General features: G+C 43.1%; 2 protein-coding genes across 5 annotated transcripts; one reads left to right on the forward strand and one right to left on the reverse strand.

Moving 5' to 3' along the window:
- Positions 1-256: 256 nt before the first annotated feature.
- FLACC1 (flagellum associated containing coiled-coil domains 1) lies at positions 257-11,020 on the forward strand (the record flags this gene model as incomplete). Its single annotated transcript, XM_032636615.1, is given in 8 exon segments — positions 257-375; positions 873-990; positions 2,994-3,127; positions 4,307-4,400; positions 6,063-6,124; positions 8,185-8,282; positions 9,321-9,373; positions 10,834-11,020. Coding segments are annotated over 8 exon segments (840 nt in total), but the record flags the coding sequence as incomplete, so codon positions are not given.
- Positions 11,021-12,117: 1,097 nt separating this feature from the next.
- CASP8 (caspase 8) lies at positions 12,118-52,884 on the reverse strand. 4 transcript variants are annotated; one of them, XM_032638294.1, is made up of 10 exons: positions 42,658-42,764; positions 40,356-40,419; positions 32,709-33,046; positions 29,156-29,261; positions 28,144-28,282; positions 27,989-28,033; positions 18,851-18,936; positions 17,100-17,241; positions 14,506-15,007; positions 12,128-13,364 (listed from the first exon to the last, which is right to left on the reverse strand). In XM_032638294.1, the coding sequence occupies exons 3-10, from the start codon at positions 33,011-33,013 to the stop codon at positions 13,229-13,231; spliced, it is 1,461 nt and encodes a 486-aa protein (XP_032494185.1). In that variant the 5' UTR covers positions 33,014-33,046; positions 40,356-40,419; positions 42,658-42,764; the 3' UTR covers positions 12,128-13,228. The 4 variants fall into 4 exon arrangements, with proteins under 4 accessions (XP_032494187.1, XP_032494186.1, XP_032494185.1 ...); XM_032638293.1 differs by having other exon boundaries at positions 12,534-13,364; positions 17,100-17,274; positions 42,658-42,725; XM_032638296.1 differs by lacking the exons at positions 40,356-40,419; positions 42,658-42,764 and adding an exon at positions 52,783-52,884 and having other exon boundaries at positions 12,118-13,364.
- Positions 52,885-54,263: the final 1,379 nt, after the last annotated feature.

The raw sequence follows: 54,263 nt of genomic DNA on the forward strand, positions 1-54,263 counted from the left end.
TAAGCACTCAGCTACATCAAACGTGAAACTGCTTTCAAGTCACGTCTCCTAGGTGGCAAGGGGTGAGGTGTTATAGTCAAGACTCTGTACCACATCGACAACTTCCAGAATCTGTCATCTGTGCTTTGGGCCTTCCCTGCGTTCTTCCCAATCTGTCTCTAAGTATTGTCGCTCTGACTCTGAACACTGTGACTCTCCTGCCGTTTTCCCATTTCAGCAAAGGGCCTCCTGACCTAGCAGCCAAGGCGGCCCCTGACCTGCCCTGTACCCCAACCCTCTCGTCTACTGCACCTGCTGGGATCCCTGGAACTTGGGACCACGGAAACTAATCGAGACCCCTCAGCCACCAGGAAAGACCTCCCCAGTGAAGTCCAAGTAAGAACTACCTGGGATGGATTGGAGCCTGGGGGCTTGGGCTCCATTACAGCCAGCTTTCTCTCACAAGATTTCCGAAACAGTCAACTTGGCAGCAAAATCCCAAGAGGGCCAGAAAGCCCAGCTTTCCACAGCCTGTAGGCTGCACAGCGCTCTAGCCAGTGATGCCGGGGCTGAGTGTCATTTTCAATGAGGAAGTCTCAGAATTAGCGCAGCAGGGAAAGGGCCCATGGCAGCTGCCTCTCCATGGGGGACAAAGAGCTTCTAGAACCAGGGGATGAGCTGTGCTGCTGGCCCGGGAACCCCTGGTCAGTGAACAAGTGCCAAGGCCTTCAGCCTGAGATTCCCCAAGATCGTCCTGATTTTAAAGATTCCTGTTGTCAGACCATATATTCCAATTTGTTTTCACTGTGGGGATCTCCCTTACTGGGGAGTGCTAAACCTGATTTCTGAATTTCCAATTTTCTCTTTCTCGTTATTTCCTTTTTCACTTTCAGGCTAACTCCTCCTCCTCCGGCTTCAAAAAAACAAAATTATGCCCAACCGATAACAAAATCTGTTGTCGCCCCAAAGTAAGTATTTTCATGTCCATGGGACAGGAACTGTTCAAGGTATGTGAATAAAATAATCTCCCTTCTTGGCCTTCACAGCCCTTCCTGACTTGAGCTAATTGCTGCCAAGTATGTCAGAGAAATGCCAGAACCTGATGGGATTCCTCCCAGACCTCAGTTCCTACAAGTGGATTCTGTGGTCCTCTGATCCCACAGCTTTCAAGGTCACTTCAAAGGAGCTCTCAGTGGGAGTGCCCCAGAAAGCCATTCCCTGCCCTAAAAGGGCACGATGCCCAATACACTTCCTTGGCAAAGAGCCTCCCGTGGATTTATGGTGCTACTCACCCTTCTCCTGATTACCATGTCTAAGGTTTTCTGTAGATTGCAGCTCTGTTTTTACTCATCAATTAAAGTTTTTAATCCATATTTATAAGCTTAGATGTGTAACTTAGCTTTAGGCCTTTGCATGAATCTTTGTGTTCTATTTATTTATTTGGAAAATTTTTATTGAGCACCTATTATTTGCTATACATTGAGTCAGGTGCAGGGGGACAGCAGTGAACACGGCAAAGTCTCCACTCTCAGGGACTCACATTCTAGTGGGGAGGGGCAGGGAGATGACCATAAACATGTTAATCCATCCAAGATCTGCAAGTGCTACGAGGAAAAATAACACAGGCATAGGGAGGAGGGTGGGATTGCTATTTTATACAGAGAAGTCAGGGCAATCCCTGTGTAAAAAGCCAGCAGGAGCCGCTTTGGCACCTCAGGCAAGGCACACTCTTGGCCAAGGGAACAGTGGGTACAAAGGCCCTGGGTGGGAACTTGCTTGGCACGTCTGATCTTTTCCTGGAAAGCAAAGAGGCCCATGTGGGGGGAGTGGAGGAAGTGAGGAGACAGTGTTGGGAAACGAGCTCAGAGAAGCAGCAGAGATGCTGAATGTAGTCAGCAGAATAATGACACCCCCCACCCCCCCGCCCACAAAGAAGTGCATGTCCTAATCCCTGGAAACCACCACTTTGTTCTGCTACTTGCCAAGGGAAAATTAAGATTGCAGATGGAATTATGTTGCTCATCAGCTGACCTTGAGATGGACAGATCAACCTGGATTATCCAGGTGGGCCTAATGCAAATGTAAAGGTCCTTACACATGAAAGAGGAAGTCAGAGTGTCAGAGAAGGAGACATGACGATAGAAGCAGAGGTTGGAGTGATGCCGTTGTTGGCTTTGAAGATAGAGGACAAGGCCACTAGGAACAGGGGCAGCTTCTAGGAGCTGGAAAAGGCAAGGAAATAGATTCTGCTCTAGAGCCTCCGGGAGGAATACAACCCTGCCAACACCTTGATTTTAACCCAGAGAGACCCATTTCAGACTCTGTCCTCCAGAACTATAACAAGCTGGTGTTGTTTTGGAGGTTTTCTTTTGTTTTTTGCGGTACGCGGGCCTCTCACTGCTGCGGCCTCTCCCGTTGCAGAGCACAGGCTCCGGATGCGCAGGCTCAGCAGCCATGGCTCACGGGCCCAGCGGCTCCGCGGCGTGTGGGATCTTCCTGGACCGGGGCACGAACCCGTGTCCCCTGCATCGGCAGGCGGACTCTCAACCACTGCGCCACCAGGGAAGCCCTATCCTCATTTTCTGATAAGGAAACTGAAGCACGGAGATGTTGAATAACTATGGTTGGTGGCAGAGCCAGGATTTAAACTCGGGCCCATCTAATTCCAAAACCTGAGCGGTTTCCACAATGCCTGGCCGCCTCCTGGCCTCTGGCCATGAAGGAGAATGCAGAGGAGGATGTGGGCTGGGAAGCAGAGCGGTGGCAGGGGCCAGCGGTTGGCTTGTGCACATGCTGAATTTGAGAGGCCTGTGGGGGCGCTCAGGAGCCAGCCGAGTCTTGCGCTTGGGGGTGAGGAGAGAGGTAAGCTGGGGGAGGGCACGGGCGGAACTTGGGCCCGGGCATCCCACCTCACATGTCTGTGTTTAAGATGTGAGTAGGGCACTAGCAGAAGACTGGAGCAATCTCAGCACTCCAGGCCTGCACTATACCTTATCTTCCACCTTGAGGCCCAGGAAGTAATAAACGTGTCACCTGGCTACCGCTTCGTTCGGAATAGGGAGCAGATTTGCGTCACCTCGGGAGATGAGATGTCTGCTAGGAAAAAGCATTCAGAATCAGAGAACATGGACAAAGTCAGGACTTCCAGGCAATGTCCCTGGACCCGCATCCAGTTCCTCAGCCCCATCCCGGCCTGGCCTCGAGGACGAACCCCTTACCTGACGCCCAGTCCATGGCGTCCCTTCACTCCTCAGCATGGCGCCGGCTCCTCTCCGCACCCACCTCTCTACTCTGAGCCCATTTGAGTCAGGCAGACAGATGAGTCAGGCAGCTGATCTGGAGAATGATTGGCTGGGTGTCCCTCACACTAAAGGGGACTAGCTGTTTCTGGAGGTAATGAGTAGATGCAATGTTCAGAAAATAGTCTGAACTTGAAGGGTGAGAGCTGAGAGTAAGGTCAGGGTTTCTGGGAGGCCAGAGCCTGCATCTCTTTTCCATTAAGTCGAAAGATACCACTCAGTTTACGCCTCTGAGAGGTGCAGCGTGGAAGGTTCTGGTCTGATTCCATCCCCGCTGGGCACGCTGACACCCGCTCTGTCATTCAAGGCCCACCCACTCTCTGTCCTCCGGGACCATGTAAAGTCAGTCCCCACATCCTCTCCATGCTACCTGCTAAACCTCTCATTCATATCTCCTCCTTCCCCATCTCCTCCTACACTCTCTCTCTTCTTTCCTCACCCTCAGGAATCAAGGACCTCATCTCTGCTGCACTGCCTGCCACCCTGTTCACTCCAGCTCAGCCAAATAGAGCTGAGTAACCTTACAGATTTCATGGAGTCCCCAGACTCAGAAACACAAAAATCGGTAAATCTACTCTGAAATCCACACTCTTAAATCCCCTCTTTGCCCTGTTTCCGGCCCATTCCTTGTCTATGAGTCACTGTCTGCATCAATCCTATTCCTCCACCTAATTTCCTAATCCTGTGAATTTCTCCCTCCTCCATTTCAAGTATCTTTACCAAGTCAAGGTCAAATCCTAATAGATTTCTGGCATCCTCCTCTTTCCCTTCTAGTCAGTGTGTCACCAAACTACCCCTGCTCACTTCTGGCCAAATTACCCAAAAGGGCTCCGTGTGAGGCTCAGCCACCCTACTGCCAAATTCCTTCTTCCAAACCACCCTCTGCCTCTACCCCCCACCCCCCATGGTGATGGAGCAGGTGCAGAACATGGCCTGGCTCTCACCAGGCCAGAGCCAGCCATGCCCAGGGAGGGCCCTGACTGGGACGGCACGGAAGCTGCGTGGATCACAGATTACTTGTCCCGCAGGACTGCTATCATTACTGACCTCGAAGAACAGATCTCAGAGCTGACAGCGATAATAGAGCAAATGAACAGAGCCCATCGTTCTGCCCCCAAACTGGTGAGTGGCCCTTGAGTTAACAGACATCTCTTTGGGAAAGGGAAAGGCCAGTAGTTTCAGATCACCTGCTATGTTCCAGGCAAGGCCAAGCACCTTCCTCCTGGGAGCCAGGCTGTCCAGGCAACAGCCCTGACTCCATCCTCATCCATAATCGCAAGAACTCAAGTCCCTCCTCTAGGCCTAACTCAATTTCCAGGAGTTCTCGGGGAGCTTCTGGCATGTTCAACGCCACTATCCTTTCCACACTAGGGGGTGCCAGCCATTTCCAGCAGGGCTGGCTGTGGCCTGTGTGGTGAGTTAAATTTCAGATCTTGCTGAGGCTCTTGGTAACCGCATCAGCGTGACCAGGATTTCAGTTTTACTCAAAAGCTGCCCAGAAGCCTCCAGTACCACTTCCTGTTGCTGGTGAAGCTGCCAAAGCCCACTCTCCAGAACCTGCTCATTTCCGTTTGCACTCTTCGTGTTCCCTGGGGATTCTGGTAACACTCCCTTTAAAATTCACCATTCATTTTATCACAGACTTTTCTTCTCCGCCCTAAGCAGAGGTGTCTGGTGGCCTGGACTGGAATGATACATCAGACCCATCCTTAGATCTCCTCCCAACTCCTCCCCTCTCCTCCCCATCTGCCCATCCCCTCCTGCCACCAACACCCGCCCCCCACCCCCACCGGCCCCCGCCTCACTTGCTGTTACCGAACCCACGTGTGAAGGGTGACTTCCCAGCAGGCCAGCCCCTCGCCCTCTGATACACACCAGATGTGTCTGAATCCTGTAGTGACCCAGCATAGGACTCAGGCTGAGACCTTCCCTTCTGAGGATTCATTCCTATACCTTCCTGAAAACCCTGCCAAGTTCATGGTCACCTTCCTACAGAAAGGAAATTGAGGCTCAGGAAGTTAAATAATTTGCATGAGATCACTCACCTCATCTGTGGTGGGTTACTGGGCAAAAGGTACACTTTCAGTCACTGAAGCATCGGCCCTGCTGAAGACATATTTAGAGATTATTTCCATCGAGGGACCTCAGATTGTGATTCTTAAAATTCTCCCAGCTGTGAACACCCTACATTGTTGTGTGACTGTGCAGAAGGGGGGGAGGTGCTGGCCCCGAGCCCTTGTCTCAGCTGGCGGTGTCTATTCCTCCTGAGGCACTGGCCAGAGGACCCGATGTGCGTGTTAGAAGGGAGGTTCACCTGGAACTGAGCACTTCCTGCCTCCGGAAACAGAGCCATTCTGCCAATGAGGGCTTATTAACACTGGTTTTAAGTTCATCAAAGCAGGGTCTGAGTCTCAGGCCTCTTTGGCTCCTCCAGGTCAAGCCCTTTGCACAATCAACGATTGCTCAATTGAATTACGTAACAAAGGCCATGATTTTACAAAGAGATTACAGTCCAGCCAAAGAGGCCAGACCTGCCCACAAAATAGTGAAAGGGATGGTTTCCATGCACCCTTTGTGAACTGATTACGTACCAGACAATGCAGAGCGAGGCAAGAATTGTCCCGTTCCCTCAGTAACGATGTGCTCTCTGGCACTGCTGAACACAGTGGGAGAGGCTTGGGGAGAGGGGCATACCCCGTGAATGGGAAGGTTTCTCAGAAGTTGCAGGTTGGAGTGGGAGTGGGGTCCTCAATCCTGTCTTGTAAATGCCAGCCTCGTTTCTAGCTCGCCAATGAAATGGATCTCCGCTGTGCTGAGATGCAGAAGAACTTTGAAAGCAAGAGGAGGTATGCTTTCTGGCACAAGCTCTTGTGTACTGAAGGTCCTAAGGCTCCTGCATCCTTGCAGGATTTCAGTTCACTGGGATTTCAGACAAGGCCAAATGGAACTGGGTGGCGAGGGGTAGGGGAGATAAGAGACATGCCTTTGGAGAGCAGGATGGTTTGATCTGAGGTCACTAAAATACAGCCCGGAGAAGGTTATTCCTGGCTTTGTAATTTCTCATCCAAATTTCATTTCAGTTATAATCTCCCTTTAAGTTGATTGCCGAGAAGAGCCGTTTTTTGGTTCTCCAGGAGGTTTTCATGGTAAACTACTGTTGTTCCCAGCCTGGTCTCTCCCCACGCCTCTCCTCTTCTTCCTCTCACCTCTACTGTCCCTGGCTACTAGGTCAAGGTCTGGGCAAAATGGGAAGAAGGTATGGGAAGGGCAGGAGCCAGAGCTGCAGAGACAAACCAAGGGGAAGAAAAAGGATGTGTGTTGTCTGTGAGAGTGAGAAAACCCACAGAATCCCCTTCCACACCTCCTGCTGGGCACCAGAGCAGCCCCAGTAGTCCTGCTGGAGAGAAGTCTTCCTAAGTGTCACAAACTTGCTTTTTAAAAATCTTTTTAATTAATTGACTTATTTACTAATAGACTTTATTTTTTTTTTACTATTTTTTATTTTTGCAGTATGTGGGCCTCTCACTGTTGTGGCCTCTTCCATTGCGGAGCACAGGCTCCAGACATGCAGGCTCAGCGGCCATGGCTCACGGGCCCAGCCGCTCTGCGGCATGTGGGATCTTCCCGGACCAGGGCACGAACCCGTGTCCCCTGCATCGGCAGGCAGACTCTCAACCACTGCGCCACCAGGGAAGCCCCTAGACTTTATTTTTTAAAGCAGTTTTAAGTTCACAGGAAAAAAGAGCATAAAGTAGAGAGAATTCCCACATACCCCCGGGCCCCATACCTGCACAACCTTGTGTCATCACTGACATCCCACACCAATACGCGACGTTTGTTACAATCAATGAAGCCTACACTGACACACACTGTTATCCCCCAGTGTCCACAGTTTACATTAGGATTCACTCTTGATGCTGTACATGCTATGGGTTTTGACAAATATTTAGTGACATGTATCCACCATTATAGTATCATACAGAATAATTTCATTGCCCTAAAAATCCTCTGAGCTCTGCCTATTCATCCCTCTCTCCCCACTAACCCCTGGCAACCACTGACCTTTTGACTGCCTCCGTAGCTGTGCATTTTCCAAAATGTCACATAGTTGAAATCACACAGCCTGTAGCCCTTTCACAGTGACTTCTTGCACTTACCGATATGCATTTAAGGTTCCTCCGTGTCTTTTCTTGGCTCAACAGCTCATACAGCCTTTTATTTTACTTTTTTAATATTTATTTGTTTTATTTACTTATTATTATTTTTTTTAATTTTTGCCTGCGTCGGTTCTCAGTTGCGGCGCACGGGATCTTCACTGAGGCATGCGGGCTCTTCCTTGTGGCACATGGGCTTCTCTCTAGTTGTGGCACGTGGGCTGTTGAGCACATGGGCTCTGTAGTTTGCAGCACGCGGGCTCTCTAGTTGAGCCACGAGGGCTTAGTTGCTCCGTGGCATGTGGGATCTTAGTTCCCCGACCGGGGATTGAACCTGCGTCCCCTGCATTGGAAGGCGGATTCTTTACCACGGGACCACCAGGGAAGTCCCATATGGCCTTTTATTTTAACACTCCGCTTGAACACTGCCGACATCTGCCTCCTGGAATGGAGGCTGGAGAGACCTTGGGCTCTAAAATTATCCTGCGTGTTAATCAGCCCACAGTTTCCCAAAAGGATTGTAAGCAAAGACTGTGCTGTTGGGGGGCACCCATGGCCCCCTGATGTCTCCATGCAAAATAGTGGATGGTGAAAACAGGGATCTCCTCACCCTTATCTGGATGGATGTCAGGAGAATGTGTCAGGAAGTGAGGGCCCCGCAGCCTGCCCACCAGCTGCCTGCGTGAGGGAGGGGAGGTGGGATCAGGTGAACTTTTCACGGATGACTGTGGCCTTCTCCTGGGGTCCTACAGGGAGCTCGAGGAGATTCACGTAGCACAGCTCAGTGAGCTGGAGAAAAACTACAAAGTAGCCTTGAAGGCAGAGAAGTTGGCTGCCCAGGATAAACTAGGTACAGTTGGGACCTGGAAGAATGACCCTGATGAAGGGGTAGAAGCTGACCCTGCAGGTCTAGGGCAGAGGAACTCCCACGGCCATGGGTGGACTCTGGCCAGGCTTTCGAGGTTTCCTTCTCAAGCCCAGGAAGAGCAAGTTGTTGAGAATGAAACTGAAAAAGGGGAACCATGTCAAGCAATGTCCTCCCTACCCCCAGAAGTCTGAAGGGTCTGTGGCCAAGTTTTGGGGTCTGAGCAAGTCCCTGCATCTCCTTAAGTCTTAGTTTCCCCATCTGGGAATCAAGGACAAGAATACCTGCCTTTATCAGAGTGATAAGAATGTGAAAGCACTGTTTAAAGTATATGTAAAAGGTCTACAAACGTAATACTGTTCCGATTCAACAAGTTTCCTCACCTGTAAAATGATGGTGTTTCATTACACTCTAACAGGCACACTGTGATTTGTATGGCCTTAAAACCTGTAAGGGTTGTGTGGGCCATTTATCCCATTATTTATGCTGCCTTTGTGAAGGACAAATTGTGTACCCTTCAGAATTCTGAGTTTATAGACTAATCGCCACAGGGAGAAGAATTTCTATAATCTCCTTATTTTCCTTTATCTTACATTTTTAAAAGATGATATTTGTACCTTGCTGGTTTTCCAGTTCTCTAAAGAGAACATGTATTGTTTTCAAAACCAAGGTACACTAGGAATGTTATTTTTAAAAGACAGAAGGTTTTGCTTCTGTTTTTCCTTCAGTTGTAGGTTTGCCCCCAGGGATTAGTCCTCATACTTGGGGTGCATCAGAATCACCTGAGAAGCATATTATTGACAGATACTGAGCCTTGCCTCTGAAACTCAGCAGGCTTAGAGTGGGGTCGGGCCATCTAAATTTCTAATAAACTTCCAGAGTGATTGCTAAGGCAACACCATGGTTTCACCACCGACAAGATGAGTTTGAGGTATGGACGGTGTGCAGGAGAGCTCTCATTTGAATTTGAAAACATGTATTTCAGAGGAATAATGATGACCCTGTTGTTTTCCTTTTGTCCAGAGGATATGGGAAAGGAATATAAGTATCTGAAGAATATGTTTCATATATATCAGGTGAGATTCAGAGCTCCTTGGTGGATTATGAGAGAAAGAGAAGCAAGGCTCATTCCTGGTTGATGACGTTGAAATGAATCTAGAACTCTTGCCCAGAAAATCATTTCCTGAAATTCCCAGGCTCCTTGAACCTAAGTGGCCCTCAAGGAGAAGAGGGAACCTGCGGACTGTGATGGCACCCATGCAGGACATGTCAGTCACCCAGACCCTAAAGGAGCCCATTGAAAAATACATTTGTCATTACAAAAGTAATACCTGCTCGTTGTTTTTTAAAAAATGGAAATTCAAAAACCAAAAACAGGGACTTCCCTGGTGGAGCAGTGGTTAAGAATCTGCCTGTCAGTGCAGGGGAGACGGGTTCGATCTCTGGTCCGGGAAGATCCCAAATGCTGCAGAGCAACTAAGCCCATGTGCCACAACTACTGAGCCGGCGCCCTAGAGCCCGCGAGCCACAACTACTGAGCCCATGTGCCACAACTACTGAAGCCCAGACGCCTAGAGCCTGTGCTCCACAACAAGAGAAGCCACCGCAATGAGAAGCCCGCGCACCGCAACGAAGAGTAGCCCGCCCTCGCCGCAACTAGAGAGAGCCGGCGCGCAGCAACGAAGACCCAACGCAGCCAAGAATAAAGCTAATTAATTAAAACAACAGCAACAACAGCAGCAACAACAAAAAGAATGAACTATCACCACCCCAAGACAACCACTGTTAATATTTGTATTTTGTAACATCTTTGATCTTAGTAAAGTACTGGGTCAAAAAGGATAAACACTTGTAAGGTCTTTGATGCATTTGGCCAAATTGCCACCCAAAAGGACTGTATCGCTCTGCACTAACTCTAGCAAGCAGAGTAGGGGGTACCTCAGAACACAGCCCATCCACTTAGCCAGCTAATTTGATGGAGCCCCAGGAAACCGGAATTAGGGCATGATTTCATCCTAGGGGGATGAGAGAGTGGGAGAGGGGAAGTGGACAGGGGAAGGGCTGGGCCAACAAGCCCCCCATCCTATGGTGACCAACTGGTCCTGGTTTGCCAGGGACTTTCCGGGTTTTAGCACTGACAGTCTGGAGTCCCAGGAAACAACTCAGTCCCAGGCAAACAATGACAGTTGATAAATAAAAACAACAACTTGGCATTTCCCTTGTTTCCCCCTGTGCTATTGATGAGTGATTCATGGTTCAGAGGGAGCTGACACGAGCATCTGCAACATGCTCAACTGCCTGTCTTCAAAGGAAGCCCAGTTCCAACAGGGCAAACGCCGTGCAGAGTTCTCTTTGATCTTTAGGGTTCTGCAGGCTCTTGGGTGACTGGGCTGGAACTGACTCCCACCAGTCACCATATGGGGCCCCCAGCAAGGGTCCCAGGTGAGGGAAGCTGCAAAGGGCTCAGGGCTGAGCCTCAGGCCAGGATGCAGCCTTTCAGGATGCTTTTCTTCATGGTACCTTTGTACCTCCACAGGACAGCATTTATGATGGAATGGAGGAGAAGTGGTCAAAGAAGAAGGCAGAATGGGAGAAGGATTGGGAAAAGATCCTGTTAGAGCAAAGTGAGTACAGAAATTTTAGACTTTTTGATGACAGATGCACCAAGAAACTAGCATTAAGTTTGGTCTCGACTTGAGGAAGGCAGCCTTGAAGTCACGAAGGATGATGGGTGGGCTGCATGGCTGGACTCCTGAATAGAAAGGTGCCTGGAGTCTTCAAGAAAGTGCAACAAGGATAGAGTCTTTTATATAGTTTAGCCACCTGAGGGTCTCAACCGTACCCTCCAGAACTCACTGATTGCAAGTTTGGCAATCGTGTGCTGGAACGAGCTTGTGGACATCTGTAGGATTGCAGACTTGTTTTCTGGGTGCAGGTGACCCCGAAGTTCCAGAAAAAAAGCTCTTGAATTAGTTTCAAATATTCACTTGTTGGGGGAGGGGCAACACCGTCCATACTCCCACGTCCCCCCAGAGGAAGCCATGTTTGATATATTTTTCAATTGAGATATATTTCAATTGATATAAGGTGTACAACATGTTGATTTGATACAGTCATATATTGCTGTGTATTTTTTTAATATTTCCAACACTTAGCACAGAGCCTGGATCATACATAGTGCCCTATAGGACACTTTCCTACCTCCACTGAGCTTCTTCATAAATGGAAAAGAGAGAGAGAAATCTCTGGAAACTGCTCCCTGACCTAGAGGACTAGTTGAGGTAGAATTGGGGGCTCTATAAACCTATTCCACATCCTAGCCCAACACAATTCAGAACAGATTTAGTTGATATTCACAAATCACTCATATAAATGCAGATACTCCCTGGGAAAGGTCATCCTTAAAGCCCTTCCCACCCTGGACTCCCAGGAGGTAGCATGAAGACCCTGGAGTCAAGGCTGGGGAATGGGGTGTGGAGCTGCTCCTGTTTGAGTCTTTACCTGGAATCTTGGTGTAGCATAGCCCACGTCATCACCCGGACTCCCAGCTACTCGTACTACGCTCATCCCACGTTGCCAGAGTCCATGCTAAGATGCTATGAGCAGTTTTGGAAGACCAGAATTTAGCTGCTCATAGTGTAGCTCAGTCCAGACTTATCTTGTGAGCCCGGGGGTTGCCTCCCTATCCACCCCTAGCACCACGATGCTGAAGAAGACCTTTGTGTAAGACCTACACCCATCCTTCCCCCTGTTTAGTACTGGGGCTCTGCTGGCAGGTTCCCCTGTCCCCCAAATACACTTAAGCCTAGCTCTGCCCCAGGGCTAAGTATACATTTTATTGAATAAATTTTATTGAATAAAGAATAATAAATTTTATTGCTGGAAAAGTCACATGAGCCAAGAGCTGTATTTTAAGATAAAGGTATCAAAAAAACATGGTGATTGCTTCAGCAGAGGGAATGGACAAAATAATAAGCAACAGATCCAAAATAAACTTCTGGTTTCCCTACTCTATTTAACTGAGGTTTCTGTTTATTAATTTTTTTTAAATGAAAGCTTCTTTCTTTCTTTCTTCTTTCTTTCTTTATTTTTGGCTGTGTTGGGTCTTCGTTTCTGTGCAAGGGCTTTCTCTAGTTGCAGCAAACAAGGGCCATTCTTCATTGCAGTGCGCGGGCCTCTCATGGTTGCGGCCTCTCTTGTTGTGGAGCACAAGCTCCAGACGCGCAGGCTCAGTAGTTGTGGCTCACGGGCCTACTTGCTCTGCAGCATTTAGGATCTTCCCAGACCAGGGTTCGAACCTGTGTCCCTTGCATTGGCAGGCAGATTCTCAACCACTGCGCCACCAGGGAAGCCCAATATCCAATTAACATCATTCCTCTTAAAAGTGAGCTGAATACTGTACTTATGAGTAATAAAAACAAGGAAAATCATGCTTAGGTTTTTGAAATCTAAGTCTAAACGGTGGTGTCTTTCACCACTGAAAAGCAAAGTCAGCTCATGGCGCAGGAGAGGAAGCTCACATGTTTCTGGGATAGTTTTTCACACTCACCACCAGCAATCAGGCTGGATGTGGGAGCATTATACCCTCAACCTCAACACATGAGTGTTTTTTTTGGCCAGATCAGTTCACAAATATCCCCCTCAGTGATCTTTGACATTTCTTTTAAACTTACTATAATTTTTGTATCTACTATAAGTTCATTTTTAAACCTTCTCATCAAATTAAAAACACAATTAAAATCATGCCTACAGCTATGACTGTCTAGCTATTGCAAAGCCAGAGATTTAGATTGAATTTGCATGAAAATTATATTGTCCTGATTCTCATTCTCTTGACTTCCAGCTATCAAGAAAAAAAAAAAAAAGAAAGAAAGAAAGAATAAAATAGCAGCATTTTAACTATTGTTTAGTTATGCAACTAAACAATAGCATCAATTAAGGGGAAAGAAGAGTTTTTTCCTCAGTGTGAAAGTAGGTTGTGGCATCTGTTTGCCCATATTTTTCTTGTCATCCTTATTGCTTACTTCAAAGTTCACCTTGGTGAGGATGCTGAGAATATCTTCACCCCTGAAAAACATAACATAACCTTGTGACCATCTATGGGGGGAAAAATCAACTGGTAAACCCTATCATCTGCTGTGATTAGTGATAGTTATTTCCCTCAAAACAACAGGCATTTGAAATAACAAGATGTTAAACCAAGACCTACCACAGCTTTCTTGGTAAAGAAGTTGTCTCAGAGCTTAATATCTTATGACCAACACAAACTTCACTGTCAACATCAGATTTGGTTTCTTTGCCTCCTGACCTATTTGCACCTCACTCTGCTCCATGTATGTGTCACTTACCCCCAATCTCCTCAACGCTCCCCCGCAACATCCCCTGCCTCAAACTGGCATTGCTTCTGTGGATTTATCTGTGGCCGCATCAAACTTTAGGCAAGTGGAAATTGAAAGTCTCCTGCAGCCACCCCACTGCTTTCTCACCAGCTTCTCTTATCAGTTTAGTTGGGCAACCTGTTTATTCACTTCTGTGGCTAACCCCTTGGAACCTCGCAGGATTCGTGGTCTAAGTTACAAAATAAAAATGTAGTGTGGGTGTTATGGTTCAGTCCTTTATCTGCCATGGGAAATTCTTGCTCTTCATACACTTAAAACATAATGAGACACAGAACTAGAAGCAACCTACAGAGGATTCCTTGCTATTTATCTGCTGGTTGTGTGTGCATTTGGTGAACTGTGCCGTACAAAACCATCATTTAAATAAAGGAAACATAAGATAATAAATGAGGGAAAGTTATTTTCCCACATTTTGTGGGCTTCAAAGCAAATTTGTGGGAATAGAAAAAGTTTCTGATCTTTAGCACCTATCTCCCACAAGAGGGTCCGAGGTTGGTCAGCTATTATAGAACTTTTGACAGGGTTGGAGGATGTTAAACATGGAAATTCCAAACTAGTTGAGTGGGTTCAGTCATATTTCTGCCTAAAGACAGAGATAAACTATATGACTTTGCCATCTTTCCCACTCTACGATATGCTGATTGTCCTTTGAGGTGCTAAATAAAAGAAACTCCTCAGTAAGTATTTCAGTTTTTTCCATCAGTAAACTTGCCCTCTTTCCCACTCTGCAACTGACCTGAGAATTACAGTTATATGATCCACAGCTAGACATTTAAAGATGAATGAAGTGTTGAATAAGCAAAAATTACCTAGGACATCTTTCTCTCAGGCTCTGGCAAAGTGTCTGGATATACCAGGTCCCCTCCATGGTGCTTCGGTAGGAAACACAGTTGTTCACGGTGGCCATTCCCAGCAGAAAGTCAGCCTCATCTGGGATATATCTCTTCTGAAGCGATGAATCCATTTCTAAATAGGTTTCCTTCTGTTCTGAGTCAGTTTCAACAGCTATACCTCTCTGGTAGTTATCCCCTTGACAAGCCTGAATAAAAAAGATTTTGGGTTTGCCAAGAAGGGAAGGGCACTTTGAACCAGTGAAGTAAGAGGTCAGCTCATAGATGGGGGCTTCCTGCCCATCGGAGCCATAGATGATGCCTTTGTCTCCATGGGAGAGGATGCAGCAGATGAAGCAGTCCTTGTTATTGTGGTCCATGCTTTGGTAGGATTTCAGAACCTCACAGATTTTCTTCGCAGTGTAGTCTTTGTAATGCACTATCTCAAAATGAAGCTCATTAAAGGTCTTTCTCAAAGCCTCTGAAAAGTGAAACAAGAAAAGTCATATTACACCGCAAGAATTCCCAGACCACAACCCAGGACTAGAGAGAACATTGATCAGATAAGAATCTGAACCAGAACTTAAAAACAAGACCTTCTATATTAGTGGCTGGATTCCATAGACTTCTAATGTTTACTGCCACTAGCTGAAAATATTTCCCAGCCCTGAGGCAAAAGAGAAAGGGGAGACTGCTATTGTTGGCCTGTTGTCTTTTCTCAACTAGTCTACAAGCTATTATTTAGGCTTACTACCTAACCAATCTAAAAAGTAACTAATACTTACATAATCAGAAAAAAAGCAAAAACAAATTTTTAATAAAAGATCCATACTTATTTTATCCTGAACCCTCTCAAAATTGTTCATCAAAATACGAGATATGAATGTTTTAAAAGTCAAGTAGAACTAAAAGACTTATTACAAAAAAGCTACCCCCCTCTACTCCTTCCTTTTACCCAGTCATGTTCTGTCCAGCCATTTCTATGAAGGAAGCCACTTTCAACTTTTAGCTATTATTTTTTTTTTTGGTATTAGCCTCCATTTTGTAATGAATTTGGGCTCATTTCTATTTATTCGTTTATAAATTTTAGACTTTTGTATTGAGTTCCTATTGTGGGTGATGAGTGCTTGGTGCTCTTATACATTTACAACGTTTAGTTGAAGCAATAGAAAGATATGTATTACTAATACTATGTAAACATAATATTCTTTAATTATGCTTCCTTTCTTATTAAGCTTTTTGTCTTTCCTGGAATTAGCAATAGCATTATTTTTTCACTGCTTTGTTTTCTACATGCTTAACATTAGTTTTCCCCAAATGCTCTAATTGATCTAGTCAAGGTCTTTCAACATTTTTCAGGCTGCCTGTCTGATTATTTTAGATAAAAATAGCGTATATTTAGGGTGTACAACATGATGATATGAATAGTGAAACGATTACTACAGTTAAGCTAATAATTTATCTCCTCACTCAGTTCCCTTTTGTTTGCGTGTGTGTGTGTGTGTGTGTGTGTGTGTGTGTGTGTGAGAACACCTGGAATATAGTCTCTTTGCATACTTCTCATGTTCAATACAGCATTATCAACTATTGCCATCATGCTGTACAGTAGATTGCTAAACTTATTCATCCTACATACTGCTACTTTATACCCTTGATCAGAAATACAATCAAGGCCATTTTAATAAAAAATGTTTTCGTGGTAAATATTAAGTAAATGAAAATCGAAAGCCTGAAACCTTTTCTTCAATACCAAGATATACGATGATGAGTGATGTAGTCAGTGAACTTAAGTTCTGTGGCTTTTTAAAACCTTAGAATAGATTTGCTTGAATAAACAAATGTTAACGGAAACCATTCACAGAGTCCTGATGATTAAAATCAACCTATCTTATTTTCTAAACTACTTTATTTAAAAAATAAGTAATTACCTGATGTTATGACTCATAAACACCATTTTCAAAAATTCTTTGATCAAGTAAAAATTCTTAATATCACAATGGTTGGGTTGAATTCTTTCTTTTATTGCTTTTAGTTGTAGCCATTTCTATGTTCACATGATGCAAATTATTTTTCATTTAACTTGTAAGCTCTCAATCTTAGCCGAAAAAGGCTGAGCCAAAGACTTTCTGTTTAGTTTAACATTTGAAAATGCTATTTCTGTTAAGGACTCGATTTCTGCTGTACTCATAGCCCAACTTTTATAAACACAACTTCCGTAAATGGTCTTGATACCAAAGCAATGTTTTCCACCCAACACCTAATACACTTCTATAGAGGCTCTATTCATCTAGTGGAATTAAAAACAAAGTTTATTGTTGCTTTTTATAAGCCTTTTAGTAAGATTTGATATTTTATCTTTATATATACATTGCTTTGATTTTTTAAATTAATTTTTAAAAAACAGAAGCAGAAAACTAACATGTATGTAAGAATGTTGTTCACCTCCGCAGGGAAATACGGTTATATCCATCTTTTTGAAACACGTGGCCCTGTTGATACAGCTTTTGTTCTCCCCTTTTGACAAAAACATAGATATCAGAAATATTTCATTTCTCTTTTGGGTTCTACTGTACCTGCATCCAAGTCTGTTCCATTCCTATCCTTAATGCTGTGAAGCTTGGGCACATCCTTCCTTGCTATGCTAAAATCATAATTGTTAAAGATCAAACAGTATCCCCGAGGTTTGCTTTTCATTCGGTAAACTGTGTTCGATGTCTGGAAAACAAAAATCCAACCCAGGAGCTGACCCTGTGGATCAAACACTTGAGACGTGAACAAACAACTCCCTAGTAAGAGGTTAGGCATCACCTAAGCCAAACTGGGATGCAAGTGCACTTTCCATAGCCCCACCCCAACTTGGCACTGCTCCCCTAAGGAGCTAGTTTCCACTCATCCCCCGACAAGGATCGCAGACTTCTTCCCCACAGTTAGTGTGGAAAGTCAGTGTCCCAATTCTTGGGCGTCCTGAGCATTTGCACTTATATTAATAGTGTTGTCACCACATTGTATTGGTATTATTTATTCTCATTTCTGCTCAAGGCAGTGAACACCTGTGCCAGGGACTAGGATTATTATTAATTTGTGAGAGCTCAGTCAGGAGTTCCTGGATGAATGACTGTCTTGGTGCTGTCTTTGGGCTGCCCCTTTGAGACCTTGTGATTCCCTCAGCTCTCTGCTCAACTCATCTATGCTTCTGGGCTAACAGGTGAGGGCCTGCCCATCACACAGCATAGCATGGTCCCAGGATTTTTCAAGCTGATGGCTTAATCTGGATCTCAGGACCACAGTGACTCGAGGAGACAGATGTGCTGGGCAGGCAGGTCTTGGCTGTGCTACAGGTTACAGTATCCAGACTCTACTACTTGACAGTATCAATCAGAGGTGACCCTGTGACATCCTGACTTCCCTGGGGTTGTTTCAGTGCTGAGATATTTAGCATTTATTGGGAAATCCATGCAGCTCCTCAAGGTGGAGAAAAGGGGCCCAGACTAGGGGGCCAAATTCCTGGCTCTACTACTTAATAACCTTAAGACTTTGGACAAGTTAATGAATCTCTCTTGCACTCAGTGTCATTAGCTGACGGGTGGGGATAAAAGCATGCAGAGTGCTTTTACTGTTTACAAAGTGCCACATGACTTCAGTTAATCCTTGATGTTCAGACTGAGAGAGGTCTGGTAATTTGCTCAGGAGTCCACTAACAAAGGGTCTCTCCTAAGCTTAATTTCAAGTCTCGCACTAGACATTTGGCATACAGGGTTTCCTCTGTTTCCCACCACAAGGAAGAGTGAATGGGCTGCTGAGTCACAATGTGGTAAATTGCTGAAAGTTACAGAAACAGAAGTGATATCTAGAAAGGCAATTCTTGGGCCAGCTCATTGGGATGAGATCATAGAGACAACTAGATCGTTAGCATGTGCTGCTTACCCCTAATCACAAAGGAGAAACTGTTTTGAAATGCCAAGCTAAAAGAAGACTTTGCTTTTTCTAATCCTGCTGACTCTTCTCCCAAAGCCCTCTACCATTTAGGCTGATGCAGCTGCTGAAAGGATCAGGTTGGAGGCTCCCCACCCCTCTACCCTCCAACTATTCCAACATCTTTGCTTTTAAAATAGAAATTTAACACATGGGAAACCTTTTCAAAATTCAAAGTTTAAAAGTCACATTTTAAACTTGTGCTTTTGCGAATTTTTTTCTACAGTTCTCAACATTTTCAATAAGTTTCTGTCCCTTATTAGTTTATCTGGAAGCTAAAAAAAAAAACTCAGGAACACAATAACTAGAATCAGCAGCACAAAGGAGAAAAGGAATGGGAATTTCCCCGTACCTGTGACTCACTGTCCTTTTCTCCTGGAGAGTCCGACATGGCCAGCATTTCAAGGGAGCCCCCCCTTATGAGCAATTGGGACACATCTGGAATGACACAGGCAGGGAAGGTGCTTTGGTGAGGAAAGATGTAGCACCCAGGACAACATAAAGTCCCTTTTAAAATGAAAATTCACAGGACTTCCCTGGTGGCTAAGTGGTTAAGGATTCTCCTGCCAATGCAAGGGACATGGGTTCGAGCCTTGGTCTGAGAAGATCCCACATGCCGTGGAGCAACTAAGCCTGTGTGCCACAACTACTGAAGCCCGCATGCCTAGAGCCCATGCTCTGCAACAAGAGAAGCCACCACAATGAGAAGCCCACACACCACAACGAAGAGTAGTCCCCACTTGCTGCAACTAGAGAAAGCCCATGCACAGCAAAGAAGACCCAATGCAGCCAAAAATTTTTTTTAATTTAAAAATAAATAAAATAATTAAAAAAAAATAAAGTCAGGATTTGTTAAAAAAAATAAAATAAAGAAAAAAAAAGAAAATTCACAGACCACCTTGAACATAATATCCTTGCAGTTCACAGAATAAGGGAAAATCTTATCACTAACTAACTCTGCCCCTATTTCAAACATGCTGGCCTGGGGCTGCAGGGTCTTTGCCTTTTGACAATGCCTTTTATATCTTCCAATGTGCAGAGAAGGTGAAAAGTAGCCAGTGCTATTAGGAGAACAGGTCCATTAACATGCAAATGTCATCTGCATACAGAGTGAAGTAAGTCAGAAAGAGAAAAATAAATATTGTATATTAACGTATATATGTGGAATCTACAAAAATGGTACAGATGAACCAGTTTGCAAGGCAGAAATAGAGACTTAGACGTAGAGAGCAAACGTATGGACACCAAGCAGGGAAAGTGGGGGTGGGATGAATTGGGAGATTGGGATTGACATATATACACTAATATGTAGAAAATAGAAAACTAATGAGAACCTGCTATATAGCACAGGGAACTCCACTTCATTGTACAGTAGAAGCTAACACAACATTGTAAAACAACTATACTCCAATAAATAAATAAATAAATAAAACAAAATGAAAAAAATAGATGCAGAAGTGATCACAATTGTGACTGCTGTAGCCCTCCCTCTCCCCAGCCTGAGTGAGCAAGTGAGCCCTAATCAGCCGCTGCTTTAGCCCCCTCTTGCCTGGGTGGGGAACAGATGCCTGAGGGTGGCCCACATGCACAGACGGGACCAAAACCAAAGTTGAACTCCAGGGGCAGTGGGACCAAAGAAGAGAAAGGGAAATCTCTCTGTGCAGCCCCAGGAGCAGAGGATTAAATCCCTGCAATCAGCTTGGTAAACCCTGCATCTGTGGAATATCTGAATAGACAATGAATGTTCCTGCAATTGAGGCTGTGGACTTTGGGGGCAACTGTGGACTTTGCAGGCAAGTACACGCCAGAGTTGGGCCAGGTCAGAGTCTGAGCTGGCCCTACAGAGCCCACAGCAGGTCCAGAGACCCACCTAGAAGTACTGGAGGACTTCCCAGGCAGGCAGGGATTGGCTGCGCTTCACTGTGGGAGCAAGGACACTGACAGGTGAGGCCACAGGAAAATATTAATATTACTATTATGTTTTTCACTTTGTTCTATTGTTTTTTATTATTCTTTTAATTTTTATTTTTTCTTTTCTTTTTATGCTTTTATTTGTAATATATTTTTTACTCTATTTTTTTTCCTCTTTCTACTTTACTTTGTCATTATATTGTGCTTTTTCCTTGTTTTTTCCTTTGTTTTGCTTTGTTTTTATCTTCTTTTTTTCTTTTTTCTTTTTGTTGTACGCAAGCATGTGGGATCTTCCTGGACTGGGGCACGAACCCATGTCCCCTGCATCAGCAGGCGGACTCTCAATCACTGCGCCACCAGGGAAGCCCTTTATCTTCTTTTTAACTATATTTTATATTTTTCAATTTTTACTTTACTTTTTTGTTGTTTTGTATTTTTTCCTTTTGTTTTCACCTTTCTTATGTTTTTATGTTTTTTTATCTCTTTTGTGTGTTTTATGCTTTCTTTGCCTTTTTTTAGATTGCTTTCTGCTTTTGATTGGTTTTTTGTTTTGCTTTTACCATTCAACTTGGGGTTTTGTTTGTCTGTTCTTTTTGTTTTCTTTTCTTTTCTTCCACACCATGTGGCTTGCAGCGTCTTGATGCTCCAGCCAGGTGTTGGGCCTGAGCCTCTGAGGTGGGAGAGCTGAGTCCAGGATGTTGGACCACCAGAGAACTCCTGGCCCCAGGGAATATTAATCAGTGAGAGTTCTCCCAGAGGTCTCCATCTCAACAGTAAGGCCCAGCTCCACCCAAGGGCCAGCAAGCTCCAGTGCTGGATGCCTCACAACAAACAACTAGCAAGACAGGAATGCAACCCCACCCATTAGTCTAAACCCCAGCCTTTAGTCAGACAGGCTGACTAAAGTCATACTACGCTCACAGACACCCCAAAACACACCACTGGAGGCAGCCCTGCCCACCAGAGGAACAAGATCCAGCTCCACCCACCAGAATGCAGGCACCAGTCCCCCCACCAGGAAGCCTACACAAGGCACTGGACCAACCCCACCCACTGGGGGCAGACGCCAGAAGTAAGAGGAACTACGACCCTGCAGCCTGCAGAAAGGAGACCCCAAACACAGTAAGTTAAACAAAATGAGAACACAGAGAAATATGCTGCAGATGAAGGAGCAATGTAAAAACCCACAAGACCAAACAAATGAAGAGGAAATAGGCAGTCTACCTGAAAAAGAATTCAGAGTAATGATAGTAAAGATGATCCAAAATCTTGGCAATAGAATGGAGAGAATACAAGAAATGTTTAACAAGGACCTAGAAGAACTAAAGAGCAAACAAACAGCGATGAACAACACAATAACTGAAATTAAAAATACTCTAGAAGGAATCAATAGAATAACTGAGGCAGAAGAATGGAGAAGTGAAGATAGAATGGTGGAAATAACTGCTGCAGAGCAGAATAAACAAAAAAGAATGAAAAGAACTGAGGACAGTCTCAGAGACCACTGGGACAACATTAAACGCACCAACATTCGAATTATAGGGGTCCCAGAAGAGAAAGAAGAAGAGAAAGAGAAAGGGCCTGAGAAAACATTTGAAGAGATTATAGTTGAAAACTTCCCTAATATGGGAAAGGAAATAGTCAATCAAGTCCAGAAAGCACAGAGAGTCCCATACAAGATAAACCCAAAGAGAAACACACCAAGACACATATTAATCAAACTATCAAAAATTAAATACAAAGAAAAAATATTAGCGACTTCCCTTGTGGTCCAGTGGTAAAGAATCTGCCTTACAATGCAGGGGACGTGGGTTCAATCCTTGGTCATGGAACTAAGATCCCACATGCCACAAGGCAACTAAGCCCATGTGCCACAACTACTGAGCTCACATGCCTCAACTAGAGACCGTGTGCCACAAATTACAGAGCCCATGTGCTCTGGAACCTGCATGACACAACTACAGAGCCCATGCACCCTGGAGCCTGTGCACTACAGCTAGAGAGAGAAAACGCACACACCACAACTACACAGAAGCCCGCACACCACAACGAGAGTCTGCACACTGCAATGAAAGATTCTGCATGCCTCAATGAAGATCCTGTGTGCCAAAACTAAGAGCCAACACAGCCAAAAATATAAATAAATAAATAAATAATAAATCTTTTTATAAAAAGAAAAAATATTAAAAGCAGCAAGGGAAGAGCAACAAATAACATACAAAGGAATCCCTGTAAGGTTATGAGCTGATTTTTCAGCAGAAACTCCACAGGCAACAGGGGAGGGCCCAATATACTTAAAGTGATGAAAGCGAAAAAGCTACAGCCAAGATTACTCTACCCAGCAAGGATCTCATTCAGAATTGATGGAAAAATCAAAAGATTTACAGACAAGCAAAATGTAAGAGAATTTAGTACAACAAAACCAGCTCTACAACAAATACCAAAGGAACTTCTCTATGCGGGAAACACGAGAAGAAAAAGACCTACAAAAACAAAACAATTAAGAAAATGGTAATAGGGACATACATATTCATAATTACCTTAACTGTGAATGGATTAAATGTTCCAACCAAAAGACACAGGCTCACTGAATGGATACAAAAACAAGACCTGTATATATGCTGTCTACAAGAGACCCACTTCAGACTTAGGGACACATACAGACTGAAAGTGAAGTGATAGAAAAAGATATTCCATGCAAATGGAAATCAAAAGAAAGCTGGGGTAGCAATACTCATAACAGATAAAATAGACTTTAAAATAAAGAATGTTACAAGACACAAAGAAGGAAACTACATAGTGATCAAGGGATCAATCCAGGAAGAAGATATAACAATTATAAATATATATGCACCCAAGATAGGAGCACCTCAATACGTAAGGCAAATGCTAACAGCTATAAAAAGGGGAAATCAACAGTAACACAATAAAGGTGGGGGACTTTAACACCTCACTTAACAGATCATCCAGACAGAAAATAAATAAGGAAACACAAGCTTTAAATGACAAAATAGACCAGATAGATTTAATTGATATTTACAGGACATTCCATCTGAAAACAGCAGATTACACTTTCTTCTCAAGTGCACATGGAACATTCTCCAGTATAGATCATATCTTGGGTCACAAATCAAGCCTTGGTAAATTTAAGAAAATTGAAATCATATCAAGCATCTTTTCCAATCACAATGCTATGAAATTAGAAATCAATTAGAGGAAAAAACCTGTAAAAAACACAAACACATGGAGGCTAAACAATATGCTACTAAATAACCAAGAGATCACTGAAGAAATCAAAGAGGAAATTTAAAAATACCTAGAGATAAATGACAAAAAACACGACGGCCCAAAACCTATGGGATGCAGCAAAAGCAGTTCTAAGAGGGAACTTTATAGCAATACAATCCTACCTCAAGAAACAAGAAAAATCTCAAATAAACAATCTAACCTTACACCTAAAGGAACTAGAGAAAGAAGAAGAACAACAACAAAAAAAACCCCAAAGTTAGTAGAAGGAAAGAAATTATAAAGATCAGAGCAGAAACAAATGAAATAGAAACAAAGAAAGCAATAGCAAAGATCAATAAAACTAAAATCTTGTTCTTTGAGAAGATATACAAAATTGATAAATCTTTAGCCAGTCTTATCAAGAAAACAAGGGAGAGAACTCAAATCAATAAAATTACAAATGAAAAAGAAGTCACAACAGACACTGCAGAAATAAAAAGTAGCCTAGGGGACTACTACAAGCAACTCTATGCCAATAAAGTGGACAACCTGGAAGAAATGGACAAATTCTTAGAAAGGTATAACCTTCCAAGACTGAACCAGGTAGAAATAGAAAATATAAACAGACCAATCACAAGTAATGGAATTGAAACTGTGATTAAAAATCTTCCAACAAACAAAAGTCCAGGACCAGATGGCTTCACAGGTGAATTCTATCAAACATTTAGAGAAGAGCTAACACCCATCCTTCTCAAACTCTTCCAAAAAACTGCAGAGGAAGGAACATTCCAAAACTTATTCTACAAGGCCACCATCACCCTGATGCCAAAACCAGACAAAGATATCACAAAAAAAGAAAATTACAGACCAACATCACTGATGAATGTAGATGCAAAAATCCTCAACAAAATACTAGCAAACAGAATCCAACAACACATTTAAAGGATCATACACCATGATCAAGTGGGACTGATCCCAGGGATGCAAGGATTCTTCAATATACACAAATCAATCAATGTGTACACCATATTAACAAACTGAAGAAGAAACACCATATGATCATCTCAATAGATGCAGAAAAAGCTTTTGAGAAAATTCAACACCCATTTATGATTAAAAGAACTCTCCAGAAAGTGGGCACAGGGGGAACCTACCTCAGCATAATGAAGGCCATATATGACAAACCCACAGCAAACATCATTCTCAATGGTGAAAAACTGAAAGCATTTCCTCTAAGATAAGGAACAAGACAAGGATGTCCAGTCTCACCACTATTTTTTTAGTTTGTTTGTTTTTGTTTTGGGGTTTTTTTTGTGGTACATGGGCCTCTCACTGTTGTGGCCTCTCCCGTTGTGGAGCACAGGCTCCGGACGCGCAGGCTCAGCAGCCATGGCTCACGGGCGCAGCCGCTCCGTGGCATGTGGGATCTTCCCGTACCAGGGCACGAACCCGTGTCCCCTGCATTGGCAGGCGGACTCTCAACCACTGCGCCACCAGGGAAGCCCTCACCACTATTATTGAACATAGTTTTGGAAGTCCTAGCCACGGCAATCAGAGAAGAAAAGGAAATAAAAGGAATAAAAATTGGAAAAGAAGAAGTAAAACTGTCACTGTTTGCAGATGACATGATACCATACATAGAGAATCCTAAAGATGCCACCAGAAAACTACTAGAGCTAAACAATGAATCTGGTAAAGTTGCAGGATACAAAATTAATGCACAGAAATCTCTTGCATTCTATACACTAACAATGAAAGATCAGAAAGAGAAATTAAGGAAACAATCCCATTCACCATTGCAACAAAAAGAATAAAATACCTAGGAATAAACCTACCTAAGGAGGTAAAAAACCTGTACTCAGAAAACTACAGGATACTGATGAAAGAAATCAAAGATGACACAAACAGATGGAGAGATATACCATGTTCTTTGATTGGGAAATCAATATTGCAAAAATGACTATACTACCCAAAGCAATCTACAGATTCAATGCAATCCCTATCAAATTGCCAATGGCATTTTTCACAGAACTAGAACAAAAAATCTTAAAATTTGTATGGAGACACAAAAGACCCTGAATAGCCAAAGCAATCTTGAGAAAAAAAAAAAAAATGGGGCTTCCCTGCTGGTGCAGTGGTTGAGAATCTGCCTGCTAATATGGGGGACACGGGTCGAGCCCTGGTCTGGGAGGATCCCACATGCTGCGGAGCAACTGGGTCCGTGAGCCACAACTACTGAGCCTGCACATCTGGAGCCTGTGCTCTGCAACAAGAGAGGCCACGATAGTGAGAGCCCCGCGCACCGCAATGAAGAGTGGCCTCCGCTTGCCACAACTAGAGAAAGCCCTTGCACAGAAACAAAGACCCAACACAGCAAAAATTAATTAATTAATTAATAAACTCCTACACCCAACATCGTCTTAAAAAAAAAAAAATGGAGCTGTAAGAATCAGACTCCCTGACTTCAGACTATACTACAAAGCTACAGTAATCAAGACAGCATGGTAGTGGCACAAAAACAAACATAGATCAATGGAACAGGATAAAAAGCCCAGAGATAAACCCACACACCCTTGGTCAACTACTCTATGACAGAGGAGGCAAGGATATACAATGGAGAAAAGACAGTCTCTTCAATAAGTGATGCTGGCAAAACTGGACAGCTACTTGTAAAAGAATGAAATTAGAACACTCCCTAACATGATACACAAAAATAAACTCAAAATGGATTAAACACCTAAATGTAAGGCCAGACACTGTCAAACTCTTAGAGGAAAACATAGGCAGAACACTCTATGACATAAATTACAGCAAGATCCTTTTTGACCCACCTCTTAGAGAAATGGAAATAAAAACAAAAATAAACAAATGGGACCTAATGAAATTGAAAAGCTCTTGCACAACAAAGGAAAACATAAACAAGACAAAAAGACAACCCTCAGAAAGGGAGAAAATATTTGGAAATGAAGCAACTGACAAAGGATTAATCTCCAAAATATACAAGCAAGCAGTTCCTGCAGCTCAATATCAAAAAAACAAACAACCCAATCGAAAATGGGCAGAAGGCCTAAATAAACATTTCTCCAAAGAAGATATACAGATTGCCAACAAACAAATGAAAGGATGCTCAACATCACTAATCACTAGAGAAACGCAAATCAAAACTACAATGAGGGATCACCTCACACCTGTCAGAGTGGCCATCATCAAAAAATCTACAAGCAATAAATGCTGGAGAGGGTATGGAGAAAAGAGAACCCTCTCGCACTGTTGGTGGGAATGTAAGTTGATACAGTCACTATGGAGAACAGTATGGAGGTTCCTTAAAAAACTAAAAATAGAATTAGCATATGACCCAGAAATCCCACTACCGGGCATATACCCAGCGAAAGCCTTAATTCAAAAAGACACATGCGGACTTCCCTGGTGGCACAGTGGTTTAGAATCCACCTGACAATGCAGGGGACACAGGTTCGAGCCCTGGTCCTGGATGATCCCACATGTGGCAGAGCAACTAAACCTGTGTGCCACAACTACTGAGCCTGCACTCTAGAGCCCACAAGCCTCAACTACTGAAGCCCGCGCACCTAGAGCCCGTGCTTTGCAACAAGAGAAGTCACCGCACTAAGAAGCCCACATGCAGCAACGAAGAGTAGCCCTTACTTGCCACAGCTAGAGAAAGCCTATGTGCAGCAACAAAGACCCAACACAGCCAAAAATAAATCAATAAATTTTATTTAAAAAAAAGACACATGCACCTTGATATTCATTGCAGCACTATTTACGATAGCCAGGTCATGGAAGCAATGTCAATGCCCATCAACAGACAAATGGATAAAGAAGACGTGGTACATATATACAATGGAATATTACTCAGCCTACAAAAAGGAATGAAATTGGGTCATTTGCAGAGACGTGGATGGACCTAGAGACTGTCATACAGAGTGAAGTAAGTCAGAAAGAGAAAAACAAATATCATATATTTAACACACATATGTGGAATCTAGAAAAAATGATACAGATGAACTGGTTTGCAAGGCAGAAGTAGAGACACAGACATAGAGAACAAACGTATGGACACCAAGGGGGAAAACGGGGGGTGGAAAGAATTGGGAGATTGGGATTGACATATATACACTAATAGGTAGGAAATAGATACCTAATGAGGACCTGCTCTATAGCACAGGGAACTCTACTTCAATTCACTGAAACTAACACAACATTGTAAAACAACTCTACCTCAATTAAAAACAAAATGCAGATGTGGTAGAAGGTTGTGGAGAGGAGGCAATGAGGCTATCAGGAAGTAAATTAACTAAATAAACCTCGAAAACATATCTGCAAGTATTACCGTTTGAAAATTCATCTGGACCTCTTCCAAGGCTCATTCTTTGCTCTGAATTTAAAAAGAAACACACATATTTGATTAGAAACTGCTGTGACATAGAGGAGTCTGTCCACTTAAGACTACATTTTGTTGATCCACAGCTCTCAGGTTATTTATACCTCTGCTTAGTTCTTCATAATCGTTGATTTTCTTCAGCAAGCTCTTGTTGATTTGCTCACAGATTTTTTTCAGGGTGTCCAAGTTTCTTTCCCCTAGGATGACCCTCTTCTCCATCTCTATGAAAATATCAAGCAAGGTCTAGAGGGAGGAGAAATCAAGTTGGAAGACTAGATGGAGACATATTGGCTTTTAGATTAACTTTTTTTTTTGCTTCCACTCTCTCCAAACTAAGCACCCACCCTAGCTTCCCAAGCCAACCCTCCTGAGAGGACATCCTGGTCTTATAAAGCCAATCAGTAGATTATTAGGGAGGCAATTCATGATTTCTGGCCCAGAAAGATAGAAATAAGAAGACACAGGAGAAGTCACATCAGATGTCACCTAGTCCCTAGGCCTAGGCCCTGTGCTGAAACTGCCTGTGGACATCTTTATGTGAAGACAGTGAAGCAGCCCGAGTGCATGGCTGAGATGTGACAGCCTGGTCCCTATGGCAACAGCCCTGGGGACTGCCTCACACCCTCCATTGCCTCTGCCACCTGATCATCTCCAGGCTGAGTGTCCCCATAACACACACACACAGACAAGCACACACACATACAACATTACATCACAACACACACACACACACACACACACACACACACACACACACACACACACAGAGTTCCAGGTCCCAGGTTGTTTCAGAGACTGCAGAAGTGGGGAAACGATCTCAGGCCCACCACCGTCTCTCCTGGCTCTGCAAGGTCTCCACATTGCCTGTGCCTCCACACCAGCCTTCTCCCCTTGCTCCTCACTCTGCCTTGTTCCTGGTAATTAATGTGAGCAGCACTTCACAGTATACAGAGGCATCATATCTACAGCACTCATGCCTGACAGCATTCTTCTTCTCCCCAGTTAAAAAGTGAGAATTCATGTTGCTTTTACTGACAAGTGCTCTCTTTAGTCTCAGAAATCCCCACTGGCTGACTCCCCCTCAGGACTAAACCTCGGTCAGACACCAGGTCTTACCATGTCATCATCCAGCTTACATTTGGCGATCTCCTGGCTCAAAAAAAACTTGAAGTCCTTCAATTCCAGTTTGTTCACATCTTCTGAAATCTGAAAAAGCATGACCCTGAAGTGGGAAACAGAAACACTTTAGAAATATTTTTTTAAATGATTTCCCAACCGATTTCCCATCCGGGTCACAGTGGACTTGATTCCTATGGCCTCCCTTTAAAATAAAGCCAGATAATGACATCATTTATGAGTTGAGTCCTTGGAAAGAGGCTGGTGTAGTGACACTGAAGACAAATGGCTCAGGCCCAACTATCCCACTCTTAACAGAATTTAAAGTTCTCCAACTTTGACTTTCAGTTAATTCCAGTTAAATGAATTGTGTTTTTCCTTTGTCCTTCGCTATAAAATCAAGATCTTGTTGCAATAGAAAAAAAGCTTTGATTTTGGATATCATGCTTTTCAAAATGCAAATCAGATGGAATTCCTCAATTAAAACTAGTCAGTGTTCTCCCAGCCGCTACCTTCAGTAGGAAGGCCAAACACCTCCTTCTGGAGTACAGGCTTTTGTGAACTGAGCCCAGCCTGTCTCCTCATCTCTGGATGCTCCTTACTGCTGTCCCCCCATCTCCTCTCCAAACACACCCAGGTGCCCTGCCCCTCACCCTGTTATGCTGGGCCTCCTCCCACCCCTATCCCCTTGTCCGTCTGCAGACAACCACTCATCCACCAACAGTTCAAGCACTGCCTGACTGTCCTCAAGGCTTTATTCACCCCGCTGTACCTGCCTGTGCATCGCCAGAAGAGTAACACATATAACTTTCTGTTTATGAAGCTGTCCAAGTTCCCTGAGAATGGGATCAGTGCCCTTTTGGTTTCCATAAGCCTAGAGGGTCATGAGATACAGTGTTTAAGTGCAGGGGACCCAGACTCCTGGTGTTGGAAACTTGGATCCACCATCCATGAGCTGTGTGGCTTTAGACATGTTACACAATTTTTCCCCCTCATCTGTAGATTGTAGATAATACTCTATTTACCCCTCTGGGAGGTGTTGAGGATTACATGAATAAGTTTACCTGAAGCACTTAAACCAACCTTTGGCAACACACTAAGTGTTCAAACATGACAGGCATTATTATTTCCTAAATTATGCTAGGCTCTTGGGATATGCTTGTTGAATGAACAAAGGAAAGTTTTATAAGTCGGCAAACCTTTTACTATGATGGTGCAAAGGAAAATAACTTTAATACAAAAACATGTTAACTTCAAAAGTAAATTAGAAAATTAAAATTCTAAAAATAAAAACATGGTTGACCCTTGAGCAACACAGGTTTGAAGTGCGCGGGTCCACTTATGTACAGATTTTTTTCAATAAATACGTAATACAGGGCTTCCCTGGTGGCGCAGTGGTTGAGAGTCCACCTGCCGATGCAGGGGACACGGGTTCGTGCCCCAATCTGGGAAGATCCCACATGCTGCGGAGCGGCTGGGTCCGTGAGCCATGGCCGCTGAGCCTGTGCGTCTGGAGCCTGTGCTCCACAACGGGAGAGGCCACAACAGTGAGAGGCCTGCGTACCGCCAAAATAAATAAATACATAAATACATAATACAGTACTACACAGTCTGCGGTTGGTCGAACCCACAAATGTGGAACCTAAGATATGGAGGATCGACTGTAAGTTATAAGTGGATTTTTGTGCAGAGGGTCCACATCCCTAACCCCCATGTTGTTCAATGATCAACTGTAGTGTAGAAACAGAAGTTACTCAGTATTATCACCTGCTTCATCCTTCTTCTCATGGAATCTCTACCCTAGAAGTATTTCTCTAAAACTGTCTCAGTTTGACCAAGATTGGGTCCAATCAAAAGCTACCTCCCCTTTTAACTTTATCACAAGGTATTTTGCCCTTCGACGTTCCTCATTAATGAAAACTACTGGCTTTCTTGTACCATCGTTGTCCAGAAATAAATCTGGATAGTTTATAAGGTACTAATTTTATAAGTAGCAATGATAATTTGAAATTTTAAATATCTTATAAATGGAAAGTGGCCACACTAGCATTTTTTTTTCTTACTTGATATTCAACAATGATGAACAAGCAGGAGATTTTACTTGTGCTGACCCTTTTGTTCCCAAGCTAACATGTTGAAGATTTTAACAGACAGATCCTGCCCTTGTTACACACTCGTAACCCTCCAACAGAGAGGCCCACGTCATTGTCTGCACTGGAAGTTGCCTTGGTTTTGCTCACATGGCAGGAGTGCAACCTTCAAAAGACCAAGACAGGGGACACAAGATGAGGCCCTCTAGCTTTCCTAATTATGGGGTTGTTGTTTTTATGATTAATTGATGCCTTAATGAAAAAAAATTCATTACAAGGACTTCACAATTCTGTTGAACCAAAGTTACCCAGTATTGAATAGTATCCTTCCCCACTCTCCTTCCAAATTCACATCCACTTGGAACGTGTAAAAGTGATTTTACTTGGGAAAATGGTCTTTGTCGATGTAATCTTGCCAAGATAAGATCATACTAGATTAGGGTGGCCCTAATCCAATGGTTGGTGTCTTTAAAAGAAGAGGGAAATTAAGACACAGATTCACAGCGGAGAAGACAAGGTGAAGAAAGAGGCAGAGATTGAAGTGATACATCCGTAAGACAAGGAACACCAAGGACTGCCTGCAACTACCTGAAGCTAGGAGAGGATCATGAAACAGATTCTCCCTCAGAGCCTCTAAAAAGGAATCAATCCTGTTGACACCTCAATTTTAGCCTCTAGCCTCCAGAACTATAAGGAATTAACTTCTCTACTGTGTTAAGCCTTTGGCAGGACAGACAGCCCAAGCCACTGCTGTTCTGACAGCATCTGGGGTCACAGGGATTAAGCAGTCATTGGGCGTTACAGGATGGCTTATGAAGTAAAACTGTGGAAGCTGTTTAACCTTACAATGATCGGTTATTACAATGGGGGTTTCCAGATGGCCAGGCATAGATTAAAAATGGTTATCTTATACCCTAAACAAAAAAGCACTCAATGCAGGGGTCTGGCCTGGCCAATCCAGCATGACTGGCAACACACAGCTCACTTAAGAACTTGGTAACACAAGTCTTAAGGTATGGAATAAAAGCCTAAAACCCTGCTGAGAATTTCATAGTCATCCAGAAGTAGGTGGGAGGGGGTCTCAGGTGGGAAGTAGCGATGCTTTATTCAATAATAGGCAAAGAAGTGCATGGTATGGGCATCAGCAAAGCAGAGGCATCAAGATAACGGATATGTAACAGAGAGAGAGTTAGAACGTTTAAAAAGTGTCTATTTGGATTTTGGCATACCTATAGGTAATGTTTCACCTTGGAAAGAAAATTTTATTTTATGGTTTTAGTATATTTTTCTCTGAATTCTACATAAAGTCTCTAAATTTCTTAATCTGACTGTGGTGGGACATCTTCCCAAAGGCTCCAAAGTCACACCATACAGACAACCTACAAACAGCATCAGCCCTGCCCATAAAGATGTGCCCATTCAACCCACACATCCCAGTTCCACACCATGGAGGTTTTCCCCACCTATAGGCAGAGATCTGGGCCCTGCCCGGCATCTGAAGCTCCCTCTCCATCTCCTCCTCACTGGTGTCCAGGTAGGTGAGCAGCAGATCCAGTCTTTTCATTCGGAAAAGCAGCTCCTTCAAGAAGGACAGGTTGCTTTCCTCCAACATTCTCTTTTCTTGGAGCCTCTGGAATAGCACCAAGGCATCCTTGATGGGTTCCTGCTTCCTATGTGGAATGTAGTCCAGGCTCAGGAACTTGAGGGCAGCCAGGTCTTCACTGTCCAGCTGTTCTCCAATATTATACAGACATCTGTTGAAATTCATGCTGATCAAGCGTTAGGAGAATGTAGTTGTTACCTAGGTTAAAATACAATGTTATGTTCAGATGAGGAAGAAAACTACCACTTACTGATTTGTTCCTTCATCAAATGCTATTACATCTACTATATGCCAGACATTATGCTGTGGATACAGGCAAGAAAGCGAACAAACAGGTTCCCACTCTCAAGTAGCTTACTGTTTTGGAAGGTAGATTTACAAACTAGCCAGTGGTCAGAGAGTTGTGACCAGGGCACAGTAGAAATATAGAGGAAAGAGACTTAACTCAGCCTGGGAGAAGGGCTTCCTGGAGGGAATTCACCTTTGGGGAGGAGATGGTGAAGGACAATTTTTTTTTTTTTTTTTTTTTTTTTTTCGGGGGGTACGTGGGCCTCTCACTGTTGTGGCCTCTCCCGTTGCGGAGCACAGGCTCCGGACGCGCAGGCTCAGTGGCCATGGCTCACGGGCCTAGCCGCTCCGCGGCATGTGGGATCTTCCCGGACCGGGGCATGAACCCATGTCCCCTGCATCGGCAGGCGGACTCTCAACCACTGCGCCACCAGGGAAGCCCAGGACAATTTTTGAAGGAAATAATTTATGCAAAAGTTGGAGGCAAGAACGTTCAAGTCAGTTCAGGCAGGCAAAGGGAGCTCAATAAAGTAACCACGAAGGGTCTGGAAGAGGGAGTGGTGAGACAAAGGGATGGAGCTGTGGCCGGGAGCTGTTATAAAGGGCCTCATACGATGGGTCAAGGGGGTCAGGCTCTCTCCTGGATATAATGGGAAACCAAGAAAGGATTGTAAACATGAGTGTGACGTCATCTAATTAGGGATTAACATTTAAAGTGTGGGGGACATATGTAGATGTATAACTGAATCACTTTGCTTCACACCAGAAACTACTCCAATATAAAATAAAAATTAAATTAAAAAAAAAAAATAAAGTGTGGAGGACAGATTGGAAGGGTTGGAGGTGGGAGAAGTCATGTGGTCTAATGGAAACAATGGTGGCAGGACACGATGCAGTGCTCTCCCCCAAGGGCCTCAGGACAGGCACCCACAGCTGGACAAGAACCCAAGACTGGAAACGGAACCAAGAGAAACCCCAGACCTGGGGCTTCTTGTATGAAGGTTGTCTGGGGTTTCCTGAAACACTGCCCTCTCTCTTTTTTTTTTTTTTTTTTTTTGCGGTACGCGGGCCTCTCACTGTTGTGGCCTCTCCCATTGCGGAGCACAGGCTCCGGACGCGCAGGCTCAGCAGCCATGGCTCACGGGCCCAGGCGCTCCGCGGCATGTGGGATCCTCCCGGACCGGGGCACGAACCCGTGTCCCCTGCACCGGCAGGCGGACTCTCAACCACTGCGCCACCAGGGCAAGGCTCCTAAATTTTTAAGCTCACTGCATTCACTGACATTCTCGGATGAAACCACAAATCCTGGCTATCACTTGAGGGGTGATGGCGTGAACCAGGACCTGTGTATTTTGTACCTCTGATGTTAAAATAGAAACATTAAGGTAAACTTTAATATTTTTAAAAAGTGGCCCAAAAGACTTTGAAGCTTTTAGTTTTTCTTTTTAAAAACACCTTTTCTGGGACTTCCCTGGTGACTCAGAAGTTAAGAATCTGCCTGCCAACACAGGGGACATGGGTTCGAGCCCTGGTCCAGGAAGATATCACATGCTGCAGAGCAACTAAGCCCATGCGCCACAACTACTGAGCCCTCGTGCCACAACTACTGAAGCCCGTGCGCCTAGAGCCCGTGCTCTGTAACAAGAGAAGCCACCACAATAAGAAGCCCTCGCACCGCAACAAAGAGTAGCCTTCACTCGCTGCAACTAGAGAAAGCCCATGCGCAGCAACGAAGACCCAATGCAGCCAAAAATAAAAATAAATAATTAATTAATTAAAATAAAGTGAAACAGTATTTTTTTAAAAAAACAATCCTGATTACTTCCCCCCAATCCTGATTACAGAACACTGGGGTGGGTTTTTTTTTCGTTAAAAATTGAAAATGCAATAAATTATAACATGGTCATGGTTATCATTATCATACATCACATACACACAAATACACATTTATATAAAAATTAGAATCAGGTTGCACATCCAAGCGTGTACATCTGTATTTTTTTTATACCCACTTAATATTTAGAATGAACATTTACCCTTACCATAAATATTCTTCTTTGGCATATTTTTAATATTTCTTGATTTCCAGCATGTGGAGATATCAACATTTATTTTAAGCAATTTTCTGTTCCTTTACTATTAAAAATAATATTTCACTGAGAGTTTTCTTCATATATCCTGTGCATACCTCTGATTATTTCCTTCTTAGAATTGGAATTATGGGCAAAACTTTTTTTCTCCCTTTTAATCTAGAGCTGACATTATTGTTTAGACAAGTTTTCTTGATTAGGAAACTGGAGGAACAGTGTCTTAGAAAGATACATCTTGTTTTACACTGGATTCACAAAGGCTGCAGAGCCTAGATTATTCACTGCAAAAGCAATCAATTATCATGAAAATACTTTTATATAGGAAAGATACCTTAAATATTTGGGCTGCACCTAAAAGCATACGTTCAAAGTTCAACAAACAAAACCTCTAGACATTCAAGGGAACAAACTAGCAAGTTAATTCCTTAAATCACACTCCATAGAAACACACGTGCTCAACAGGGTTTGTACATGGAGTCTCACCACAGCCCGATATATAACCCGAACAACCAGAAACATCCCAAATGTCCTCCAATAAAGGAATGGCTAAATTAACTAAAGCATAGTCATCCTACAGAATATTATGCAGCAGTTAAGAACATGCACTCCAACTTCTGAAATTAAAATGGATAGATATTCAAGATACGTTATTATGACAGTGAAAATAGCAAGTTGCAATATAACCAAAATCATACATCTACTTTTTAGAAATACTCAAACAACATAATTAGATTTTCAGTGATTACAGACATATATATTAAAGCAGAAAATAAAAGAAAAGGAAATTCTGGAAAGAGACAAACCAAACTCACAAAGTGCCTAGATTTTGTATTCACAGATCTTTGAAGAAAATACACAGGAAGCTGCTTCAGTGGTTGCCTGAGAGGAGAGGAGCTAGAAGTCTGGGGGTGGACAGGAAGAGACTTGCTTTACATTCTATACTCTTTGCACTGTGTAAATCTTTACCATTTTATTACCCTAAATATACATGTACTTAAATTAAAATCTCTATTTAAATAACTATTTTTATTCCAGTATATGAAACTGGAAAGGATCAGAACTGGGTCCAGCCCTGTTTAAAACCATTAGGTCCAGTGTCCTTAAATCTTCCAGTAAGTTCTAACCCTTGCTAAAATATCATTTTACAGAATAAAATCAACCAAAGAATCAAATGAAAGCAGAAGCTCCTTTTTTCCCCTCTGCAATTATTTTCTTTCTAATGATAACAATGCTTATTGTATTCCTTTTAGAAAATACAGGAAAGATAAAAAGGAGAATAAAAATTACCTATAATTCTATCATCCAAAGATTAAATGCCTAATCAAAACATTCTCTGATGTAAATCATACCAATATTTTCTTAGGTCAGTCTCCCAAGGCAATAGAAATAAAAACAAAAATTAACAAATGGGACCTAATCAAACTTACAAGCTTTTGCACAGCAAAGGAAACCAAAAACGAAATGAAAAGACAACCTACAGAATGGGAGAAAATATTTGCAAATGATGCAACTGACAAGGGCTTAATTTGCAAAATATATAAACAGCTCATAAAATCAACAACAAAAAACAAACAACCGAATCAAAAAATAGGCAGAAGACCCAAAGAGACGTTTCTCCAAAGAAGAAAGACAAATGGCCAATAGTCACATTTGAAAAGATGCTCAACATCGTTAATTATTAGAGAGATGCAAATAAAAACTACAGTGAGGTATCACCTCACACTGATCAGAATGGCCATCATTAAAAACTCTACAAATAACAAATGCTAGAAAGAGTGTGAAGAAAAAGGCACCCCCCTACACTGTTGGTGGAAATGTAAGTTGGTAAAGTCACTATGGAAAACAGTATGGAGGTTCCTCAGAAAACTAAAAATAGAATTACCATATGATCCAGCAATCCCACTCCTGGACATATATCTAGACAAAACTCTAATCCAAAGAGATACATGCACCCCTATGTTCATAGCAGCACTATTCACAATAGCCAAGACATGGAAGCAACCTAAATATCCATTGACAGAGAAATGGATAAAGAAGCTGTGGTACATATATACAATGAAATATTACTCAGCTATAAAAAAGAATGAAATAATGCCATTTGCAGCAACATGGATGCAACTAGAGATTATCATACTAAGTGAAGTAAGTCAGAAAGAGAACGACAAATACCATATGATATCACTTATATGTGGAATCTAAAATATGACATAAATGAATCTATCTGAAACAGAAACAGACCTGTGGTTGCCAAGGGGGAGAGGGTTGGGGCAGGGATGTAGTCAGAGGTTGGGTTAACAGATGTAAGTGTTTATGTATAGCATAGAGACCTATATTCAATATCCTATGACAAACCATAATGGAAGAGAATATTAGAAAAAGAATGTATATATATGTATTACTGAATCACTTTGTTGTATAGCAGAAATTAACACAACATTGTAAATCAACTATACTTCAACTTTTAAAAAATTAAAGTAAAATAAAAAACAAAGATAAATGCCTAATAATCTTACTGTCCTTCCTACCGAATATTTTACGCATATATATTTTCCCTCAGATTTAAACACCATATTTCTGAGGTATACGTGGACTTTTCCACTGATAATATTATAAGTACATCTTGATGTCTTTATTTTTTCTTCTACAGCATGGATTTTTAAATCTGTAAGGCATCTAATCATATGAATGGGCAAGAATTTATCTAACCAGTCTCTGATTACATTTAGGATGACCTTAAAATGCAAATCTCCATGTATACCTCCGATTATTTTATTAGAATAATTTCCTAGAGATAGGATTACTGAGACAAAAGGAATAAAGATTTTTAAGGCTTTTGTTACATATTCAATAGTATTTTCTGACAGTATACAAAAAATTCCAATCCAAGGCCAGGATGACGTGAATTTGGATATAACGTGATGGGCTCCTGTCCTCTATGGCCAGTTCACCTCACTCGTTTCCTTATCTTTGCAATAGCCTGACAATGCTTTCTAAATTATTTTTGCATCATATTAAAATGGACACTTAGTAGGGAAAGTGCTGGCAAGGCTTCTTTTCTGACCCAGCTTTTTCCAGAACACATTGTGGGTATAATATTGTCTTTGTTTGTTTAGGTCACACATCTCTTTGATCGTAGTGCCTGGGAAGCACTGTTACCTGCTCTAGATTTTATACCGTTAACAACAGGCCACCTCTAGGTTCTGGCTCTATAGGAACAGGGACCAAGAGGCACTTCTTTTTTTATGGGCCCTGGGTTTAACTGCCTGTGCTCATGAGCTAGAAACTTTGTTAGAGTAATATTTTAAGGAGAATATTCATTGTTGTATTTTTCTCATCCTAAAATAGTAAAAGTAACATTTATTCCTTAGAGAACTTTTAAAAGAAAAATAAAAATCACTTAGAAAAACTTAGAAGTAATTTTAGGGTCAAATTTAGTGGGTTTTTTCCCATTTTATTCACATGTTCACATATTTATACATATATAATGTGTGTGCATATACATATGCTGAATATATAAATTTGAAGATAAATTTGAATATATTGGTTTATATTGCATACAAGGTGGAAGAGAGGGGTGGAAATGGAAAGCCCTCCAGAATTTTTCTTTTATTTCCAATTATATAGCAATAATAAATCAATATAAATATATTTGTATTATATGATATATAAGTATATCTAATATTTTTATAATAAATGTGTGCCCCAAAGTATTCTGATATAAATTTTATATTATGATGTGTGTTTATAACATATAACCATATAAACATAAAAATATTTTTCTTGTCTCACTTACTGCAATCCTCCGAAGAAATTGCTATTATCATCCTCATTTTACTATTGTGAAAAATCAGTTCAGAAATAAGCTATTGAGAGGCGTCAGGCCCAGGTTTGAGCATCTCACTCCAGGGTCTCAGTGACAGACCCTGCAAGGATTTAGAATTTATTCTGATTCCAGTTGGAAGCCAGTGAAGGAATTTAATGAAGAAAGACACATAATCAAAATATTTTTAAAGATTATGAATTACTTAAAATTTTAAAAGACTAAAGGAGCCCCCAAAACACAGAAACAAGAGTTCTTAACAAATCTACAAAAGCAAAGAGAGGGTCAGAACCTTACAAACCAAGCAGGTACATGCTGGAACCCGAATTTAGACCTCAGCACCTCATCCCAGAGTCCCAAATAAGCACTGCCTTTTGTGCCACAGTTAAATTGCAAATAAATCTCATCTAATCACAAACAATCCTTCTTAGCGACATTCTAGCAACCTCTTAGCTCTTTTGGTGATATGGAAAACTGCCTCAAAGCTGGAGAAAATAAACCCAAAATTCGCATTACTCTTCTGAGACAAAAATCCGTTACCTCGTTCAAAGCTTGAGAGTACTGGAAAGCCGCTCTCAGGCCCAAACCCCTAAGCAATAGGGTGACTACTCCCTCCAGTCCAGGATGACCACCCCCAACTGGGGTTCCCCCAGAACCTGCCAGATGTCCACCCTGCACACAAACACCCTCCGCTGCAGGGTCCCAGCCAGGGCTATCACACAGCCCAGGAAAGGTGTTCAAATCACGACAAAACTCAGAGCCAACCAAACTGAAGAAATTTATAACTCCGCCTATAAACGCTTAACCCCACAAGTACTGATTATCAGTCGATGCTTGCCATTATATTATTCCTGGTACTGTCCTGTGCCCTTTTAATGTCTCAAAAATAAATAAATAATTGAGTTCTTAGCACTATTTCTGTTTATGCGTGTGTCTGTTTATGTGTACGTGTGTGTTTATACTGGTGGTCTGAGTGTCGGCAGATTGGTAAACTATAGCAGCAAAGAGAGTTGAGAGTTGAGTTTTGGTTTCTATTCTTTGACAACTCGGCATAAGGATGAGGCATCTGTACAGATAACTGAACTTGGAGTATCCCCCCCCAAAATCAGGAATGCATCAACCGAAGCTGGAGGGACCCGTGGGCCCTCACTACAGCCCTGGGAAGCACTGCTAACTCTCCGGTTTCCGCATCTACACTCATATACAAAGGATCACCCCATGAGCCCCGAGGCCACCAGATCCCACCCTCAGTAGCCTAGAAAATCCTAGAATCAAAAACCTTCCTCTCTAAAAGCCCATCCAACCTTACCAGAGGCAAGTCCCAGAACCCTCACAGCGGCAGCCGCTTCACAGGCCTCTCTCTCCTGGCACATCTAAGAAAAGAATGAAGTCAAATGAAGAACCTACAGCACAGCTCACTTACTTCCTGTTTTCGAAACTCCTGAGTCACTAGTGAGGTAGGCCGGCCTCCAGGCAGCACTCCCGTCTAGATCGCTAAGAGGGAGCCTGTGGAAGAGGAGGCAGGTGCCCGGAGGGGACCCTGGCCACCTGAGCTTTGGCTCGGGCTGTGTGACTTTGGACGGGTCAGTTTCTCTTCGGGGCCTCCTTACCACACTCCAACAGGAGACAGTTTGAACTGGATGATAGCTAAGAACCCTTTCTTTTCATATTGCAGGAATTCACAGATTTTTAGGGGCTCATTATGAAGACTTTAATGGTTTCATTCAGTAATATTCACTGAGCACTCCTGAGTGGTCTTGGGATCTGTAAACTGCAGGGCCCTCCCCACAGCTCTCAGAGGGTCTGCTGACCCTCACAGAAACTCTCTTGGTTTCCCCATCTACACTCACATACACGATCACTTCCATGACCCCGAGGCCACAAGACCCCACCCTCAGCAGCCCAGAAAACACTAGAATCATAGTCCTTCCTCCCAAAAGGCCCAGTCGAGCTCACCAAAAAGACAAATCCTGGGGCCCTCACCATGGACTGGCCCTGGAGAACAAAGCACACATTAGCCCTGTCCTTTTGCTCTCAGTCAGTTGAAATGTTTTCTGATGATAAAACTAGAGAGAGAGAGAAAAAAAAAATCAAACACCTCTCTTCTTTGAAACTGCCTTTTTTCTTTCCCCAAATGGAATATTAGCTTTCAGAGGGCAGAGCTCACGGCTGAGAGGATTAATGAGATGTCTGAAAGTGCCCCTCCACCTGCAGAGGGCTAGGGAAGGGTGCCGTGGTCCCATTGTGCCCTTTGCTACCTCGACTCTGCCCCGAGAACTCTGAGTGAGGGCACAGTAACAGAATGAAATCCTGTTAATGGCTAAATCCTAGCCCAGGATGTGCTCCCTGACTCTTTCTTGCGGCCTCCTGAGCATACTCTCAGCTTTCATCCCGCTGTTTTATGGCTGGTTCCTGTCCGAGGCTGTGAGCTTCACAAAGGCAGAGACCGAATATTTCATGCCCGTTCCCAGGATGTGCCACAGGAGTAGCAATATCTAGAACATACAAAGGTTTCCTGCAAATCAACGAGGAAAAGAAACCCTGGAGAACGACAATGGATATGGACACAGGGTTCCTTGACAGGGATACCCAGATGGCCGAAGTGTACGAATGACGCTCAGACTCATGAGTAAGCTGGGAAGTGCCAAAATAAAGCAACGAGCTCCCTACTTTGTACCTATCAGAATAGCAAAGGTTTGCAAGCTGGATCAGACTAAAGATTGGTGGGCAAGTTCTCCTATAGTCCTTATATAGGATTGGGAGACTGTCCATCATGGAATAATAAGTAGTGGTTACAAAGTGGGACCTGGCAAATTACACTGAACTTAAAATATAGTGCTTACTTGAAAAACAAAAAAAGTCAGAAACGGAACAAGCAAAATACAATACAAATAATACTGATACGTAATAATAATTGCTAACACTTACTGGGTACTTAGTAGTGCCAGTCACTGTTCTAAGTGGCTCATGCTGTTATTATTAACTTAAATCTTCACAGCCGCCTCATGAGGGAGTGTTAATCCCATTTAATGATGAGGAAACAGAGGTACAGAGAAATTACTTTCTTGTTCCTGATCACACAGTTTAAAAAGTAGCGTACACACACAAAACAAGGACACATTTTGCAAAGATACAGAACAATTCAAGGATATGTATCAACAGATTTAGAGGGTCGTCTTTGGGAGGATAGGAGATAGGGTGGGAGTGGGGAAATCAAAGAAAGTACCTAGAACAGGGCAGGGGAGAGGGGCCCGTAAGCCTTAGAGACCAAGGGCTACAGGGAATAGAGATCTGACAGGCTGATAAACTTAACCCTCTGCCCTAGGCCAAACGGAAAATAATTTAAACATAAGTAGGTAAATAAAGTCTTGTAGAATTTCCAAAGTAATCCAGCAGGTGAGAGACAGTGTGTCTATATTTGAGGCAGCAGAGGAACTGGAGATTCCTCAGAGTTAAAAAGTAGCAAAGTCAGTGGTTGTGGTTCAGAGAGAAACCCAGTCCAAGATCTGGGCCCCTAGCAGGACCCAGAGGTGACTCCACTCCGCAGGTCTGATCTGCTCCTTGAGTGGGCAACATGGTATCCTGAAGCTGCTTCTGCACCAGACACTCACCTGTTCCACCCTGGCAACATCACAGTCACCAAGCTCCCGATGCCAAGACCCCTAGACTGCCTAACTTCACACGTTCCAATTACTGAGGCGGGCTCTTACAACCGGAGAAAAATCCCTTGTAACGAGGCAAGGGGGAGGGGGAGGAAGGAGGTGGGGTTGGAAAGGCCTCCCGGAAGAAGTTTTCTTTTACTTTCGATCACTCAACCAGGCTTTTCTGCCTGTCCCAGCAGACTCACTTCCTGTTTCTCTCCTCTCCACATTCAGAATTTACTAGCAAATTCAGCAGGACTTTGAAACATCCGGAGATAAAAGAAAGAGAACTTGTGAAACCATTGCCCTCCAGCAGAAGGGCAAAATCTGGTCTTCAGTAAGAGAGAAAGAAAATTCCTGAACAGAGAGAACTAGAGAATAAAATTGACTTTGAAAGTTGGAAAACAGAGGTGATTCACTCGAACAGAAAATGTTTCTTATTTAAAGGAACCGATGCAAACTAAAAACCAGGAAGCTGTGTACTCACTACATTTAGTGTATATAAGGCCTATAAGTTCTAAAGACAGATTTGATACTGTCTGTGGCAAGTAAAAATGCCATTCTTCCTTGAAAGGGGTCTGGGGAGAGGAATTATTCCTCTATTCTGTGGCCCAAATCTCAGCACTGAAGCCATGGACCAGCCCCCCATATCATCTGGCAAGAGCTCTTCTTGGGTCGAAGCAGATCTCTTGCTGAGATGGGGGGAGATCCTGCACAAAAAGGGGTGTGGGTCTGGCCCAGCCCTAAGCAAGGGTAACAGTCCCTGGCCAGTGCTGTGCCTAAGTGACCGGTACCTGTCCAGTGCAGAGCCTGGAGTGGTGGTAATGCGGAGATCTGTCCCCCAGGACCCTGAGCCCCCAAACCTCCCCATGGATGAGGAAACAGAGGCTCAAACGAATACCCAAATTCGAACTCAGTCCCGTTGGACCAAAAACAAGGATTTTCCCACCGTAACACACTATCTCCCCTTCCCCAGCATTTAGGATTTGAAATGAACCATGTGGGTGGAAGAGCAGTAAATTTAAACTAAGATAATGACCTATGCACAGAGGTCACAAGGTCACCTATGAAAAAGGAGTCCGCCTAATGACACCAGCTAATATTTAATAAACATTGTGTGTGCAAGGCACAGCCACCCACGCTGGCTCATTTCACCTTCTGAACAATTCTCAGAAGTGGATGTTCCCATTTGAGTGATGAAACTGAGGTTTGGAGAGGCGAAAGACTTGGACAAGTACCTTCAGCTAGTGAGTGGCAGAATGAGTTTTGTGTGCCTCTCTAAGACCCTGAGAGGTTAATCAGTGTCTGAACATTAATACACACCCATGGTTCTCAACTTGACTGATCTGAGGGTTAACTGAGGAGATTTAAAACAAATACCAGTCTTCAGGCCCCAGCTTTGGAATTCCTACCTGAGCAGAATTACAGGAGGTAAACCAGATTGAGCACTTAAAGGAATGCCTGGACCTTCGACAGTTCTCAGTAAATATTCACTACCACTGTGTTACATAAGCTCACAATATCTGTAAGGTGGCTATGAATTATTAGTCACATGGTACAGATGAGGAAACTAAGTTCAGTGTCAATCAGCTGACAAACTGCACGGCCAACACAGGATCCCAAGATTGTCTCACTTGAGAGTTTACATCCATCCCCCAGCCCCCAGCCTGGCAGAAATGGATGACCCACAGCAGGCATCCAGGGGGCCATAGTGAGGAGGAATGGCGAGTCTCAGGGCTTTGATTTGTAAGGTATTGATCCTAGGCTCTCCCAGTCTTAGATCTTTTTAAAAAGGAAGATGAATAATCAACAAGTGAATTGTGAACCTGAAGTTGGTTAAATTCCTTTTGTGATCTTCTAGGATCAATATTAATTTACTTGCTCTAACCAGTTTCTTGCCTCCTTCTTGAGCTATACGTCTGCTTGATTATTTACATCGAAATGAATAATGTACCTGGTCTTTAGTCCTGGGGAAGCTGGAAAACCTGCAGGCGTTGCAGTTCAGCGGGACATAAGGGAGCTGGTCCCGGCCCAGCACAGGGTGAGGACAGCCTGTTTTTTTTTTTTTCTTTTTTTTGTGGTACGCGGGCCTCTCACTGCTGTGGCCTCTCCCGCTGCGGAGCACAGGCTCCGGATGCGCAGGCTCAGCGGCCATGGCTCACGGACCCAGCCGCTCCACGGCATGTGGGATCTTCCCGGATCGGTGCACGAACCCGTGTCCCCTGCATCGGCAAGCGGACTCTCAACCACTACGCCACCAGGGAAGCCCAGGACAGCCTGTTTGGACTTAAGTGCCAAGAGGTTTCCACCCTCCTGAATCTCAGCTCCCACCTGACGGCCTGCTCCAGAGGCTCATGTCTACTAATCTGCTGAAATCAGATTTAGACTTGTACATTTCCCTAAGAAAGCCAAGAATGACTAAACCTTTCAGCTGGCTGGAACACACCAGTCCCATTGATCTGGACTTGAACCACAGGACATTAGTCAAGGACAAATCAAGGACAAATATTGACAGTGAAACAAAAATCCCCTGAACAAGCATGCTCTTTTGTTGGTTACTTTTCTATTAAGTTGTATACAACTGACCCACAGGCCGGGTGGTCTGGTACGTGCATTCTATTGGGCCCCTCCTCCCCCTTCCTCAAGCTGGCCTTGGCTTGGCCTTAGAATCCTGAAGGCAATGGTGAGGGAAAGGAGACTGCATTCCAATCCATCTGTTTCATCTCCTCCCGGCCATGTGGGAAGAGACTCAGCCAATTCTCTAGAAGTTTTTAACAGCTAGGCTTTGAAGTCTTTGATCTTTGTTTTGGTATTGAGATGACTAGACAGTCATGAGCAGGTAGATGAAGAGTTTACATCACTGACCCAAAGTGTATATTCTGCAATTTGGTGGGTGCTGGAACCTGCCCCCTCTACTTCCACAAAAGATCCTACTGCAAACAAGAACCCATCCCACTGATCTAGAAAGGAAGAAATTGAGGTAACTGTTGTGGCTGTGATGCAATATTCATGTCATCAACTTAGCTTTTTAAATATTTTCTTGGAGGTCTGAGCACAGTCAAGGTGAAAATCCTCCAAGTTCCAGCTACACTCTATGCCCACCCCCAGGAACCATTTCTTGGGAACAATTTCTCAGTCCCTCAAACCCTAAGGACAAATGTCAAGAGCCATTAAATTTTTTTTATTATGATAAAATATACATAACATAAAATTTACCATTCTAACCATATTTAAGTGTACATTTCAGTGGCATTAAGTACATTCATATGTTGTGCTATCATTCCTATCATCCAAGAGCCACTGTTTTTTTTTTTTATTGAAGTATAGTTGGTTTACAATGCTGTGTTAGTTTCTGGTGTACAGCAAAGTGATTCATATATATATATATATATATATATATATATATATATACTTTTTAATATTCTTTTCCATTATGGTTTATCACAGGATATTGAATATAGTTCCCTGTGCTACACAGTAGGACCTTGTTGTTTATTTTATATACAGCAGTTTGTAGCACGATGCAGTTTTAAAGTGTTCTCCCTACTTTACCTCATTTATCTCATTAGTGAGCACAATTGTCTAGTCTAAAGCAGGCAGAGCAGGTGTTACTAAGACATCTAGAACACCAAAGGCCAGAAAGGTGAAGTGACTGAGCTGGGACTACCCAGCTACTCTATCTGCATGCAGCACTAGTGACTCCTTCTTTTAAAAAAAATCAAAAGATGGGAGGATTATTCCCTGAAACACATATATTTTTTCCCTTTTAAAAGAAGTCACTCCTCGGGACTTGCCTGGTGGCATGGTAGTTAAGAATCCGCCTGCCAACGCAGGGAACACGGGTTTGAGCCCTGGTCTGGGAAGATCCCACATGCCGCAGAGCAACTAAGCCCGTGCGCCACAACTACTGAGCCCACGTGCTACAACTAATGAAGCCCACGCACCTAGAGCCCATGCTCCGCAACAAGAGAAGCCACCGCAATGAGAAGCCCATGCACCACAAGGAAGAGTAGCCCTCGCTCGCCACAACTGGAGAAAGCCCACGCATAGCAACGAAGACCCAACGCAGCCAAAAATAAATAAATAAATAAATTTATTTTTTAAAAAAAGAAGAAGAAGTCACTCCTCAACTTCTGCAAGGGAAATTCATTTCACTCTTTCTCAGTTCAAAAAGGATTTCAAGAATTGGGTAATGATTTTTTTTCCTCAAAGCTATTAGTAAAAATAATTACAATACACCCATTCTCAGTAGTAGCACAACTAACTTGCAGGTACAGGTAAGCCCAGGTGAGACGGCCAAGTGGCAAAATGTGTATTTGCTGTCTTCCCTGGATAGGACATTTTTTCTTCCCCCAGAAGTGTCCTCCCAGGCTCACTTGGATTCCTACTGACTCCAGCTTTCAACAGACCCTGAAACAAAATGATGTAGCAGGAGGGTTAGTACAGTTTCTTATCTATCTTTCTTGTGATAGTCTACGCAAAAGGAAAAGCAAACATATATCTGCATTGACTTTAATTTTTGCACTACTTAGTTGTGTATTTGTTTAAACATTGTGTGCATGTGTGTGTGTTCTATCATTTTTTCATCTAACTCTATCTTGTATCTCTTTCTACATTAGTACTTACGAACGGCCTCTGTCCTCTTTATTACTGCTCAGTGCTTCTAAGCTGGTTTAACACTGCTTGGGACAATGTGCATTTTAGCCAGTGTCTCTGCAAACCCACTGGAGTTCCTCAGAACAAGTTGAAGAGAAAAAAATGGCATGTTGTACCTGAGGCTGACCCTGGGAGCCAGGCTGTTTGATTCACTCACAGGAAGGGGCAGTTGGCCAGGGAGTAAAAGGGCCAGGTTTTAGGACTGGGTCTCCGGTTATAAATGCTCCAAATCAGACTTTCTCTTTTTCTTTTTTTTTTTTTTTTTTTTTGCCTCTCTAAAGGTATTCAGAAGGAGATTAAGCCAAAGAGTGCAGATAATAGTCATTCCAATGAACACCTTAGAGGTGTTGATAAAATCTATATTCACTCATGATTAAACAAACATTGATTAAGTGCCCAGTGATTGTTTATGTTTCACAAAATGAAAAGAAAAGGTCATGGCTAGACACAAAAGTTAGGTTATAAAGTTAACTTTTTTGTGCTTTACAACATTATGATACAAACTTCCAGTTTCTGAGAGAATGAGTCATCCCTCATCTGACACAACACGTTGTAGAGGCTCCGAATATGCTTAAAGATTATTTTGAGTTGGAGGCAAATGAGAATCAGCAGATACAGAAAGAAGCCTTTTGTAGCATCCCTTATCTGACTAAAAGTAGCAGATTCTGAGAAATGAAGACTGCCATGAATCCCTCTCCCAGGGAAGTTTTATGGCCATGAAGAAGAAAGTCTGAACAAAGATGGACCTGCATGAAAAAATGTAGTTTGCCCAATATATTTACCTTCCCAAAGCTTATCACTCTTGGAAGCCTAAACCCTTTATTACCTTTGTCTTGTCACTTCTCTGCATATTTATTGTTCGTTGCTTAGATGCTATATAAGCCCAAGTTCTAACCACCGTTTTGAGTTCCGAATCACTGAGGTTTCTCCCACTTGATGTGCTTGCATGCATAATAAACTGTTTTTCTCTTGTTCATCTGGCTTTTGTCAGTATAATTTGCAGGGTCTGAGGTAAAGAGCTTAGGAGGGTACAGAGAAAAATGTTTTCCTCCTCTACAGCGTCAAGAGTCATCCCAGTGACAGAGCAGAGAGGCATGGTCTCCTTCTTGTTTCTTACTCTCTTTTGTGCAAGGATGATGAATGAAATTTTCCTGGTGGCTCAACATTTCAGCTAAATCTCAACAGTTAAGGACAACTGTATCCCTATATACTAAAGAGAAAATGCTAGCCACACTCTGGTGGGAGTACTAAAAGACAGTGTATTAATCATGTCTTTTATTTTGTACTTTCAGTGTTTCAACATCTTGAGGCCTTGTTCATCCTGGAGAGACTGCCCCTCCCCAGGTGTTTCATTCCTAGAAAGAGCACACACCAGGCTGGCCAGCGAGGCTTTCAAATGCAGATCAACCAATCCAGAGTCCCTACCCCCAACCACCTCCTTCATCAAGATTTTACACTCTGGGACACTACTCCCCTGCACTCTAGAGACATGTACCAGAAAACTAGGGGCACCCCCTACAACCCAGAGCCCACTGAAATGATGCAGACCAACCCAACCCAAGCCTGATTGCCCTGCCTCATCAATTCATTCCCACAGAAACCACAATGAAGGCTCTTGCCCACGTTTCCCCTCCACATCATCTGCCTCCTGTCCAACTGATGCTTTCCCGTGTGGTCCTTCATGGTGTGCCCCTTCTCCTGGGATCCGTGAGTATAAAATTCCTCAAGGCAGTCATTTCCATGTCTGCATATCTCACCATACCTGATTAAAGCAAATCCCAGGTACCGTTACAACTGATATCCACACCGGTTTTTTTTGACACTTTCCACCCCATCCTGTAGAGTCTACAGGAGCAGAAGATGGAGTTCCTTGAGAGAGAATCAGGGCAGAAGGAGAACTGAAATTTAGGTGAGACTGGATCCAGCGGCAGAGGAATGGACTTATGCTTGTCTACAGAGTCCTAGTGAGTAGGGAAAAGAGAAAATATACCTATTGCAAAGTTATGGGGTGGGGGGGAGTCTTGTGGAACTAAACCCGTAATCTGTGAGATCTGATGCTATCTCCGGGTAGGTAGTTTCAGAACTGAGTTAAATTCCTGGTCAGTGTCCTCCGAGAATTAAGTTAATTGCTTGGTGGTGTGAGAAGAAAACACACAGCAGAGTTAGGGAACAGTCCACAAAGCACCCTCACTTCTCACACTAACTGCAAGTTCAAGAGGTTCCCAAAAACACCCTGAGGTGTGATAATTGAAGGCTATTACACTCATAGTTATGATTTATTACAGGGAAAAGATACAGATTAAAATGAGTCCAGGAGGATTCCATAGTTGAACTTCCAGTTGTCCTCTCCACATAGAGTCATGGGAAGCATTAACCCCTCCCAGCGCTGGGGTGTGATGGTACACACTAAGTACTGCCACTGAGGAAATCTCATCGGAACCTTGGTGTCCAGTCTTTACTGGGGTTCTGTGGCCATCTGCCTGCATGCTGACCTCAGTCTCTAGCCCCTGTGGAGGTTGAGCTGATAGCCTGTGACGGAAACCCCTCAACATAAATCACATTTTAAAACTTTCTGGGGAATTCCCTGATGGTCCAGTGGTTAGCACTTGATGCTTTCACTGCTTGGGGCTTTCAATCCCTGGCTGGGGGACTAAGATCCCACAAGCTGCCCAGTGCAGCCCCCAAACAAACAAACTCTGTGACATAGTCAAAGCCCCCAGGTAAACAAAGACATTCTTATCAGGCACAACATTTCAAGGTCATAGAGATTACCTCCCAGAGGCCAAGGACAAAGGTCAGACCTCTCTTTGAGCAAAGTTCAAGTCTTCATTACTTACCTAAATAGATTGGAGTGCTTGAAAGAAGATGAGACTCGTATCTCACTGCCTAGCTGGAGGCTTAATGAGCTGCAGAAGCTCAGAGGACCATTATAGTGAGTCCATAGAAGCGGAATGCTTTGAGAAAGTTCTTGGGAGAGCCTCACTTGCAATCTCTGGTACTGGGGGCAATGTGAACATGGAAATGGTGCCTGCATCACACTTGGAGCATGAAGGTAAGAAAATTGTTGATGTCACCACTGCTCAGTCAAGAGAAGCAAGAACGGAAACAAGATATGAGTCAGGATTTTCTTATGGGATAAAATGGTTAAATGAGAAGGTTGCCTGGCTCTAAATCTCTTGATTAGAGCCCATCCAGAAGATCTGCTTGCCAGGGCCTTGATAATGTGGTGTTCACCCCTAGGGCTAGGATCTCGATTGTGATGGGCAGGATTCTATACTATTCTCAAAAACTCCACTGTAACTGTGCTGCGGAAGGTTGGAATTCCCCACATATCTGGGTGAATGTGTCAGGACTTGGGTGCCTGCCATGGCAGTAGGCACCAACTGCCAAGAGAGATCTGCAGCTGAGCAGAAAGATCTTTTCTTTTTTACCTCCTACCCTGTGCCTGCCTGGGGGAAGCAGAAGACATGGACTGAGTAAAGAGAAACAACAAAGAAGAAACAACAGTCCCCTCCTCAACTGATGTTTCCCTAGCTAAGATTCATTCCTGAGCTGAGGGTAATGGGATCCTTCAACTTCAGTTGAGATGGAAACTTTTAAATATCTGAACTAAATTTTTAACAGGTGAAATGAGTCATAATATTATAGCCTTCTTATAACCAAAAGAGCTGAAAGCTGTGGGATCTGCCCAATGTCTAGTCAGGCTATCACAGAAGATTTCTCACACCATCATTGAAAATAGCGATAGGGAAAAAAATAAATGCACTTTCTATTGGTAGGCCAATGAGTTCAGCCCAAACAATAAAATAAATACTAGTTCATTTTGGGTTTTTGGTGTTATTATTATTTTTTTAAGCACCATTTTATCTACCACCTTGGTCTCCTTTAAAGAAATTGAATCAATAATTAATAATTTGCTAAAAAAGAAAGCACCAAGCCCAGACAGGTTCACTGTCAAATTCTACCCGACATTTAAGGAAGAAACCAATTACATCAATTCTCATGATCTCTTCCAGATGTAGAAGCAGAGAGGCTACTTCTTAACTCAGTTTATGAGGTCAGTATTACCCTAATAGCAAAACCAGACAAAAGCATTACAACAAAGTAAAACTATAGACCGATATCTCTCATGAACATAGAATGCAAAAATCTTGAACGAAATATTAGCAAATTGAATCCAACATTGTATAAAGATTTCTACACCAAGACCAGCAGATATTTATTCTAGGTGTGCAAGCTGGTTCAACATTTGAAAATCAATTAATGTAAGCCATCATATCAACAAGATTTTTAAAAATTGTGTGATTATATCAATAAGTACAGAAATAGCATTTGACAAAATCTGGAGGATCATAAATCTAAATATGAAAAGCAAAGCAACAATGCTTTTAGAACAAACCCTAAGAGAATGTCTTCATGATGGACTCAAATAGGACATCAAAAGTGCTAACCATAAGGGGAAAAAAAGGGTCAGCTGGACTGTTTCAGAATTAAGAGTTTCTGTTCAGAAGAGGATGCCATTAAGAGAGTAAAAAGGCAGGCAGGGAGCAGGAGAAGAAGTTATGATACGGAGCAATCTCTAAGATGTGCTGGTTAGTAAGAAGGGGTATTGCAGAACAGCATGACTAGAATGATAAACAGATGCACACAGGGCCACCGCTAGACATCATAACGGTGCCTCCTCTGCGTCCCAGCCCCTTCGATACTGTGGATCAACACCTCCAAAATGGAAATCCTTCAAATGATTTTCTGAAGGAAAATTTGCATCTTGTTTTGAAATGAGTATTAACTGAAAAACACACTCAGGCTGAAAACCTAAACTGATGATTTTGCCACTTGGGATCGTCAGTTACGGGCCACTTCTGTCGGCCGCATCCCCACCAGATCTGGTTGGATGTTCGTTCAGCGCACAAGCTGGTTACGCACCAGAGTCCCGTAAGCAGGACCTTCATACAACTTGGCAACCTTCCCCGTGATTTTCTTGCCCTACATTTCCTATTATATTGTTCTGGATACTTTTCTTTGTCTTGTTAATTATTTAAGCAGTGGAAAAAGAGAGAGACTTAATCACCATGACTAAGGAAGTAGGGTGTTTGGACCTCAAAAATTGAGGCTGTTGTTCATTAACTGGTTGGGCCAAGGAGAATTCTAAGAAACCCTGCAACCCCTGGGGCAAAGCAGAACTGAGGGGAAAGACAGAGCCAGAATGAAGGATCTCCAACCCCAAACATACAACCAACCCCAAATGGGCTCTCAGTTGATTTCAGAAGAAAGTTGTAATACATACATATATATGTGTGTGTGGGTGTGTGTGTGTGTGTGTGTGTGTGTATGTATATTCAATTAAAAGAAAGTATCACCTGGGCGTCCCTGGGGCCACCAGCCTAGACCGTTCCAGAAACAAATCAGTTCCTTCCTAAAATTCCAGATAAATCTTACCAGAAGGCCAATACAGGTGCTTCTTTCTGGGATGTGTTCTTGCCAAGAAACGCCTCAAAAATATAATGAAAGTCAAATGAAGAATATATTGCTAGCGTTCCTGTGAACACAACTGCTGGAATTCCCACAGGCAGAACAGACTCAGCAAATCAGCGGGAGAGGGTGGGGAGGAGAGCAGGAAATGAGACGCGCCCTCTTCCATGTCTTGGCTTCATGACTGGTCATGCAGAGGAGAGGAGAGAGAATATGCCAGGGAAGTGAGGTACACAAACTGGAGTCTGGGCTGGTCAATTTAGGTCTCAGTCCAATTTCTACATTCCAAAAGGCTAGATAATCTCTAAGAACACTTTCAGTTCAAACATTTAATGAGTGCATTTAATATGTTCTTTTTTTCATTCAGGGACTCAACTGTTTTTCTTCTAGGACTCTAGTAAGTTAAGACATTCATTCATTTAAATATATATAGAGAGAGAGCATATATATATATGTCTATATGTATGTTTATATGTCTATACACACACACACACACACACACACACAGGGGCGGGGGGAGAGAGAGAGACCCTATTTTGAGCCAGATACTGTTCTGGCATAAAGCAGCGAAAGGAACAGAAGAAGTTCTAGCCCTCATGATGTGATTCAGTTTGAATTTTTTCTTATATTAAAATGATGGGGGTGATGGGCAATAGGCACATGAAAAGATGCTCAACATTACTAATAATTAGAGAAATGCAAATCAAAACTACAACTAGGTACCACCTCACACTGTTCAGAATGACCATCATCAAAAAATCTACAAACAATAAATGCTGAAGAGGGCATGGAGAAAAAGGAACCCTCCTACACTGTTGGTGGGAATGTAAATTGGTACAGACACTACGGAGAATAGTATGGCGATTCCTTAAAAAACTAAAAATAGAGCTACCATATGATCCGGCAATCCCACTCCTGGGCATATATCTGGAGAAAAACATGGTTCAAAAGGATACATGCACCCCAGTGTTCACTGCAGCACTGTTTATAATAGCCAAGACATGGAAGCAACCTAAATGTCTGTTGACAGAAGAATGAATAAAGATAAGGTAGTATTCAATGGAATATTACTCAGCCATTTAAAAGAATAAAATAATGCCATTTGCAGCAACATGGATGGACCTGGAGATTATCATACTAAGTGAGGTAAGTCAGAGAGAGAAAGACAAATAATATCATATGATATCGCTTATATGTGGAATCTAAAAAAAAATGATACAAATGAACTTATTTAAAAAACAGAAACAGACTCACAGACTTAGAAAACAAACATGGTTGGGCTTCCCTGGTGGCACAGTGTTTAAGAATCCGCCTGCAAATGCAGGGGACACGGGTTCAAGGCCTGGTCTGGGAAGATTCCACATGCCTCGGAGCAACTAAGCCTGTGCTCCACAGCTACTGAGCCTGCGCTCTAGAGCCTGCAAGCCATAACTACTGAAGCCCACGCA

Source organism: Phocoena sinus, chromosome 7, assembly GCF_008692025.1.
Source record: "Phocoena sinus isolate mPhoSin1 chromosome 7, mPhoSin1.pri, whole genome shotgun sequence".
NCBI classification, from domain to species: domain Eukaryota; kingdom Metazoa; phylum Chordata; class Mammalia; order Artiodactyla; family Phocoenidae; genus Phocoena; species Phocoena sinus.

Excerpts from the sequence above, each read along its gene's own strand:
- CASP8 (XM_032638293.1), bottom strand. The coding sequence starts at position 33,013 with ATGAATTTCAACAGATGTCTGTATAATATTGGAGAACAGCTGGACAGT. Across the intron at positions 17,275-18,850 it reads AAAAGGACAGTGAGTCACAG|GGTCAGCTCCTGGGTTGGAT; the intron begins GTACGGGGAAAT and ends TTTGATCCACAG. Across the intron at positions 15,008-17,099 it reads TGGAACAGACTTGGATGCAG|AGGCTTTGAGAAAGACCTTT; the intron begins GTACAGTAGAAC and ends TTCACTTTTCAG.